Here is a 72,089-nt window from a genome sequence, read left to right on the forward strand (position 1 = left end):
TATAAATTTATTTTATTAATGGATAAACCAGTGTCGTCAAATAGCATCTATAGCAGAATTTGACCAAACCACTGGTTTTTTTTTTTTTTTTTGATACACTATTTAGCTCAACTGTTGTCACACTACAACATAATTGAGTAACATTTGAACAATTGTTAGGTAAAGCCCATATTACTAAAGAGCTTTAGTTACATTTTATAGTATTATCTTTAACATTTAAAATGTGTCGCAAAATGTTCCCCTATTGTAACATTTTTTGTACCACCGGTAAAAATAAAAAATAAAATGTTACATTTTTGTGCTAAAAAATTTTGAATCTTCCAAAAAATGTTACTAATTTAGATTACAAAAAGTGGATTTACATAATCCAAGCAAATCACAATACTACATTTGGATCAACATGTACATCCATCATTTTGGATAACATTACAAGGAAATAAGATATCCTAACTAAGCCTAGTAATCACTTTTTCCACCAAAATTTTCAGAAAAAAAAAAAAAAAAAAAAACCTAGCCATGCGGGGATCTAAGAAAGTTAATGCAACAAAAATCTTATTGACTTGCAACACCATCTTTCATAGCTTCACTTAAGCAACAAAAGTCTTATATAAAAACAATTGAGATATAAAGATGTAGTAGAATTTACCTTTACTAAAGATGAAGCAAGAAACAAAATCCTATTGATTTAAGTGTTGCTACTCCCTAAACAGAGGAAGAATCAGATATTGTTATATTCCATGAAAGTAAAACCAATCCTACCAAACCCTAAGCACAAAGAACAACTCGAATCACAATAACTACGCAACAGAACATACAAGCTATTTAAATAGTGATCAAATATAGAAACCAATCGAAAATGAAAAGCATGATCGAATCAAACACCTCTGTTGAGTTGAACATGACAACATACATGGATCTCGTTAAACTCTTGTTCAACAAGAGCGACACACACTCATTATGAGCCACAAAGGGGTCACCCTTATTAACCCCCTACACTGTATTTTCCACATAGTTGGCAATTGGCATGTTTGGCATCTTAACTTTGATTTTGTCAAATTTTACCAAGATTTGATAATGCATTAACTATGTTGTTCATTTTTATAAACAGTAAATAGGAGTAAAAGTGCAAGTAGCTTGATGGCATGATCTCTAGCCATAGGGCATGAAACACCAAACCAGTTACAAAGATCAGTATGAAGATCAGAACTTAAGTTTTGTTTGTTTTAATAAAAGTGTGATTTTGATCAATCTTGTTATTATTATGGGGCAATGACATTCTTCAATTGGATCTTCAATTGGATTGGCTGTTCAATATTGTGGATGATTCTTGTGATGAGAATCTCACATTGAAAAAAGTGGATCAACAACCATCATCATCCAACAAGAAGGATTTTGTGCTTCTTGAAAGCAGTGGTTCTCCCACTCATGAAAAGACCACAATGAGACGTACACGCTCCAAACGTCCACGTCCTGAAACCTTCAGCCCCCCTTGTTCAATCATGCAACTCATTCCTCACATTTCCTCTTTTGTATGGGAGAATATGCAGATCATAAAACTTTCTTCAAGAGAGTCCAAAAAGACAAATAAAACAAAAGGCGCCACTTATTGCTCCTCCAGGAGACCATAATGCTTTGGTACTTATTATCCTTGCGTCTCATCACTCTCATTGCAATTTAACCCCTAACTTTATTCTCATTTCATACAAGATCCTTGAAATGACAGTGATGAGACGCAAGGATAATAAGTACCAAAGCATTATGGTCTCCTGGAGCAGCATTAAGTGGCGCCTTTGTTTTATTTTCTTTTTGGACTCTCTTGAAGAAAGCTTTCATTTTCATATTCTCCCCTACAAAAGAGGAAATGGGAGAAGGTTGCAGGACGTGGACGCTTGGAGTGTGTACGTCTCATTGTGGTCTTTCCATGAGTGGGTGAACTACAGATTTCAAGGAGCACAAAATCCTCCTTGTTGATCGATGATGATAGTTGTTGCTCCACTTTTTTCACTGTGAGATTGTCATCACAAGAATCATCCACAATATTGGACAGCCAATCCAATTGAAGAATGTCATTGCCCTGTAATAATAACATGATTGATCAAAATCACACTTTTATTAAAACAGACAAAACTTCTGATCTTCATACTAACACCTCAAAGCAGAAGTAGTCTAAAAACTAATGTTGCTCTGATACAACAGCTAAGATGGTGGTGGACGAGGGATTGCTTATATTCGATTTCTCATTCACATCTCCGTCGGAGAAAGCTCAGACACAGAGAGGGCATATCTCGGGTACGTTTTCTGTGAGAACGAGAATGAAAGGGTTGAGTGTGAAATAAACTAACAGGCGCAACACACTGTTTATATTTTTCAATTAAAGAGTGATACAATGTTTATTTAGAGGAAAAAAAGTGTTACGGTGATGGTAACCTTCTTTAAAAAATGTCTCAAAAAGTTATTAAATAGTAACATTTCTATGAATATTACTGGTTCAATGTTAATGATAGTTATATATGCAGTAGTGAATCAAATATTGCACTTTTAATATGTTTACCTTCCTCTTAATATGTTTACCTTCCACTTTATTTAATGATCTCCGAACACCTGATTTCATATGTTTGAAATGATTCCCACTTAGATGAGATTAAACAGCTGCTTGATGATGGGTCAATAACCAATAATTTACCGTTTGATAATGTCACTATCGATCCAGTATCATTCTATGTTGAAGATGAAAATAAAAGAACTTATAAGAAGACCCACACTTCTTGTCATTTGGCAAAACATATCCTTCCTGATAGACAAGTATTTTTTCTTGATTTTTTTGATACTTTTGACTTGTGATTTTTATTCCTTTTGATAAGTTGGTAACTATGCATATGGATTAATATTAACTGCAAGAGTGAGAAGGAAATTAACAAGAAAGGGATGGTGTGGGGGGAGGAATCTTTGAGGAAACTAGGATAGATCATAACTTTCTTTGGATTATTGTGCTTAATCTAAACATTCAACTTTATTAAAAAAAAAAAAAAAAAAAACTTATTAGTAGAAATGTGGAAGTGGCTGATGTTGATTATTTCATAACAAATTCTGTTTTTAACTTTTCATGATGTTGCAAGTATAATCATATTTTATTGTATTGTATTCCCTCTGGCCCTTTTAAGAAAAAAAAAGTGGTCATTTTTCGGTCATTTTTATAAGCAACCTTGAGCCATTTCCAAGTGTTACTTAAATGTTAAATTTCATTTATACTAGTTTGAGCCATTCTAACAATGGATTTTTCAATAATTTATGGCTTTATTTGACAGTTGAATTGTATAATAGGTGATAACAATTGGGAGAGAAAGATACACAGTTTATGGCTTTATTCTAACCATGTTTGTTGTGTTTGGAGGCTCGTAGCATTGGTGAGCACCTTGTCCTGGTTTGTGGTGGCACTTCTTCTATGACTGGTAAAATTTCTTCATCATTACCTATTCTTAATTTAGTATAAACTTTATGTGAACTTTAATTTATTATACTAATTATTATTTTTCGCATTTAACGTTAGACATTTTGGAACCTCCTAAACAGGCTTAAAAACCTGGATAGCTACTAAAAATTGTGGTATATTTTGTAAATTTCAATCTGGAATAATTGGTCAGACATGATAGTTTTTTTTTTTTTTTTGAGAGAAGACATGTTAGATTTTGATATGAGCTTCTTTCCAACTTTATCTACATTCATTACTTATGGTTAGTTTAGTAAAAACTTGATGTGAAAATGATAGTCATGGTTGGAACAAAAAGTTATAACTTTTTTCAAGTGACACTCTTCTTCAAAATGACCAATCACCCATGTATTTTTGTTTCCATAAGTGATTGTGCTTGTTTCTTTCTCTTTCAGACAATTTTTCTGTGCTTCCTCTTCTTCTTCATTTCTTAACCGATGTTTTCATCCATCTGTACTCATCATACTCTATCCTCTTAATTATGAACTGTACAGCTCATGATTTCTATTTACCCACTCTAAATAGTGAAAAGGGGTATCTACGAAGAAAATTTTGAAATCAAGATGGGAAACATCTGTGTTGGACCATAATGAACATCCAAAAGATAAATTTCAATCCAATAAGCCATTGTAGGAACAAACTATATATAACAAGATCCAAAACCAATTAATATTGTTATGCATTTCAAGGAACATGCTAAACCACCCAGCTACAAAACCAAAACCAAAAAGTGCTTGACTTCAAGCACAATTTGTTTTGCTAACATACTCAGGTCGTATTAGGAAATACTATAAGTTGGGAGAAGAATTTGGAAAAGGTAATTATGGAGTCACTTCACTTTGCATGGAAAAGGCAACTGAGAAAAGTATGCATGCAAATCCATTGGGAGAGAAAATAACTTGGAGGATGTGAAGAGGGAGATTAGGTAATGCACCACTTGGTTTAGAGTCCTAATGTGATATCTATTAAAGGATCTTATGAACGAGTACCCTATTGATTATGTTGTCACGACATCTTATGAAAGAGGTGATTTGTTTGATAGGATTACTGAAACGATGGCAAGGTCTACGCCTCTTGTGACAAAACTTCCCAATAAGCTGCGAGGGATGACAGTAGTATACAAGATGCTCAAGTTTTGCTTCAAAACTAAAATGAATTAACAAGGATGAGAAGTTGATTATCATATCCATTGTCTGCTGATATGGTCTCAATAACAGCATTGATTGGAATTTGATTATTAATTTTCATTGGTTGCTTATACAATGTCTACATCCTTAATTGAAGTTGATTACTATATTGACTGATAGATGTTGAAGTGCGTTGCGTATTATTTCTGTTTTTGAGATTGTCTGAACAGACACTAGATATGGTAACCAACTTCTCGTCCTTGTTAATTCATTTTAGTTTTGAAGCATGACGTGAGCATCTTGTATACTACTATATCATCTTGTAGAAACTCCTCAAACAATGTGCTCGCAGCCTATTGGGAATTTTTTCACAAGAGGTGACTTTGCCATGGTTTGAACAATCCTATCAAACAATTCCCCTCTTTCACAAGATTCCATGAAAACATAAACAACAAGATATTCATAAAATCCTTTATTAAATATCACATTAGGACTTTCAACTAAGTGGTGCATTATCTCAATCTCCCTCTTCTGATCATCCAAGTTATTTTCTTTCACAGTGGATTTGCATGCTTACTTTTCTCAGTTGCCTTTTCCAAGCAAAGCGAAATGACTCCATAATTTCCTTTTCTTTGTTCTTCTCCCAAAGTTATAGTATTTCCTAAAACAACATGAGTTTGTTAGCAAAACAGAATGTGCTTGAAATTAACACTTTTTGGTTTTGTTGCATTGTTTAGAATGTTCTTTTTTTTTTTTTTAAAGAACTTTAGCATGTTCTTTGAAATGCATAGTAATAATATTAATAATAAATGATTTTGAATCTTTTTATGTAATACTGGTTTGTTCCTCCAAAGGCTTATTGGATTGAAAAATTTCATCTTTGGAGGTTCTTCTAGGTCAAATACATTTTTTTCCCATTTTTTCTGCAAGAAACAAAGAACCAGATTTCAAAATTTTGCAGCAGAAACCATTGTCAATGTTTGGAGTGGAAAATAGAAAAAGAAAATGGTTTCTATTACTATCAGGCGAAATTTTAGATTCCAGGTATGCTAATCAAAATCAGACAACTATAATGACAGTGTACGATATTTGTTGAATTTGTTGGAACTATTTAGAAATAGAATGTAATTGTTACAACTAACTTAGAAGTTATTTTATATTGAGTTGGTTGTTGTAATTTTAGATCTGCTATTTGCTTTAACAACAATGAAACCTTTGATAAGGGTGTTTTCAAGTAAGGTCATGTTTTCAAGTATTTGACGGGAGGTTTTGGCCAAGCTACCATTTGGTGTATTGTACGCAGCCTTACCCTCTTTTACACAAGAGGCTGTTTCCAAGACTTGAACCCGTGACCTTTCAGTCACATGACAACAACTTTACTAGTTGTGCCAAGGTTACCCCTCAAACTCCAATTATATAATGCATCAATATATTCAGATTGCTTCTGACAAGTTGCTGCTTCTCACTTCAGGTGTTGATGACAAATTTCAAAAGGAATGAAGTTCTTTTGCGGTTCAACCTACCCCTGGTTAAGGTAGTTTGCTTATCTTGTGAAGTAACTTCAAATTATAAGAATTTTAAAAATGTTATAAATGGCTAGTTTATAACTTCTGCAAAATTTAAGATCAAAACTATTCTAGGAAAAAGGACTTTGGCTCTTGTATACCAATAATATTATATCTAGTTAAAATTTATGTTTATCTTGCTGGATAATCTCTTTACTTCAGCCGCCTGAATACATAGTAGAAAATTTATAATCATTTTGGATTAATGACTTATTTGAACTTATCTACTGACATAAACACTCTTGTTGGATTGTTGGAGAAAGCTAATGAAAAAGACTTATGATGTTTATAAGCTGTTTTCAGCTTATCTTCATAAGCTCTCCAAGATAACTAATGTAAACAAAAATATAAAAACCTTTTGACTTTATTTTAATTTTTTGTTATATATAAATAGCTTACACGTAAGAGCTTATGTGATAATATTTATGCTATAATTGTAGCTAATTATGTTGTTTATCCAAACAGCTCCTAACAATGGTCGTCAGGTATAGCTCTAATTATAAGTACTTAATTATGTTGTTTATCCAAACAATTGTTGTCAAGTTTAAGCCAAAATTATAAAAATCTTTGAACTTACACAAACTTACTTAAGGATTCATATGGAGTTATTGATTTGTAATTGAAACTGAAAAGTTGTGTTAAATTATTAAAATTTGGATGTTGAACAATCAAATTCTGATATGAGTAATTCATCCTATCATTGAAGTCAGTAATAGTGGTCTTCACACGCCAATACTCCTAGTAGTTAAGCCTAATGTGTCAGTGAACTCGAACTGACACATGACTCGTACATCAAACCAAAGGCATAATGTTATTCATTTTGGGGGTGTTAACGATTGAGGCCAAATGTGGCACACTTGTAAGATGTATTTTAATAAGAAACCATCGGGCAATCATGCAGACACAATTGAGAGAGAGATCACAAACCATATGCGTGAAAGTCTTGTGGATTAATTGGTTATCAGATACCCTACACCTTGTCCCTCAACAAGAATCGTCTTCAGCTTCTCGGTGTTTCTGCATTGCCTCGTAATAAAATTCTCTTACCTTGCCTTGCCTCCCATATGCTTTTGTTATGATCCATGGCTCTATTAATTAATTCAATTAAATTGTTAACTAATTACGAGAAGTTAATTAAATTGCCTTGCCTCCTATATGCTTTTGCTGTAATATGGCATGTCAATGTAAGAGAAGTTAATGGATGGAGGAAATACCGAGAAGCTCAAGGCAATTCCTGTTGAGGATACGAATAGAGCGGAAGTGGTCAATGCAAAAAACGGCGAAATATAGGGTATCAAAAGAAAGATTGAATTCCTCCACAACCTCCTCTAACTAATCCACAAGAATATCACACATATGGTTTGTCAACTTTCTTTGAATTGTCTTTGCGTAATTTTCTAATGGTTTCTTATTCAAATCCATCTCCAAGTGCGCCACATTTGGCCTCCCTGAAATTAATAGTATTAGGCCTGTCATTCGATGTACTAGTCATATGTTTCCGATTTGTGTTCACTGACACATCAAGCTTAACCACAAGGAGTATTGCCATGTGAAGATCACTATTACTAATTTCAATTATAGGATGAAATACTCAGATTAGAACTTGATTGTTCAGCATCCAAATTTTGATAATCTGACCAACTTTTCAGTTTCAATTACAAATCAATAACTTCATATGAATCAATAAGTTTGTGTAAGCTCTTTCAAGGATTTTGTATCTTGTCAACATAAAATACTGACTGATATTTATTTCTAGTATAGCTGACAACCACTCTTAGGCACTGTTTGGATAAACAAGATAGTTAAGCACTTATAGCAGAAATGTTTATCACATAAGATCTTACATGTAAACACCAATGCATTCCCATCGCTTCAGCCTCTAGGGCGGAGACTTGATTGTCCTCTATTGTTGCAGCGTACAGAACTGATCCTCTATGATCTCTAGCTATAAGTCCCCAACTGGTTTTCTCATTCACCGAACAGCTTGCATCTACATTGATTTTTATAGTTCCATGAGGTGGGGGCTACCACTTGGTCTGAGCTACAACTGAGTTCTTAGCATACAATTGTCTCAAATTTGCGTTGTTATATTCATCCACAAATAATGCAGTTGAAGATACTACTTTCACCGGGTCAAATATTGTGTTCCGGAAGACACAAGTATTCCTTTGCTGCCAAAGTTTCCACATGGTAACGCCAAAGAACTGTTGCACTGACGCCTGTTTCGCTGAGTTTTTCCATGGAGAATTTATTTCAACGGTGACAATTGTGTGATGCAACCAAGGTTTTAAAAAACGGTAAATTACATAAGTTATCTCTTTATCCAGTTTATAACTTCAAATCTTTATCTAGTTTAAGTTATCTAAATTACTATCATTATTTAAGAGTTGTGCAATGTTGTGATTAATTCACACTGCGACAACCACAATCGCAACACCCATAACGACCGAAATTGCGAAATCATATACGCCTTGACCGCGACATTTATTTAAAACCTTGGATGCCACCTCAATGCTTATTCGTGGTTACCTAATGCCAGTTCCAAACAAGAGGCTCCCTTAAGCCACGAGAAACAACGCTATGATACTCTTTTTTTTTTTTTTTTTTTTTTGGTTGAACAACGCTATGATACTCTATTCTTAAGCCATGAAGGAAACAGTCAAGTAAAAGAATCGAAGGCTAATGTGTTGGTGAGAATGTATGAACTCTTCAAGATTGAAGAAACTGCAGTAAGCATAAGGGCAAAGCCTTTGTTTTAGGCCCACCAGGAAGGAAAAAAAAAAATTACTGTTTGTATTATTGGTTGGCAATAAAGGCATTAAGCATAGAGTAATCTTTGATACTCTATGCTTATTTGGCATTGATTACTTTCAGTGTTTTATAGCTTTATCACACTTAAAGCATGAAAATCACAAATCTGACTAATTCAACTTTTGTGTCGAATCAGAGTCATTTACCGGGTGAGTATTAATTTGTGAAAAAAATAATATTTACTTGATGGAAAATTTAAAAAAACAATTAAATATAATATATATTAATACATAACATTGTCTCTCAAGGGAGATAGATGTGTGTTTCAAAACAAAGATGGGAGGAGAGTTTTACTCCCTCCGTCCCTTAATGTAACCCCCTTTACATTTTTCACATTTCTTATGAAAAGTTTGTTGGAACAAAATGTGTTTAACAATGAACCTTAAAGAGTTTTGATGATAACAAGGTATTAAAAATTGTAAATTGGACTAGCTAACATTTGTTCAAGTGTACAGGACCATAGTTAAAAAGTTACATCATTCATTGGTTCTGAATGAGCAAATAAAGAGCAAAAGGAATCAACAAAATTGAAGCTTAGTGCTCCTGAAGGCAACTCGCTCCTGAAGAGAAAAAGCGCTCCTGAAGTAAAGCCGCTCCTGAAGCTAGTAAAGCGCTCCTAAAGAATAGTGCTCCTGAAGACAAGAGGTCCAGAAGCGCCACATCATCAGAAGCTGTGTTGTCAGAAGCTGCATCATCAGAAGCTGCGTTATCAGAAGCTGCCTCATCAGAAGCCATTTCACCAGAAGCTGAAGATCAACTGAATTTGAGGAATTCAAGGATTCAAGAGTTGTGTCATGGATCGAAATTCATCAAAGGACAACAAAAGATCAGTGGAATTTTGCAACGGTCATTTCAAAGGTGTTTGAAGACATGTGCTTGCAATTTTGGACGAAAGCGTTGACATTGTACTTTGTACGAACTGTACAACCACCTTCTCCACTACTCTGTTTTGTGTCCACGCTACAAGACAAGAAAACAGCTCCAGAATACGGTTTCGCCTGCATAGATGTTCCTTTGGATAAGGAATGGATTTCAAATTGGTTCTTCATAGGACAACAACCAAATCAGGCAAAAGATCAAGCTTCAACAACGACTCTTTGATGTGCTGGCAATTTCACAACGTCTCTTTCGCACCTCTATATAAAGGAGTGAAGACCTAGAGATTTGGTAATGCAAGAACGCTAGACTCACAACATTTTTACAAGTGCCAAACCTCTGCTGGAATTGTTCTGCATTCACTTAGAATTTCTGTGTCTCAAAGTCATATCTTAGAAATTCTTAAGTCATTGAGTTTGTATCTGATTTGTATTGTGAGCACCTCTGATTGTATATCAAGTGTTCAACCTTAAACAATTTTCTGTGTAATTTTGTTTAGTTAGAAGTCTCTTGCAGTTGTGCTTGAGCAGGAAGTCTCTTGATTGTGTTCTTGAGCAAAAGAAGTCTCTTGCTTGTGTGCTTGAGCAAAGGAAGTCTCTTGCTTGTGTGCTTGAGCAATTGTAATCAGATATTACTCTTAGTGAAATCTCCTTGGAAGTGCAAGGGGGACTGGACTACTTCCGGATTGTGGAAGGAACCAGTATAATTGCTTTGTGTCGTTCTTCTTCTCTCTCTCTGTTTTATTCCGCTGCATTTAGATTCTGATTACCACTTCAGAAGCTGTCTCACTTAGCTTCTGATCAGTGTGTTCAGTTTTTAGGAGAAACGAAGAATTTTCCAAAAACACAATTCAACCCCCCTTCTTGTGTTTTTCTCACCTTCAAAGTTGTCAGTGTAATTAATGTGTCTGTTTTGTGTATTAATATTACCAAATTGTCCTTTGTTTGTATGTGTATTAAATTTGACTATTCATATTTCAAGATAAGTTAGTAGTATTAATTAGGGGTATGTTTAGAAAAAAAGTAATAAATGCATTTAGTAATTTGAAAAGGGGTTACTTTTAGGGACAAAAATAAAATCAAATGGGTGGTTACATTAAAGGACAGAGGGAGTATATCACAAAGGAGAAATGATTAGTGTCACTAAATTAAGATAATTAATTTTTAAAAAGATATGTAGTTTACGTAAATATGAACAAGGCATATGTAAGATGAAATTGATTGTATGATAATCACTAATGTCAAATAAATAGTAGTTTATCATTTTTTCAATTTATTTTAAAATAAATTACAACAATATAATAATGATCAATTGGTGGTCCTGGTCAAGCTGTCCATAAAAGGTACTGTATATTATTAAGAGCTTGTTCATTTGTCTTCTCATGTTTAGATAAATGTAAGACTTTTGTTATTTCACCACTCTAAAGATTTTCTCAGTATTGGATTGGGATATGAATTCTTTATCCTAAAAAATTTATCATAAAAAAACCTTGAAAACCGTTCATGAATTTGATTTCAAAACTAAACGAAATCTCATTCAAGCGATAAGCCTAAACATTAATCTAAAAATAACAGAGAATGGTCAAAGATGGACTTTCAAAGGAACAATGCCTGCATCATAGACATTGGCATATCTATTAATTAGTCCATAACATATTTTATTTTTTTCCAAACCACCCAAGGGGTGAAAAATTAGAGTAGGATACAGAGAAATATAAAGGGAAGAATAAATAATTATGTTTTTGGGATCACCATGAATATGGATATGAGAGTTAACAAAGTTAAGAAATAAATCAAAAACTATTATCCGTATTCCAACAAGCTTATCATGTTGTTCCTAAACTTGCATAGGTGTCTGTCTATCTTGATTTAAATTTATATATTAATAAAAAATGCCACTCATATATTTCATCAACGCAAAAAAAAAAAAATATGCATCTCATATTACACAAATCATCCACGATAATTCTTTTATAGATCTATATATTTTCCTAACTTAAAAAGGCCAGTGTTTACAAATTTATTTTCTAGAAATGAAATTAAGTAATAAGAAGTAATTAAAGCAGTTAATATTATAACTACCATACATGTACATTAGGCATAGAAGTCCAAGCACAATAAGCACATACTAACTTCTGGGATATGTACACATAAACAGCAAAAGAAATACTCATTAGAAACAAGTCTTTCCAATCACCCTTTTGTTGTGGACTTAAATTCTTCATCTCTTGTTGTGGCCTCTTCCCAATTAGCTTCTCAAAATCATTCAACATTACTTTCAATTTCAACAATGATCTCTTTGCTCCACTACTACAAAATATACATTTAACATCAAGGGGATTTTAATTTTCACATCAGTGCGGTAAATACCTGAAGGAAAAGATATACATTGTGAGTTTTTACATCAGTTGACATAAACACATGAGGGGAATTCCTAATACCATATAACATTTACATCAGTGGATAATTGAAATGAGGGGAAAAACACGCGGTGGCATTTTCGCAATTTTATTGAACTTTGTATTTTCACTCTTTTCCTTAATTCGTTTTCTCTCTCACCTCTCAAAGACTCCTCACCTCACCTCTCACCTTTCGCCTCTCATAACACATAACCCTAACCTCACCTCACCTCTGCCTTGCCGTCGTTTCAACCCTCACGTCTCACACTCGATTTCCCTCTAACCTCTCACACTCGCCGTAATTTAAGAAGTGTTCATAGATCAGTCGCCATTTTCATAGATCTCACAGCAGAACACGCATTTCTCTTCTCTTACACGGTGGGTCTCGCATTTCACAGATCGGTTAGTTTTCTCTACTTCACTTCCAATTTCTAGATCTCGTTTTTCGTGTTCTGGATTTGGCAACTGAAAACCTAATTTTGAGTGTTTGTATTTCGTTTTTATCGAATTTGAAGGTTTTTCTGCTGATATGTGATAGTTGATAGCCTTGTTTTTAATCACTTCATTCAATTGTTCATAGTGTTTGTGTTTGAACAGATCTGTAGCCGTCTTTCGCTTAACCGTCATCTTTAACTGAATCGATGCCGTCGCCGCTTTCCTTCTCTCACGAACAAACCTCGTCTTCGTTCTCGCCATCAACAAAAGTGTCCTTCTGTTGCGGCTGGGTGGTGGTAAGTGAACTGAGTTGCATGCTCTATGATGTTTATATTCTGATTCTGGTGAGTAGTGTGTAATATTGAAGATAATTTCTTTTTGTGTTGGGTTTTGGTAGTTTGGTGTTTGTCCTTTTTACTTGTAATTGTTAAGTGCAAATTATGGAATCTGAATTGAATGGAACTGACAGGTTTATGTTGTGTACATGGGAAGCAAAAGTAGTGATCAAGACTCAGATGATATTCTGAAGCAATCATCAAATGCTAGCAGATGTTCATAGGGGAAGGTAAGAAATTAATGCTTGTATTCATTTGGAATATCCCTTTTTCTATGTAATTTCAGGTATGAGATTTTTCCTTTCTTTTTTAACAGTGTGGAACAAGCACGGGCTTCACATATTTATAGCTACAAACATGGTTTCAAAGGCTTTGCAGCAAAGCTGACTGATGAACAAGCTTACCAAATTTCAAGTCAGTGATAGAGCGAGAACTTTTTTGCTGTTTGTTTGTGGTTTCTTTTGTGCGTGTTTATATCTCCAATCTTTGGTGGCTGCCATTTTTTCCAGCAATAATGACATAACTCTGCTCTATCTTCATTTTCATTGGGGGAAACATATTATTTTGCTTACTATGTTGCACCAACACTTCGCATTGATGGTGTGTCCGGGTTCTAACACCGACACATGTGGTTACCTTCAATTATTCCATTATCTTAAATTATTATCGATGTTGACATGTTAGTGGTAGTGTTGTGTCTGGCTTTTCGTTTCTGTGCTTCATAGTTGCTGACTCTTCTTTTGGGTGCTCAGGACTAGGATTGCTTGTATTCATGGAAATTGTCCATTCATATGCTGCTGCAGATGAGATGGTTGGATTATCGATGTTCGATGGATCTAACGACTGTTATTTTTCATTCTGGTATTGTTCATGCTGCTAAAACCTCTGTATTTAGTCACACTTGCAATTTTCATTATTTACTTTCATTCATTGAAGACCACGTGATAACCCTTGTTTGTTTTTCACTAAATGCATGCGATGATGCAATATTATGAATGGAAGTAGAAATATAATATGATTTTTTAATGATAACCCTTTACATAAAAAATATAACATCTAGCAATTATGGAAGAAATGTCAATTTTTTTTTTTTTAACATTATAAATCATAACATCTAGCAATTACGGAAAGAAATGTCAATTTTATTTAACATTATAAAATGTTCAACATATTTCCACAATGAACATAGAAATGATAAAGTTTAGTTGAACCTTCATCATTGATCATTCAACTTATTGGCAGAATAGCTTCCTTTGACACACCGCACACCTGAGAACACACATACATGATACATTGATAAGCTATTGTTGTCAAGTTTGCAAAGCTTGAGTTTGACACTTTATTTAATTAAGCTTAACATAAGTTTTAGCTTATTTCTTTAGTGAAACAAATGAGCTTAAAAGAAGGATTGAACAAGCCAAGCTTGTATGTCACAAACAATTAGCTCTGTTCGTTTACACTACTACTAGTACAACTTTAACACTTTCATTATTTGCAGGTCATATCTTACATCAGAGGCCCACTTCTCTTCATTTTCAATTTTCATCCAACAGATTCTTATGATAGTTATGAAGTAGATTAGCCCTTAAATCATTCCTGATCCCTTCTTACACTTCAGCTCCATATTTTATTATTTAATGTGTATCACACAGATAGAGCGAGAACAATGGCTAGAATTAATGTTGTGGGAAGCTTGCAGCAAAATTCTGATGACAATGGTTCTGGACTAATAGAAGGTTCTGAGACTGAGGAGGACAATGAGTTTTCTCATTCAGATGAAGAGGATATTAGGACAAATGGTGGAGCCACATCTGAGGATTCAGTGGATCTGAGGTTTGTTAACATTAAATATATTTTCTTTCACACCTTGGATAGAAAAGTTTTGATTTGAGAGAACAACATGCACCAAAGCTCTCCAATCTTTATTCCAATTAGAAATGAAAATCTTGCCATTTCCGTTCATACTTTTTTTATACAAGTTTTCACAACTGATTTCCATGTTAAATACTTTCATAATTGCATCAGTATGATTTTGATCTATCCTGCATGATTTGTAATGAATCCGATTAATACTATCTAGCTAGCTGATAGTGTTACTTTTTGTATTACTTGATCATTATACATACATAGCTCATCATAATACTATGCTCTCTTAGCTTGCTTAATCTAACATTTATTTTTACTTTTTCTTTTCTTTTCACGCAGCTCTTTTGATTTACATTTGCAACATAATTTATCAAAAGAAGAGATTGACAGCCAAGAGAACTTGAAATTCAGCTGGGATGTACCAGTTGTCGGTGTCTCAAATTGCGAATGGACAGGAACTGGCGAAAATATATTGAAGGTATATAGTGCTATTGGTATATCCAAGATTTCTTGTCTCTGGCCTCATTTTGTAAGTTCAAAACTTAGCACTCAAACGCAAACCAAAACAAATTCAAACACTATATATTTTCATATTAAGTAGGACCAATAGGATGTATTCATTCATTTCCTTATAGAGGAAGTCTTACATAAATATAGTATCACTCTATTTATATTTTTTATTTATTTACGAACTTGATAAAAATTGCCCTCTTCTCAAATTCGTTCGTCATCTTTTAATTTATTTATGAACTTGTTATATGTTAATTTTTTTTTAATTTGTTTTTTAATGTTTTTTTTGTACAAAAACATTGATTAACGTTTAATGTTGTTGTCTTTTTGCGGTTTGAATTTCAGGTTAAAAGGAACATATACTTGGTGTATGGTGGTGGAAGTGTTGGATTGATGGATTTGATATCTCAGAAAATGTATAATGGTGGTTGTCATGTTCTCGAGTATGAATATTCATTCATAGTAAGCTTTGTATTGTTATTGATTGATATCAATTTGGTTATGTTTGGGATAAATAACTTATTTTACAGCTTACAAGATTAGCGCTTATGATTAAGTTATTTATAAGCTATCACAAAGTATAAGCGTGTATGAATAAGTTATTCCAAAATTATTGGTTTGTTTCTCTATTGTTGTTTTTCATTCTAAATAGATTTAATTTGGTCCCTAGAAATGAATTGGTTTTTGTTTGATATTAGTTTATCATCTGGATCGTGTTTTGATGACAGTGGATATTAGTTTATCATCTGGATCGGGTTTTAAGTAGTGTCATTCTTTGTACATGTAGGCAATGTTGTTTGATTTTGAAGGAACTCATTATTGAAATTGTTGGTTCCTATGTTTGAATTAGTTTCTTAACCAAAGCCTGCACTTTAAATAACCTTTTTAATTGAATTTTATTCCATTTGTTTAATAAAAAGAGCATATTTTTTTTTATAAAAAATAATAGATTTCACATCAGTGGGTAAGATGTCTGATGTGAAATATACATATTTTAACTTCAGTGTATATCATACAACTGATGTGAAAACCTTATGCTAAATATTAAATAGAGCGTACCACGTCAGTGGACGAAATGCATGATGTGGAAAATTTGTTTTCACATCAGTTCGTACCTGATGTGAAAAGATGTGGACATACCACATCATATCACTTTACATCAGTTGCCACCTGATGCGAAAAGTGCTTTTCAACTGATGTGAAAAATACTTTCTGTAGTAGTGCTCCTCTTCCTCCTATGTCTTTCTTTTCTTCATGATTGGAGTTAGAGATGCATGGTCTTCTACCTTGGCAAGATAATGGAACCAAAGGGGTCCTAATTCTATACCAAGAGTGGCTAATGGTGAGTGATGCCATAGAAGGAATTTTTTGTTTATTGGAGTATGAGTTGTATTAATGTAGATAAAAAGAGATAAAGAGACTGCTAAGAAGTTGGTATTCTCTTTCTTTATGACTAAGCTGAATTATTGCACCTTAGATATTTTGTTCAAATGGGTTAGTTGATGGATAAGGGGGATATTATTGACCTTTGGCCATTGTGTGGTGGTGAACGATATAAGGAGAAAAAATAAAATAGAAAATTTAAATACTTTTCTTTTCATAAATTAAAGGGTTAAATATGTTTTTGGTCCTTATAAATATGTCAACTTTTTGTTTTAGTTCTTCCAAAAACATTCTTCAACTTTTAGTCCTCCAAATAATTTTCATCTTCACTTTTGGTCTCTACTTTAAAGTAAACTCATATGTATAATTCATATTTTTAAATAAAATTTTGCAGAAAAATGTAAAATATTATAAGTATCTCTGCCAAAAATGACATTAGAATATTTTACCAAAATATGAATTAAATATGAATTTTTATATTTTTGGGAAAAAATCATATTTAATTCATGTCTTGTTAAAAATATTTATATTTTTTTTTTGAGTGATTTTTACAATATTTTATACATTTCTACATAATTTCATTGAAAAATACAAAAATTTACTTAAAAATAGGGACCAAAAGGACTAAAAGTTGAAGAAATTTTGTAGAGGCAAAATGAAAAATTTGTATATTTATAGGGACCAAAAACATATTTAACCCTAAATTAAATTGAGAGAACAATAACATGATGTCAGATGTCATAACTAGCCTCTGACACGAAAAAAAGTTTTATTGTGGTGTTGACAAAGTTTACTTTGAAAATATCACAAAATTAAAAACATATAATTTGATTCATAGTGTGTGTTTGGTTTTTCGGTGTACAGAATTGATTCTAGCAGAATTGATTCTGACATAATTGATTTATGTTTGGATGCAATAATGCAGAATTGATTAAACAGAATGATTGTTGTTTGGATAGTTTTGATCAAAATTATTTTTGAATGTCTAATTACCAAAATGGACATAGCTATATAGAAATTACTAAATTAGGATAATTAAGTGCAATATAGTCTTAAAATATAAGTTATTACAATACTAATAGCATGAAAATAAAAATTACAAATAGATAATAGAATTTAAAGTGCAACAGAGTACTAAAATATTATTACAAAACTAATTTAAAGTGTATTATAATACTAAAATATTGATATAATAATTTAAAGAACAATACTAATTATTTTGCTTGTGCTCAATAATTTCTTTGCGGATTATGTTTCAAACTTGATCCATCTCTGACGAAGAAGCTACATTTAAAACATGTGATTGATCCAAGTTAGATAAGCTATCATCATGGTGAATGATTGTGCTTTCATCTTCATAAACATTAAAATCAATATCAATTTCTGCCTTCCTTCGGATAAAGTTGTGTATAGCCATTGTTGCGACAACTATTTGAACTTGTATCTCAAATTTAAAATTAGGCATGCGACGTAGGATTGCAAATCTAATCTTCCATACCCAAAAAGTTTTTTCTATTGTGCACCTTAAACTTGAGTGATAATAATTAAATACTTCATTATGATTTGCAAACCCGTTAGAACGCCTAAATTCAGGAAGATGATATCATTCATGTCTGTATGGACCAATGTACCTATTGGTGTTGGATAGCCAGAATCTACCAAATAATACTTACCTAGAAAGAAAGAAAAAAATATATTTAAACTATATTTAAATTTTAGTTAAATATAGCAAACCATTTGTAGTAATATTAAATAACAAACCTGACGGAGGGTGTGGAAAATTAATATTTGCATTTGTCAAAGCATGTCAAAAACACGAGCATCATGGGTAGTACCTTCCCAACCAGCTAATACAAAAGTGAAACACATATTCCAATCACATACAACCATTATATTTTGTGTAGGATATCCCTTTCTTCCAATAAACCTTGTTTGCTCACTGGCACTAACTATGCATGACACATGTGTACCATCAATTTGCTCCTATAGCATTCTTAAAAAATGGCCAGTAACGTTGATCATTTTTTATTTTGGAATGACAATCACGAAACATAGGATCTTCGGTTTTAATATATTTGATAGACAACTTAAGGACGACATGAAGTACTCAATGAAAATATCTACTTACAGTCTCATCCGAGTGTTGAAACATTTCTTGAATCATTCTATTACCTACCCCGTGGCCAACGACAACTAAAAACATTGCAACCATTTCTTCAACCGTCATTCGATTACATGACTTTAAACCAAGCTCAACTAATTCACTGCATAATAGATTAAATACATGTTTTTCCATTCGAAACATCGCATAACAATGAGTGGCATTACCTTGCAATATTTCTTGAACCCAAGAATGACTCGTTAGCTCACTAATTCTACAAGGTTCTTTGCATAAATGGTTTACTGCATACTCACCAACTAGTGCAGACACAAAAATAGCTTGTTTGAAAATGTCATCATCTTCTTCATCTTCATCTCTAGTGTTGTCTGATTGCCCATTCCAATCGTTCTTGTCTACGTTCATCTATTCCAAAATAATGTTGTTATTAGAAAACTATAGTAGAAAACATGGAGAAACCATAACAGAATCCATACGTACCATAGCAAATTATGTTGCAGAAGTTATATTCTATGCATTTAACTTCTATGCTTTTGAAGTTAAATTATATACCTGTTTCTACCTTGCCCATATGTTTGAGACAAATTATAGCAGAACACAATAGCATAAAACATGACAGAAAAATACATAATAGGATCCACTTCATTCAAATTTCAAAAGACATATTACATGTTACAGTGCAAGTTCTAAAAGAATCCACATCATTAAAGATAACTCCTAATATAAGATCACTCCTAATACTTAAACTTACTCCTAATATTTATAGCAGATTCATACTTAAGCTTACTCCTAATATAAGATAAGTCATGTCACTTAAGAGAGATCGAAACAGTTACATCTTCATAAATGACATGGGGTTATTTGCTGCAAACTTAAGCCAATCCAACCTTCTATCCTTAAAACCTTGAAAGGAAACAAACATCTCCCTAGCTGGCTTGAACATCATTAGTTGACAACATTTTGTGAACAAGTCTATATCACTTGCAATTTCATCCATGCTATGGAGCTCAGCCATCACTTCACCAATAGATGCATTAGTTAAAACATCATTTCTTGCCTTACATGTCTCAGCAATCTCCTTCACTGCTTCAGCTATTGCCAATGCGGGAGTTGTCTTTTTCTTGGTTTTCTTATCAACACCACCAGCTCTTTCTCTTTTGTCCACTGATTTGGCTAACAACTCCTTGTGAAATATTCAAATTAATAATTGCAAATTCTCCTGTAGCTCCAATACTCGCATCTTCACTATCACCTGATCCTTCTCCCACATCCAAGTCAATATTATTTACGCCTTGACCAACACCAGTACCACAATCCTCATTGGGCATTATGCCGCTTGAAGGTGCCCAAGAATGCTCCTCGTTGGCCACCACATCCTCAAAACGTGTGGTTAGTTGATGAGCAAATGGAAGTCATTTCTCTCTAAATTTTCCATAGAGAGGATTTTCCTGCATTTCATAACCATCATCATGTAATTAACATGCTAAATATAAATCTAAGTATTACTAAGCAACATATTTGTGTTTTCACATACCAATTGTTTGTTCTCCCACCACTCATCTGGTGCATCAAAGGTATTCCTCTCACTATCCCACCCTATTTCGGTAACTTTTTCAAATAGGTTAAACCATACTTTCCATTCCTTTTTCAAGGCATCATACCTATTCTTCAATTGAATCTTGTCATAATATCTCCCGGTTGATTCATGAAATTGGCAAACAATGTTTTTCCACCCTTTCTTAGTAAAGCTAGTGCCAATACGTTCACCCTTGACAACTTGATCCAAACATATTTGGATGAATATTTCATTCACTTTAAGATCCGATCAATCCGCAGAAACTTTCCTTTGTGTAGCCATAATGTTATGTGCACAAAGTATGATAGGAAAAATAAAAGATAAAATGAGCCAACACTACCTATATAGATGCATAACAAGTATTTTTTATTCTGATTATATAAATTTTACTTCATGTCATTAATATATAAATTTTATATAACAAGTATTCATTCTACTAAATTTACATAACACCAAGCAATGGTCTAAAACTAGTGTTTAAAATTACATTTAAACACTTTAGCATAAATATTTAAATTACTAACTGCATAATTTGCATATCCACATGATCAAACACTTTAACATAACTTTCATATCCATAAAAAAAAAAAAAAAAAAAAAAACACTTTAAACTCTAAGAGACATTTTATCAAACACATATAATGCAATATTTTTCCTTTGTAGAAATTCATAAGAGATTCTAATTTATGCAACCAAACAAATTTTATAAGCATTGCCGCAAAGGAAAAATAGTTAAATTTGATACAAGAAGTAAACAAATCAAAGTTAAAATCACTCAAAAATGTCAAATTACCTTGTTGTTGTTATCTTTTAAGCAGAATTTTTCCTTTTTGTTGTTCTCTTGAGCAGAATATTTGCTTGTAGGTAATGATGTTGTTATATAACCTAATGGTAATAAATTTTGAGTTTAAATTTGGAAAGGGTGGTTGAGTTCTAGCTAGAGAGAAGTGGTCACTGAAGTGAATGGAATTAACGTTACAGGTAGAAAAAAGACAGATATGGTTGGAGAAAGGTTGGGAGAAATTGATGATAATTAAGAGGGCAGTTATGGAATTAATAATAGTTTAATGTGGAATTGATTTTAGGAAAGCCAAAAGCTAGGAATTGTAGCTTTAAGGAGAATTGCTTTTGGAGGATAGAAACAATTCTTAAAAGCCAAACCAAACATCATCAAAAACTCAATTTTTCACTTTTGAGGTTTGTAGAAGTGATTCTTGATGCTAAAAAGCCAAAACAAACACACCCATAGACAAATCAAATGGTATTGTCTTCGTGAAAATGAAGAAAAAACAGACAATAATTTAAATATATCTTGTTACAAATCAAAAGGACTACAATTTAATCTGATTTAGCTTCATTACACAGTATTGTTGAATAATCATCAAATCACCACATGAGTTATAACGCAAAAAAACAAATAGTAAACTTAAATCATAAAATACATATAAAACTTATGATGAATAGACAAATTATTGAAAGACTTGTATCCTATAGGTGTTTGAGAAATACAAAGCTTTCCACTTAAATCAAATATCTTTAGCCTCCCGTGTTTAAAAAATATAAAACTTTGAATTAAAATCAGATACATGTAACTTCCCGTGTTTGTTTGAAATATAAAACTTTGAATATAAACCAAATACATATTAAAATTCCATGTTTATGTTAGGTCTGAATAGTATACACCTAAGTATTAATGCACAAATATCATAAAATAGAGTAGTTAGTTGTTCATACAAATGATCTTTGTAAAACAGTTAAACAAGATAATAAAATACCTAGATAAAGCACCAATTATGAAAAACTACATAAATATGTTCTAAAGTATCAACCAAAAAGGCCAAGTATGTAACATTAGTCTAACATTGGTTGTCAATGCAGTACAAACAACAAATTACTTAGATATATAACCAAATTCTTAGCTAAAACTGTAGAGTAGTTTTGAATAGATTGATACATATGTTGATGTCTTCAGATCCTTCTCATCATGAGAGCCCCTTTTTAAGGATAAACCACATCATCAAGTGCAACTCCCTTTCTAATAGCAATACCGACTTGAAGTAAAGGGTGTCCTCCTTCAAAGAGGAAGTATTATAAAATTGATCAAATTGTGAAGAAACTTTCAAAAAAGAATACCCAAAAAATAAGGCAACAAAGTGGAAATCAACAAGAGCTAATTTTAAGATTTGTGTACATCTAAAGTAATAATTTTAAATATGTTTAATTTTAAATATTTGATGGTAGGACTTGTGTGCATCTACAGGACTTGTGGTAACATGCTCATAATTAGTTCTAGTCCACACAAAATATATGATCATATGACTACCATATAGCACCATCATATGGTTTAACTAGTGGTTGGGTTGGTTGGTTTGTCGTTGATGAATGCCTTTGCATTCTCTTCGAGTGATTTTTTGATAGTATTTTCAACCTATTTCCAGTGCATGGGAGGCCTCTATCGAGTACAATATCAAAGCTCATAAAATCAATCCTTTGCTCGCGGAATGACAACCTAAAGCTTGGATCACTCACAAGTTTGTGCAGCAAAGTGGCCTACAAATATCCATTTCACAATTTTAACTATGCAATGTTTTACTTATCCAAGCTAATATTAACTTAACACACTTATATTTAAATTATTATTATTACCAATTTTTGAATACGTAGCCTCCTGAAAGGAATGGCTACAACTGGACAGTTAGAATCCATATGGTAAATAGTAGCTTCCTCAAGGTGGATAATCATCAAGTACCAATGATCGGTACAAGTCTTCACAGGCACATATATCTAATAACAATGCATAATATTATTGCACATTATAACTTAAAACATTTCATACTCTAAATCATGTAGAATTAAATAAAAAAAAATTATATCATACCTAATAATACAATCTTCATTTCCTTTGGTCTTGTTTTTTAATAATAAAACTTAAATGTTATACCATACTTAATAGAATCATATAAACTATCATTCATTTAATTTTTTCATGGGAATATGGACACCGTAATTTCAATGACGCTCTTATATAATTGCACAGTTTCATTAATAACTGCTAATAGGGTTTGGCATCGCATTGAATTATTGCTGGTTCTAGAAAATTGCAATTTGAAAGATTATACTTACAAATTTCAGGGTGGAATCCATCGATCAACATACTTTTTACGTATCAGAGGTACTGGCATTCTAGTTGCAAAATCAGCCTAATAAACAAATAAATAATTAGATTTTTTGGCATGCCAAATTACACACTTTTATTTTCTTAAATGTAAATATATTTATGCAAACAATCAAAATATATGTATACCTCAAAAGACAGTGGGAGAACCCAAACCGCTTGAGAACTCAATTGTTGTTGCGCTATTCGGACACTCTCAACCATAAGTGTCATCACCTAACACCAAAGTATGACATAATAATTAATAACCAACTTCTATTAATTACTACACAAATAAAAATAAACATTAAATTATGGTTTGAGCGAATAACCAAATCAGAAATTTTCTTAGTTGGAATCAAGCAAAACAAGTCATTCCTAGAAGCTGACAATTCTTCTGACTTCACCAACCTTTTTTCCATAATTTTAGCATCTTTGGTTCTTTGAAATAGATATGCACAAACTCGAAGTTCTTTAGCAACTAGGTCCATGTCATTTGTGGGACGAAAGCTAAGATGCTTACCCTATAACAATTTGTTAAGATGAGGTTAGTAGATTGAATAACAAATGTATTTTATCACGTAGTGTATGATTTTTTTTTGTTTTGAATCAGCAATAATTTTATTAAGCAAAGATAGGTAAGAGAAACACGCAAGCTTTCAAAGAGGACAAAATACAAAAACCTTTAATAGTTATACACCAGTACAACAAAAGAGTGCCTAAAACAGCTCCTACATGATTACAGCAATCGGAAGAAAAAAAAACCTAGAAGGATTGTAAGCACATCCTTGTATCAGCGAAAGTGGAAAAGCCAACAAAAAGGTGGGGAACAATCTAACATAAATATACACCCTACAAAGCAAGGGAACAAAAACTGCAAACCATAACAGATGCTCAAAAAACAGACCGACCCATGTAGTGTAAGATTTAATAATAAGTTAAAATATTTACCTTTGGAATGATAATCCCACATTGTCTTTGTTTCTTAACATTTGTTTCAACAACCTTATTTTTACCCTTTGAGTTAGACCTCTTTCCTTTGTTACTAGAGCTAGGAGATGGAGTATTATTAAAATGCCTCTTGGGAATGGGTGGTTTAATTGTACCAGGGGAGAGCTACAAAAATGGAAAAGAGTCAGTTTACTATTATGGCAATAACTGTTTTCAAAAAATTTCATCATACAGGACATGTATCATGTACTGAGTTTATGACATACACTTGCACCAAGTTGCGAATTAAAAACACAAAAGAATCAAATACATTATGTTAAGTGTAAACAACCAAAATTAATTTCAAATGGTATAGGGTTTAGTAGAGCGATGATGCTGACTACAACATTACTAGAACAAAGTTACAACTAAAATTAATAACAAAGTTCTCCTGAAGTCGCTACGAGGGATTTCCACAACTTCACCACAATTTGCACCTGAACCAATTTTCGGCATCCACTCACTTGGCATGAAAGGTTCAAGTGCTTCATCAGACATCATCATATTCTGAGACCAACTTCCTTCATTGTTCATCAGATCAACATCAATGATAGCATCAGCAGATGGTAACTCTACAATTCGATTAAAATCGTCATCCTCGATATTAACAACATTCAGAGAAAACAAAGGGACATGGGTTGGTGTACGAGTCTTGGTAGTTACTGGGGTGCTTTGCATGGGTTCAGTGAACACACCACTTCCATTATCCTTCTCTTTAATGTTCTTCATAGGCTTTTCTATTTGTTTGCATGTGACCTTTAGTTCAGTTAGCTCATTGGTAGTGATCTATAAGAATACAATAACTATTATTGAAATTTTAATAGAAAAATACAAAGTTTAAACCAAAATACTAAATATGGAGAAACACTAACCTCATGATTTGCAATGACTTTAGTGAGTAGTGTTTTCATGGTTGCTAACTCTGTCATCACCATCTCCAAAGTAACGTCATTTTTGCATGCACCAGCGGTTTGTTCTTCACATGGGTTTTTTCCATTCAAGTTGCAGTTCCTTTAAGAGAAGAAATTATTACTAAATATTTAAAACCATTAAACACAAAATCGAAATACAAAAACAAATAATAATAATAATATGAACAACAACTAATATGTTGTTGTCTTCTTCGTCACCGTCGCTCATGAAGAAATCCATAGGAGAAGGTTGTTGATGGTACGTTGGGAATAAAAGACACACTTAGAAACTTTAGAAGGTTTTGTCTGCTTTTGTAAAAGTTATGTGAAGTACAAATTTCTATAGATAAGCTATGAAAATAAAATATAGGAAATATAACATATCTCTCCCATGATGTACATCATCTTCTATTTAAATAATATAATAAAGAAAAAAAGTTGAGGGTGACTTGTAGTCACTAAAAGTGAATTTGTGTTTGCTTGTCAATTTTACAGCCAATTGAGTGCACCTATGTACCCCATGCGTCACACAAAATTCAGTTTAACATATTCTGGCAAAAATTTGGTTTGGCTTTTATGCTAACAAGTGTATTTGGGACACTCTTTAATGACATTAGAAAGCCGACCCGTGCGTCGCACGGGTCTTATAAGCAAAAAAATACATTCACAATGCAATTTTCGATTAATGGCCATTGCAAAACCGATGGACACATTTAAGATAGTATTGCTTATTGCTTTAGTTTATGTTTTTATGATGTCTAGGATAGCTAGGTTTATTTGATGATGTTCTTTTATGTTGATTAACTTTAGCTTAGAAACTTGTTAAAGCACCTAGCAAACCATGTCTCATTGTGTCATGTGATTCCTTGATGTCTTGTGTGTTGTCATATATGGAAAATCCTTCCGTGAATTGCTTGATTCAATTCATGATTCATTTATTCATATCAAGCATTCCTTTTGTCCATTTTCCTTGTGTCACTCCTTTTGAATTGAGTCAAATTTTCCTGAATAGAATCGCAGTGAATCTATTCACAGTTTTCCTGAATAGATTCACAGTTTTCTTGAATCGATTTACATGTGAATCGACTCAAATGTTGACAGCATCAATTTTTCACTTCTTCCTTGCCTGAATCAATTCAAATGTTAGTGAATTGTATCATAAAACTCTCTGACTTTGATTGAATTGATTCATAAGGGTTTGAATCGTATCAATCTTCATCTGGGGAGATTTGAATCGATTCAATTTGTGTCTAATACGTAGCAATATTCATTGTGCATCTGGCTTGTCATTTAGCTGTCTGAATCGATTCACACAGTAAGTGAATCGATTCACTCTGTTGTTTTTGGCCAAAAATTTGCACTTGCCACCCTTTTCTATATATACACTTTGTTGTTTAAATAAGAGTTTTAGTCTTAAGGAATATAATTGAGGTTGCAATTGAAATCCAGACACAATTTAAACAATAACATATGGATCATCACAAAACTACTGACGTTGCAACTAATATTTCCATTTTGCTGAATACGCATCAATTAAATTTATGCATATAAACTTAAATTAATGGGAATCTGCTAACATAGAGATCAAGTAAACAGCAACTCAAGTTCTATTTAAAATAGATTTTTCTTCTTAAACTATATTTTAAATAAGAGTTTTATACTTAAACTATATGATTAAGCCTGTTATTTAAATCCAGACACATGTTGAAAAATAACATACGGATAACAAAAAAAACTATTGAGGTTGCAACTATTATTTACACTTAGCTGAATACACATCAAGGACATATCCGCATAAGATTTCAGGTATATATAGTGACCTTAATATAAAAAGCTTAATATAATATGATTTTCTTTTGCTTTATAATGAGGAAGTCATTACATTATTCTGAAAAGAATGCACTTAAGGTGGAGAAAATAAACAAACGCACTGCACTGTGTTCCTGATAAATATCAATGTTGTAATGACTCATTTCCACCAAACATGCTTGGTAAACATACGGCACCCTGACAAAACAAAAAAAATGAAATCAATAATCATATGCAAGCAGAAATCACCAAAATTTATTGAACATGTTATTCTGAATAGAACCATTCACAATGAATACTCGCATCCTCAACGTCATACTCAACAACGTATGACCTATGCTTCACACGCAACTTGTTGATTGCCTTGTCAAGGTCTGAAACAGGAGTTTTCACCTAAGGACCTATTAAAGAAGGAGCAAAAAATTTAATCAAGTTGAGAAAAGAATGAGATTATTTCAATCAAAGGGAACACGTATGGATACTAGTCAAGCAGTGATATGACAAAAAAGTTTCAATATTTCACCAAGCCATGTTGAATTTGAAAGGTGAAAAGAAGATGAAAGTGAGCGGTTCATTCAGTTACAGTATGCAGGTATATGGTATATATAACATAAATTGTGTGTGAAGAGATACATGTATCTGCATTGGAAACGCACGAAAACATTACTGATTGCATATTAAAAGCAAAGGAAGCTTGATATTCTAAAGGTCTGAAAATTAGCACGTTTTATGTTGTTTTTCAATGAAAGCGGTTACAACTTTCAGAAAAGAATGCACTAAATGTGGCATTAGAATAGGAAGGGTCACAACTATAGTCAAGGCCCTTAAAAATTTCGAATTTAAAAAACAGAAGGAGGGATGCAAAGAGTTTTTGAATTTTAAATTGCACATCTGAAGGAGGGAATTTTAGGGTTAACTCATTAGAATTAATTGCTGCTAATTTGGCTCCAAATCTTTAGGGTTAACTTGTTGCAAACCTAATAAATTTAAGGAATAAGAGATTTATGATACAATGATGTTTCACAAATTTTACTCGTCAGCATTTTATAAATTACGGCGACAAATTAAAAAATTAAAAAAATTGAAATTTGTGATACGACGATGTTTCACAAATTTTACTCGCTAACATTTTACAAATTACGGCGTCGAATTAAAAAATTAAAAAAAATTAAAATTTGTGATATGAGATGTTTCACAAATTTTACTCGCTAACATTTTACAAATTACAGCGTCGAATAAAATTTAAGTTGCTTAACTAGTTACTACAATTTGATTCTACATTATGGTAATTACCCATTTATTTGACTAAGGTCATCCACAATGGTGAGTGCTTCACCTATTTAGCACGATATTAAATAGGCACCCCATTGTGGAGTATAATATTTGGGTGCCTATGAAGTAAGGTGGCCATGGAAGCACCCTCTCTCTCCATTTTTTGTGGATCCTATTTAATAAATCATAATGAAATAAATAAACTTTTGTTGAAATGTAATGATATAGAACTATTTGTGGAAACTATTTAGTAATTTCTTTTGTGGTGTTGGGTTGGAGAAAATTTGTGTTTAGTAAGTACTATTGTAAAATAAGTTATGTGGACAAAGGGGTCTCATTTAAGCACTTAAATCGGGGTGCTCTATTGTGGATGGTCTAAGTACTCACTCAAATCATTATTAATCATAAAATATCTTTATTCTAATATAAATTCGAAATTAATGTAATGTGATTTGTTACATAAAAACAGATTCTATGTTACTAGATTTTAAAATTTTCATTTTCAATATAGGTTATGATTGTTTTTTGCAAAGAGTGTAGGCTGTTATACCCTAATTTTGGACCTAAAAATACTTATTCAAATTTTTCCTTCATCTTTGATATATGTCTATTGCCAATTTGCTATTGATTCACACTGACATTTTACTCTGCTTTATATCTCAACTCAGCTTTAAAAATCTTTTCAACTGTGTATTTGTCTATGTTTTCTAGTATTTCAAGTCATTCAAAACATTTTTCTTGCATTTCAAGTCATTTGAATTTGTCTCTGATCAATTGCATATTTCTCTGCATCTTATTTCAATATTATTTGCAAAACTCATGGAAAAGGGTATTTTAGTCATTTCCTGCATTCAAACTCATTCTAGTTCTTGAAAATTGTTTAGGTCTTTTCCATTGGTTTGTATAAGTCCTTGTTTCATTTCGTGTCAAAATCCATTCCAAAAGTGTCATTTGAGTCATTTTTGAGTCAGTTTAGCCCCTAGGGGCATTTTAGTCATTTCATATGTTAAGATTCCTTTTAATCTCTGAAAATTGTCCCTGAGTATTTTCAATTGGTTTGAATAAATTCTTGATTAGTTCTATGTTTAAATCTATTTCAAAAATTGCATCTGAGTCATTTTGAGTCAGTTTAGCCCCTAGGGGCATTTTAGTCATTTCCTATGTTAAAACTCCTTTTAATCCCTAAAAATTGTCTCTGAGTCTGTTAATTTGTTTGTATAAACTCTTGCTTTAATCCCCTGTTAAAATCCATTTCAAAATTGCATCTGAGACGTTTTGAGTCAGTTTAGTCCCTAGGGGCATTTTGGTCTTTTCACACGAAATTTTGACAGAGAGAGGTTACTTTAAAGTACCTCATTTAAGTAATTGGTTCATTTTAGTCCGTTTTGTTATTTTTATCGTTTCACTTTACGTTATTTTCCATTTACCAAATTTTAATTCAATTTTACTTTTTAATTTTTTCACTTTAGTCCTAAAAACCCTAAAAATTGCACTTTAGTCCTTCAATTTCTAACATTTGCATTTTAGTCCTTTTTGTTAATTTTTCTTTTTAGTCCTTTAATTTTTTAATAATTACAGAACATTCCACATTTTGTCCAGTTTGTTTTTAGTCCTTTTTAGTTATTTGCAGATTGGTCCTTTTAATTTTCATAATTGCAGAATGGTCCCCTAAGTCCAAATTGGTCCAAGTTCGAATCAAACAAAGTCCAGTACAGGTGTCACAAGCTCATTGGTTCAAAATATCACACCTGGCCTATAAATAGAGGCCAACTCATCAATGCACAGGGAAGATACCATTCATTCATTGCCACATCACCACAGAAACCCTAACCAACTTTCTCCACCGTAACCAACTCTCCTAACAAACTTCCTCCACCACTCAAACCACCTTCAACCACCACATCGCCACCGTAACAAACTTCCAACCATCACATTTCCACCGTAATCATCTTCATCCATAACCGAACAATTTTCCAGGGAAAAATCAACAGCAACAATTCATCAAACCCTAACTTTACCAGAATCCGATTAAGCTCAAATTGAAGCAATTTCTTCGCAGTTCTCAGAGATTCATCACTGAATCATCATCATCGAACTTTAGAAACTGCAATTCAAGCACGAATTCGAAGAATTCGTACGATCACAGTTCGGAGAGGTGAGAAGAAGAGAGGATCGAAGTGAAAACGAAGAAGAAACTCACCGATTTATTTTCGGCATTCAGAGACAACAGATCAAACACCAGAAGAATCTGAAGTTCTCCGAAGAATTCTTATTCGAATCTCCAATTCAAAATCAAGTAATCTCTTAAAACTCCTTCGTTTTCATTGCAAAAGCTCAACGAAGATCCACAAACGTAAATAAACGGTGAATTGAAGAAGAACTTTGAAAAGATTCGAAAGACTTTGAAACGAAACCCTAAAAATGTAAATCTTCAAAGATTCACTGTTTATTTCGTAAAACCAGGCTCATAATCATCATCAGTGAAGAAATTAGTTAATATTAGGGTTTCGTTTCAAGTTGTTCTGAAAAATTTTGAAAACGTTGAAACCGTAGCTTCAAACTTAGATCTACGAGGATTCACCGTTCGTTTTGCAAAACTAAGTTCAGATTCGTAACCAGCACAAGAAATAGAACAAGTTAGGGTTTAGATCCAAACAGATCGAAAAAGCTTGAGTGTTGCCGGAATCTGGAATTCACGGCGGTGACAATGAAGATTCCGACGAATCTTCATCGTCTCCAGCCGTTTCATTCCAGAAACCGGCAGTGGAGGATGAACGGAGAAGAGGAGAGAAGTGAGAGCTTCTCTCACTAGAATGAGAGAAGAGAGAGAAAGAGAGGTGAAGAATGAATTGGACCGGTCTCCAGGCACTTATATAAGCCTTTGAACCGGTCTGGTTCAGTTGGTTCGTTCCCCTTTGCACCCTGACCGTTGGATCTAGGGTTGATCCGTCTGGATCAATCCAACGGTCCCTGAGCCTTCCCTGTGTAATCCAGATCCGTTTAGGCTTGGGCTTGGGCCTGTTTCTTTGTTCTCCTTGTTTTTTTGCTATGCGTACCTGCTGTGTTGCTTCCTGCACCTCTTGCATATCAAGAATTTTAACTAAATCTTTAGTTAATTTTCTACATGATTTTGATACTTTTTCTTGTTGTTTTTATGATATTTCCATGTGTTAAAAAATAGATGAAAAATATATGTGAGTTCCTTGTGATACTTTGTTACTTTTGTGCAATTTGTGTTTTCTTTGGTGTGTTTTGACCTTAGTAATTTGATACATGAAGTTGATAATTGACATATGATTTTGTGATGTATTTTTTCACATGGTGATATGCTTATGTCCCTGTTTGTGTTAATACCCTTTGCTTTCTTGCATTACAAGTCACATTTCACTTTGCAAATATATGAATAAATGTGTGGATGATGTCTATGTGTTTTCATACCTTTTTAGTGTGATCTTCACCTATAATTGTTCATGTTGCTACAGTACCTAAAGCTATTTGAAAACAAGCATGATTTGAACAATCATAGGTCATGGTTTTGGTTCTAGTATAATTAGCATTTTAGGTCCTTTTTGTGCTATTTTTACTTCTAACTTTCACTACCTTTCTATACCATTTTCTTTGCTTATAATCTCATTATCTTCATGCCTTTTTCTACTAACATTTCTACCTCTTGTTCCATGAGCATCATAAGCATTCCTCCATCTCACATCTTCAATTTCTATTACTTGCACTTCAAGTCTCTCAAGGACTTAGTGAATTTTTAGGCTTACTTTTTGTTGTACTTTTTTCCTTTATGCTTTTAAATTCTTGCAAGACCATATAATGTATTTAGGCCAATGATGTAAAGGACAATGGACTCTAATGATGTATACCGACACAAGCACCGACACATGCACACACATCACCTAGATACTTTAGATGTATGGCTAGGATATGCATGTTTAGATGTATGTTTAGGATTGAATGTTTAGATGAATGCTTAGGTTTTACACTTAGAGAAAAATCAATTTTCCAAAAAAAACTTGAACAACATCACTTGAAAACCTTTTCCAAAAAATATAGGATTCAAAACTCCTTTTCATTTTCTCTTTATTTTCTTAATCAAATTTCAATGAAAATTAATCATACTTGACTTTTTCCCAAAATCACTAATCAAACCTCACAATTTCACAATCTTATGCCCTTGAGGCCTCGCTCTCTCATTCTTCAAAATTCCAAATTTTAAACTTAAAATCAACCAACAAAAACAAAAACATTTTTTGGAAGAGAACTACGGTGGATTTGATCCCTTAAAAGGGTACGTAGGCAAGGAACCAATATTCCTTCAATTCAAATAAAATAAAAATTCAAACACTCTTCTCCCTCCAATTCTTCACTTAGTAAACCCTTAGGTGTAAATATCATCTTTCAAAATAGCATTTAAAAATAAAGCGCGCGCGTAGAAATTAAAGACGGTTCCTATAGGATACTATAGTCGTTGTGGGTGCCTAACACCTTCCCATAACGAAAACAACTCCCGAACCTCGATTCTCAAGGGTTTTGCTTATTTTTCCCTTCCCAAGAAAAATGAGATATCAAAGGTTAGAAAGGTTCAAACGTAATCAATGTTTGACACCCGAAAAACCAAGATAAAACATAGGCTTTTGCATAAAATGTACAAATAAATAGTGGTTTGGTTCTCTAATGATGGGATGTTACAAGCTGCTACCCATCAAATAAGCTTTTGCTGTCAGCAAAATCACATGTTGCTTGTAGTGTGACTGGCAAATGGGAGAAAAGTTGACTTTGGCATCCCATAGTATTGTGAAAATAAATCAATAACATTTATTAATTCAATAAATTACCATTTCGTAACTCTACCAAGAAACTTCAGTAATTGCCCAGAATATTCATAACTATGCCCAGAAAATTCAAACTCTACCCAGAAATTCATAACTCTGTCCAGAAATTCATAACTCTATCAAAAAACTTCAATAATTGCCCACAAATTCATAAATTTGCTCTTAATTTCATAGCCCAAACTTAAATAACAACATATTTCATTAACATTAACAATTTAAACATTACAGACATATTTGATTAACATCATAACTAAAAGCAAACATGAACAACCTAAACATCAAAAATCTAAACTATGAACGAACAATGACTAAACATTGAAATTTTTTTGGTGAGATACATAAGAAGTACATGATTAAAGCAACAAGTAAGTACTGAACAATTGAAATTGAATTCCTTGCCTTCTGAACTTCTTCATTCAACTTCAACATCTCATAACATTGAATCCCTTGAACCCACACATTTCTGCAACTTTTTCCATAGTTTTCTTTTGAATTTCAGCAACCCTAACCTCAACCGTGCTCTTCGAATCAGATATCTGAGTCTTACAATCGGTCCTAACTTTGTTCAAATCAACCTCCATGCTCTTCATCCTATTCATGTTACCCAGATCTACTTCTTTCTTCACTTGGTCGATCAACCCCTCGAAATGAACAATCAGCGTTTCAATTTGTTCATCCAAGGTTAAAGGCCTCACAAACGACCTTAGTCGGTATTAATTCACAATTTTTTTTTCAATACAACTTTTATATACCATAAAATAATTTTTTTTACCCTAACCCTACATGAGTAGACAATAAAGGTTAAAGGATAAATTAGTAAAATTTTCTTCACTAATAAAAAGCATCTTAGGAATAATCCATCGATAATAAACGATCAATGACTTTCCAAACACTGTTCAAACTCTGAAGTATGACCATAACGGAAAGAATCTTAGACCTAAAAGAACAAGTAAGAAGATTCAATGAATAATCAAACTATAAACTCTCATCTAAACGGAAATAATCTTAGACCTAAAACAACAAGTAAGAAGGTTCAATGAATAATCAAACAATAAACTCTCATCTAAACGGAAAGAATCTTAGACCTAAAAAAACAAGAAAGAAGGTTCAATGAATAATCAAACTATAAACTCTCATCTAAACGGAAATAATCTTAGACCTAAAACAACAAGTAAGAAGGTGCAATGAATAATCAAACTACAAACTCTCATCTAAAAGGAAAGAATCTTATGCCTAAAACAACAAGTAAGAAGTTTCAATGAATAATCAAACAATAAACTCTCATCTAAATGGATAGAATCTTAGACCTAAAACAACAAGAAAGAAGGTTCAATGAATAATCAAACTATAAACTCTCATCTAAACGGAAAGAATCTGAATCTTATACCTAACCCAACAAGTAAAAAGGTTCAATGAATAATCAAACTATAAACTCTCATCTAAACGGAAAGAATCTTAGACCTAAAACAAGTAAGAATGATCAATGATTAATCAAACTATAAACTCTCATCTAAACGGAAAGAATCTTAAACCTAAAACAACAATAAAGAATGATCAATGAATAATCAAACTCTAAACACTCACCTAAATAGAAAGAATCTTAGACCTAAAACAACAAGTAAGAAGGATCAATGATTAATCAAACTATAAACTCTCATCTAAACGGAAAGAATCTTAGACCTAAAACAACAATAAAGAATGATCAATGATTACTCAAACTCTAAACTCTCATCTAAACAGAAAGAATCTTAGACCTAAAACACAAGTGAGAAGGATCAATGATTAATCAAACTATAAACTCTAATCTAAACGGAAATAATCTTAGACCTAAAACAACAAGAAAAAAGGTTCAATGATCAATCAAACTTTAAACTCTCATCTAAACGGAAAGAATCTTAGACCTAAAACAACAAGTAAGAAGGTTCAATGATTAATCAAACTCTAAACTCTCATCTAAACCTAAACCACTTGTAAGACTGTTCAATATTCAAACTCTAAGGTCTAACCGAAAGGAAATATTCTTAGACCTAAACCACTTGCAAAATTGTTTAAGGAATGTTCAAACTATAAGGTCTGAACTGAAAGGTAAGATTCTTAGACCTAAATCACTTGTAAGACTGTTCAATGAATGTTCAACCTCTAAAGTCTCACCCAAAAGGAAAGATTCTTAGACTTAAAACACTTGGAAAATATTTTTAATTATGTAATTTAAATAGTAAGTAATTTTTTCCAAAACAAAATTAATAATCATATTATTTCAAATATGTTTTAAAACTTTTATAAACACTATAATATAATTTAATGTAAACAACATTATTTATGTCACAAATAATTTGATGTCACGTATAACATAATCCAAATATTTTTTTTTTTTAAGAATCAAAAATGGATTATATTAACAACGGCAGCAAAACCCCTTTAGCATAAGGTGTGCTAAAGAAGTCGCCCCAATAAAATACAAGCTGTCTTTGTACAAAATAAAACCGGTGTCAGTCAATACCCAAACACAGTAACGGGTCTGACCACCACCTCTGGGTACCTAAAACAAAAATCACATTATTGGCTTTCAGCCACCACAAGGATGTAAACTTGACCTTTTCCATCAATACTAACATGGAATTTTGAACGTTATTGAATAGTCTGTTATTTCTTTCCGTCCATAAAATCCATACCGCTAATAACCAAAGAAGCTACATAAACGATCTTCGCTTCCTTGATGGCCCTAAAGCATATATGAACTGTAAAAAATGATCATGAACAGTATACGGATCAGCTCCATATACACATAGCCAAAGGCGAATATGTTGCCATAAAGCACCAAAATTAGTACAATGCAAAAACATGTGAGCAGCCGATTCAACAATTTCACATCCTGTGACACAAAACATGGCCGTGGGTTGAATAATGCCACGTCTGATCAAGTTGTTTTTTGTTGGTAACCTGTCCCACATTAACCTCCATGCCAGGATAGAGACCTTCAATGGTACCTGTTTATGCCAAACAAGTTCTCGTACTCCATCGCCTAAGGAATGCACCTGTTCTGTTAGAATATTATAAGCCCCGCGCACGGTATAACCAGCCACCGTGTCGGGAAGCCACTGCCACCTGTCATTAACATCATTCTGCAAAACAAAATTATCAAGTAAACTACAACACTCGCCTATCATCTCCTCCTCCCAATCCCACAACCGTCTCCTACACCCCCACGCTGCACCACCCTCCTCCCAACCAAGATAAAACATCTCAGCCACCGTACTTGACTTATATAATGATAAATCAAACAAACGACTAAACCGTCGACACAAAGGAACATCTCCTATCCACCTATCCTGCCAAAACAAAGTGTTCGTTCCTGTCCCTACCTTACTAGCCACCCTATCAGCAAACCACCTCCCACAGTCACCACCTACACCATCCCTAATCTTCGCTAACTCTCTCCACCAATGAGAAACACTCCGGCCCCCAACCTCCAACCGCCCAGCCTCCTCACCATACCTCGCTACCAACACTCTATACCAAAAACCTCCCCTATCCACCAACAACTTCCAACACCATTTTCCTAACAGAGCAATATTAAATTCATTCAACTTCCTCACCCCCAAACCCCCATCCTCCTTACTTAAACAAACAGAGCTCCAAGCAATCCAGAAAATTTTCCTGTTATCCTCACTCCCTCCCCAATTTTTTTTTAAACATAGAGTCAATGGAAGAGATTATACCTGACGGATCTTTGTAGAAGGAAAGGGCATAGACAGGCAGTGCTGACAGGACAGATTTAAGAAGTACCTATCAACCACCATAGGAGAGAAAACGACTGTGCCATCTCGTCAATCTAGATTTAATGGTATTCAAAACGGGTTCCCAAAATGCCAATCTCCTAGGATCACCCCCAATCGATAAACCCAAATACATAAACGGAACTTTCCCAACCTTGCAATTCAGTAACGACGCAGCCTCATTCAACCAAGAGTCCACAATATTAACACCAACCAGCAGACTTTTGTGAAAACCAAATATATTAATTTTATGTCAAACATTATTTTTCATTTTAATATCATTTTAAAAACCAATTAATTTCTTATGTAATTAATTTCAATATGGCAGGGCAACAAATTTTTTAATCTGGCAGCTACATTTAGCAACTTAGTTATCAGGGCCATACGAAAATTCAAGTTTCAGCAACAAAGGCCCAAACAAATTGCCAGCCCATTACCTATTACATAGAAATGAAATATTATTTTTTAATCATAAGGTGGGGACCACTGCTGCGGTCCATAATGCGATGCAACAATTCACAACAATTTACAGGTCATAAATTCTGGCCATTCAATTAAAAAAGTAATAAATCCATGATTGTGGTTCAACTTTCCCATGAAGGGAAAAAACTCTTCTTTCCCATACTAAACCCCACCTATTCAACAATCAAACCCAAAATAAACCCAGAAATATTTATTAAAAGAAATCAAAATGAATTCCTCTCATGTCCCCTCTCTCTACTCCTTTCATCTCCCATGGCATCTCTCTCCTCTTATTTTTTTAATTTTTATAGATCTGGCAATTACTACTCAATGATTTTTTTAATTAGCTTATATCTTTTTTAATCTTATATTAAATGAAATCCTTGCATAAGAATAACAAAGAAATTAAGAAGGAAATTACAACAGTTAATTGGAAGCCATTACAGGTCGAGCGGCAAAAGGCACGAATAAAAAAAAAATCAACGCATAGTAAGGTGATTAAAGGATTAACTAAGACAACAAAAAATTGAAGAATAAACATAAAGAAGTGGATGTCGAATGAGACATAGGGAGGGAGGAGGATTCTCGTGGAAATTGAAGAAAGAAAGATTTGGAAGTGAGGTTAGGGATTTAGGAATGGATGAATAAAAGTGGGGTTAGGATTTGAGTTGAAGTGAAATAATTGAGAAGGGATGAATAAAAGAAATGTTAAAAATATATTATAATTATGAACATGTTGAAAAACAATTTTGAAGATGTTTCAATAGTTTTGATGTGAATCAATTTTGTGTTTTTATTCTTCTGGGGTATTATGAAGATGATGAAGGTGAAGAACAATGGGGAGAAAAAAGATGAAGAAGTATAAAATTAAATTAGGTGTTGATGGTCCATTGTTAACTCTCACGGACCTTCCAAAATTCAATGATTCTCAATTTAATAAAAAGATCAAACGGTTTAAATTAAAAAAATTATAAGGTCTATGGTGTACAACCTACAATGTTACTCCAACTTAGACATTTAAGGTTAAAAACTAACGGAAGATACCAATTTAGTAGACGAAGATAAAATTAAGGGACCAAAATGAAACTTTTATTAATTAAGGGACCAAAGTGAAACTCAGAAATTAATTAAGGGACAAAATATGCAATTTAGCCTTTAATGTACATTGAAATGTAGGATCCAAGGTTTAAATATGAATTTTCCACTTCTTTATGCCTATAACGTGTGAGTTTAGCCATTAAACTACTTAATAAAGAAAGATATAGCTAACTAGTGATCTAATGGTACTTATTAAGGAAACAAAAAATAATAACTTTGCATTGGAAATAACAATTTTTTTACTTTTAAAACGCTGAATTCACCACTTTTCATCACTTCTCAACATGATATTTATATTTTTGTTCCCTTAACCAATGTCCCAAAGACACTCTTTAACATTTCTCGATAAAAAAATATTAATTTTTTTTGTTTGTCCTACATTATTTGTCATTTTAGAATATCATTTAAACATCAAATACTTTTTTTCACTAATTAGTCAATTAGTGGAAAAAAACCTATTTAAGAAAACATATTTCAGTCTACTTAATTAGTCAATTAACTACTTTATTAATTTAGTAAAAAACCTATTTTATTAAGGGTTAATTAAGTAAATGGTCCCTATAAATATTCAGAATTTTGTTTTTAGTCCCTACAAAATAAAATCACACTTTTTAGTCCCTATAAAATTTTTCATCAGCATTTTTAGTCCCTATAAAATTTTCAATCAGCATTTTTAGTCCCTTAAAATTTTTCCATCAGCATTTCATAGGGACTAAAAAGTGTGATTTTATTTTGTAGGGACTAAAAACAAAACTGTGAATATTTATAGGGACTAAAAACTTAATTAACCCTTTTATTAATAATATTTACTTTACTCAATAAAATTTACTTTATCGTTTGACCAATTATTTTTTACTTTATCATAAAAAATAGTTTATTTCATTTCATTTTCGAAAGTTTATACATAAATATCTGTCTAAATAAAACTTTTTTTAGGGACTGTCCAAATAAAACCTTAAACAACATTTGTCTAAACATTAAACGTGAAGTTAGTTATGTTCGATACATGACAATAAACACTTATTGAATAATAAACACGTGTGTAAATCAAATCAAGCATAGAGTTTTTTTTTTTTTTGATTAAAAATCTAGTTTAGAGTTAAAAGCCATAAATATCAATTTTAGAGACTTAATTTCAATCCACATTGTATATTGTATCATTGTATATTGTACTCCCTCCGGTCACATTTATATGCAAAAATGAATTTTTTAGATTCATTGAATACATAATATATTTGGTCTATATATTAACCAAATACATTAAGTATTGAATAAATCTAAAAAGTACTTTTTTGCTTATAAATGTGACCGGAAGGAGTATATAATTAAAATTAATATTTCCCAACGTTAAACTAAAAATACACTTAATCTAATGAGCACGGCGTAGCAAGCAAACCCGCATGCATTGCTTGTATTATTTGTCAAAAAAACACCTTATATTATTATTATTATATTTAGTCAAATAAAATCTGTATATTATTATTTTTTGACCAATTAACCTAAAAATATCCTTTTATAATTATCTTTCACATTATTGAATTTGGACAAAATAAACCACCTTGTTCATCCCAACAGTTATTTACTAATTAATTTCCAAAAAAGAAAAAGAAAAGAAGTCGCTGACAAAGAAAAACAAACAAACAAAATCATGAAAGTATTACCAAAAAAAAAAAAGCATGAAAAATTATTGTGAAAAACGTGTCAGCTTCTAAGTGGTTTACCAAACACACAAAAATTAACATTTCCACCACACGTAATTCAAATCACTTCAAACCCAACCGAACCCATTTGCACACACACTGCACAAACTACAAAGTACCACACACATAAGTCAAGTGTGTTTTACATTTTTAAAATCAACTAAAATGCGCCGGCAACGCGCAATACGCACCCCTTGAATTTTCTATCAACCAAATTACTAATTTGCCCTTAGAATTATAGTAGATGTCATTTACACTTTGCAAATAGACAGAAGAAATTATTTTTTTATGGATAAAAAGTTCATTTTAAATTCCATTGAATAACTTTTTTAATTATAAATATATAATTAGTATATTAAATTATTTTTTTCCTTAGTTTGAATTTGAACTGAATTCCTCTAACTCATTTCGTTGAACAACTTTTGAGGAGAACTTTTGATTTTTCTCACAACCTACGTCTAATTTACTATTATATAATTTAGAGTAAATTAGTCTTTAAATTAGGCTAATGTTAACTTGTGCCCTCAAGGCACAAGTTAAGAAGTAAAAGTAGAAATGTTTTGTTGTAATTAATGCATTTGAATTTAACTTTTTGACTTTTAATTAATTGAATGCACAAAATTTAAGAAATAATTTCTACATTTAGATTGCTTAACATGTGCCCCAAGGGCACAAGTTAACATGACCCTTTAAATTATTATGTCCATACATAAATATAAGATCTTTTCTAAAAATTTCTTTTTTCTTTTCTATAAGCCCCATTTTAAAAATTTTAAAATATTAAATATGTTATTATTATCATGCTCATAATAAATACTCCATCCGTTTCAAAATGAATGCCACTTTAGGAAAAAAATCTGTTTCAAAATGAATGTCACTTTACATTTCCAATACAACTTTAATTTTTTCTTCAAACTTTACCCTCTTCAACTTTTCTCTCACACAATTTTCAATGCAACTTTAAGTTTTTATTTTTCTTATAAAGTAAGGGCAGTTGAATAAAAGTGTTATGTCTAATGATTATTTCATTTCATTCCTTAATTTGTGTGTAATTGGCTAAATCGACACTTATTTTGAAACGGAGGGACACATAAACTAACATATCTTTTTTAATGCTAAAATTGTAAAAATATTATTAATTTCAAACGTATTTACACAATTATTAACTTTCTTAATTTTCACAATTTGTATGATATAATTTAAAATTAAGATAACATTTTTGTTGCAAAGTTATATATAGTCCCTAAAATTAAGAATGTTTCACCCCAATAGTCTTGCCAAAAATTAAGACAACAACCACTAACATGTCAAAGCTAGAATTCTTATGCAGTGAATGTGACACAATGTTTCCATCTCTACAAGCTTTAGCAGTGCATGTTATCGAAGAACATCATCCAGATTTAATATTAGAATCGAGTAAACAAGGTCCACCACCAAATAATCAGCCTCAACCACAAAATGATGAGCATCAACCACAAAATGCACCGGCTCTACCACAAAATGCTGAACATCAACCACAAAATGCACCACCTCCACGCGTGCAACCATTTGATTTGAACCAACCTCCTAATGTTCGCACTTTCGACCTTAATATCCCTTATACACCAGATGAATGAGAAATTAAAAACAAATTGAGGAATGAAAATCTATTATTAATAAAGGTGGCAATAATGTAATGATTAAATATATATTATCAAGAATAAGATATTGGTTTCCAATCAATTATAATTGTTGTTTTTCTTTTTTAAGGAAATTGTTGTATTTAGTTTTTGTCAGAAAAAGTAATGTAAGATGCATTATAATTGTTATTTATAGACTTGAACCTATAATTGATTTTTTTTAAATAAACCTATAATTGTTGTTGGGTTTTACTTATAAATAAACCATATAAATTATCTTTTGTTAATTCAGTTTAAAATATATTTACAGATCTTCTTTAAAATTTTCAATTTTCTTTTCTATAAGCCCCATTTTAAAATTTTAACAATATTAAATATATTATCATCAATATGTCCATACTAAATACTTTCTTGCAAACATAAATTAACATATCTATTTTGAATGATAAAAATGTAAAAATATTATTAGTTTCTAACATATTTACACATTTATTAATTTTCTTAATTTCCACAATTTAACAGAGAGAGTATTTTATTTAGTCCTTACAACTAAAAGAACAAATTTACAAGATAGTATCATTTAAAATTAAGATAATTTTTTTTGTTGAAGAGCTGTATTTAGTTCCTAAAATTAAGAACATGGTTGGATATTTGTTTTTTGTCGAAAGTTTAGATGATTTGGGCTCAAGAAGCTCACCTATAAAATTTATTTTTACATCGACAACGGAAGTTGAATTCACGATTTCGCGCATAAAACAATCTAACACCTTCGTCCCTAATTATAAGACCCTTTTGCGAAAAAAAATTGTCCCTTTTTATAAGACCCCATTGGTATTCCCAAGTACATTAGTTATTTCTTTACCAACATACCCTTCTTTATTTTGCATCTTTTTCTTCAATCAACAATAAATATTATGTTGAAAACATAAATTAACCCTCTCTCTTAAGGATAAAATTGTAAAAACAATAGTAATTATATACAAATTTAATACTACAACCAACTTTCTTAATCACCGTAATTTTTACAAAAGCTCCTATATTTAGGGACGAAGGTAGGATTACCAACTCAACGAACCTTCATTGATAGTTAAACTATACAAATCAACATTAAAAGATCTTTAAACCATTATATATAACTATTTAATCCCTTAGTTAACAAAATTCAATATTGTTTATGACAATTTAAAAACATGTTTAATGATTTTAATAATTTTAATAATGTTTTAATTGATTCTAATTTTATTAAGGAATAAATTGATCATAAAATGATATTCTAAGACACCGTTTATTCCTTCGTCCTTACAAAGGGTCAATTAGTAATTTACCGTATTTCCTCATTCCCGTCTTCGATTGTAGCGCACGTCCAGTGCGTTCTACGCACTTTGCGTATCAAAGTCCAACTCTTTCTCTTTCTCTCTCTCTTCACTTTACTTTAACTCCGTTGACTCAAAGAATATCATAACTCTGTCTCACCTTTTTTTTATTTTCTTTTTTCATTTTCATTTCTTCATATTTATCACCGCCACATCTCGCCGCCGGCACAATTCTCAATCTTCGGTTCAACAAACCCTAGCCACCGCCGTTTTCATGTGCTCTGCGTTTTGCTGATTTTATTGTCGTTTTGATTTTGTTGAAGAATTATGAAGAGGTTAAGGTCAAGCGAAGATCTTCATTCGTATGGTGAAAAGAACGGTGGTGATAAGAATGGTGTGAAGGATTCATCGAATCTCAACCGTTCGTTTTCATCTACTGGTCAGAGAAGTTTTTATTATAAGCAGGAGAATGTAAGGAAGAGTTTAATTTCGTCGTCGTCTTCGTCGCGATACGATAGGGATCGAACGGTGGAGGAAGATCGGGAAGGTTCTAGATTGGTTAGGAAAAGATCTGAGCATGATTTTGATGGGTTTGATAGGAGGAAGGGTTTCGATCGGGATCGGGATCGGTATAGCCGGGACAGCCGGGATGGTGGGTACAGTGGAGGTGTTGATAGGAATATTGGGGGTGCTGAAAGGAATATTGGGGGTGCTGAAAGGAACAGTGGGGGTGCTGAAAGGAATTTTGGGGGTGTTGAAAGGAATAGTGGGGGTGGAGATAGGAATTTGATTCATAGGTCGGAGAGTTTCTGTGGAGGGTCAAGGAGGGAGTTTCCGAAGGGGTTTCGATCGGAGAGGGATCGATCGAGGAGGGAGGGGAGTGTGTCGTCGTGGAGGAGAGGATTGAAGGATTTTGATGAGAGTAGTAGAGGGAGTGGTGGTGGTAGTAGGGTTGAAGAGAGGGTGGTTAGGTCACCGAAGGGTTTTTCGAGGGATGTGAAATCACCCAGTTGGTCGAAGGATTCGGAGAGTGAGCAGTCGAAGAAGAGAAATTCGGAGTCTCCAAGGGTGTTTAGGGAGGTTAAGTCGAAATCTAAGTCGCCTTCTGTGTCTAAGGATTCGGAGAGTGAACAATCGAAGAGTGTTAGTGGTGTTGAGGTGAAGAAAAGCGAGGAGTTGTTGCAACAGGTTCAGAGTGGAAGTGGTAGTGAAATGGAAGAGGGGGAGCTTGAACCTGAACCGGTCCGTGAAACTGAACTGAAACCTGCTCCGAAAGATGAAGCATCGGGAAGTGAAGTCCAGCAAACCTCTGAGGACAAACAAGTGCATAAGAAAAAGAATGAATGTCGTTCAGGTGATGCAGATGTTGTTATGGAAGAAAAACAGACCTTGTCGAGTAAGGAAGAAGCAAAACATACGCAGGATATTGATTCTGAGGTAAAAGTTACAGGAAAGGAAGTTCTTGAGTTGCCTAAGACTCAAGATGATCCAACTAATGAAATATCTGTTGCTGAGAGTGAGATTGGAACCACAAGTAATGTTGATGATAAGAAGGACGAGTGTTTGAACGGGGATGATACTCGGTGTAAGGAGGAAACGGAGAAGGGAACAGATAAGGGGAAGGCGATGCTTAATGAAGAGGAGCGTGAGGAGGATAATGGTGTAGGTGGTAACAAACCCGAGTCAATTGAAGGCTCAACCGAGAATGATGTTACTGATGAAGTGAAGGGAGAAACAATGACGGAGAGTGTGAGTGTGATCAACAATGTGAAGGATAAAGGCAAAAGCGTCTCTGTCACACCTGATGTTGCACATTCTTCAAAAGATGGCTTGTGGATTGATAGAGGATCGAATGATCTTGCAACATGCCCGGTAGATGACATGGAAGGTCCAAGCACAAGAGGGTTCGAGCTTTTTTCTACCTCTCCTGTGAGAAAAGCAGAAAAGTCTGATAGCTCGGTTCTAAAAAAGGAGAACGATGACAGTCTTGCAATGGGCCAGCTTGACCTTTCTCTTAGCTTGCCGAATGTTCTGTTACCGATAGGAGCTCAGGAAGCAGCAACGCAAGCCCCTGGATCTCCCAGTCAAGCACGGAGTGTTCAGTCTCTAAGTAATACATTTTGTACTAACTCAGATGGTTTTACTGCATCAATGTCATTTTCAGGTTCCCAATCATTATATCACAATCCAAGTTGTTCTCTAACAAAAAATTCAGTGGACTATGAACAATCTGTTGGAAAATCAGTTGGCAGTCGCCCCTTGTTCCAGGGATTTGATTGGCAAGCCCTATCTCAGCAGGGTGATCCCAAACAGAAAGAAGTTCCCTCTAGTCAGAGAACTTCGATGAATGGGAACGGTTCTCTTTACCAGCCACAAGCATCATGGGGTGTTTTAGACACTCAAGCTTTGAAAGGTCAACATTCTCGGGCTCTAGAAGGAAGCTCAAAAATGGGCAGTGGGCTTGAAAAACAATTGAGTTTTCATAAGCAAATTTCAGGACAGTCAAGACGACATGATGATGTTCGGTCTCCTACGCAGAGTGTTGGGTCTCATGACAATGGATCAAATTATAGTTTTGAGAAAAAAAGGGAAAGGAGTAGTGGTGGTCTACATCGAACTACCAGCCAGAAAGGACAAGAACAACTTTTGATGGGTGGACTTGATTTTGTTAAGACAATCATTGCTAGAATTATTTCTGAATCTGTGCCCGTGATGTCGAGAAAGTTCCATGAAATGTCTGGACAGTACATGACACATATGAAAGAGGGTATTCGGGAACTCATGCTCAATGCAGATAGCCATGGTCAGATACTTGCTTTTCAAAAAATTCTGCAGAACAGGTCTGATATAACCTTGGATGTTCTAGTGAAGTGTCATCGAGTGCAACTGGAAATTCTGGTTGCAATAAAAACTGGTTTAGCCCATTATCTTCACCTAGGTGATAATATTTCATCTAATGATTTAGCTCAAGTTTTTCTAAACTTGAAGTGTAGGAATGTATCATGTCGAAGTCAGTTGCCGGTCGATGAATGTGATTGCAAGCTTTGTGTGCAGAAGAATGGTTTTTGCAGGGAATGTATGTGTCTTGTGTGCTCTAAGTTTGACAACGCGTCGAACACTGTTAGTTGGGTTGGGTGTGATGTTTGTCTTCACTGGTGTCATACTGACTGTGGATTGCGGGAATCTTATATTAGAAATGGACATAGTACTACTGGAACAAAAGGGACGACTGAGATGCAGTTTCATTGCATTGCTTGTGATCACCCTTCTGAGATGTTTGGCTTTGTCAAAGAGGTGTTTCAAAATTTTGCAAAAGAGTGGTCAGCCGAATCTCTTTACAAGGAACTTGAATATGTGAAGAGGATCTTTTCTGCCAGCAAGGATATAAGAGGGAGACAATTGCATGAGATTGCAGATCAAATGCTGCCAAGGTTGACAATTAAGTCAAACCTTCCTGAGGTTTTGAGACGCATCATGTCTTTCCTCTCTGGTAAGCAAACAAATGCCTATAATAGTTTCATAATCTTATTATTTGAATGAATTTAGCCTAATTTTCCAGTATATGAAATGCTTGCATTAAACATTGATCTCTGTATATGGAATTATCATTTTTTGGCAACTGTATATGGAAAATTAAGTGCAACTTGCTGAGTGAATTGTTTTCTGCTGACTTGCTTTATAAACAAATCAAATATATTTGAACATTGTACTTTGGGCGTATGCAGGTCAATGATACTCGGAATCTTCGTCCCATATTGTTGTGTTAAATTTTATGTCATCAATGCCTATAAACCTGTATTTTGGTTTCTTTAGTGGTTAGAACATTAGGTAAATCATGCAAAGTATACATTTTTCATGGTATTGGATGAATTATTATTGCTACTAAGGCTTATTCTTTCTGTCTGAATGACATAAATTATAATGGTTGTCAGATTTAAATATGACTCTTTTGCTTCTGTAAATCATTCTGTTAGACCTGGCATTTTTTCGGAATGTATCAAACTATGTCAACAACTCCATGACAGATATATCATGTGGAATATAGTTAGTGATGGTGTTTCCTCAATTTAGTTCGGCATATATGTTCTTTGGACGTTTGCATCATTGGTGTTTGTGAGGCTCGAGTGTTTCCTCAATTTAGTTCAGAATTTTGTTCTTTGGATGTTAAACAATGTTTGCATCATTGGTGTTTGTGTAGGCTAAATTATATGTATATACATGCATTGTTATTACTATCTTATGATTCATGCTCGAATAAATACTAAATTGAACTCAATCTATACGAATCTCTAGTATGCATCTATTTTGAACTTGAACACCGATTCAGTATGAATGTATGATATAATATTGATTCATTCTAATGAATCACTGCCTAAACTTAGTGTAGTCTACCGTTTTCTGTTTGGTCAACTTTGCATAACCAACCACTTTTCATTTGATTTATGACTTGAATCTTGAATTATTTTGAGGTCCATATATGATATATCAGCTTAAAATTCTGTTGTCATGTAAAAAAAAGACATTTTATTGGTAGCATATCTTAGAATTCACAATATCTGCTTCACGATTCAGAAAATTGGTCTCCTGGTTTACAATTTGATTATCGATTTGATAACCATGTTTACATGCATTATGGTTAATTGCAGATTGCGATTCTTCCAAATTAGCCCTGACAACGAACTTCTCTGGAAAGGAACAAGTCAAAGAGAACAGTGTTGTAGCTGGGCCCAGCCAGGAAGCTGCCTGGCTGAAATCTATTTATTCAGATAAGGCACCTCTGTTGGAAAGACCTGCAAGCATCCTTCCAAGATTTGACCAGAATGATAAAAGGACAATGGTGCAGGAGTTGCAGATGAGTAGTGTTCATAAAGACTTTGGTTTTGATGAATTGGACAGTATAATAAAAATCAAACATGCAGAGGCCAAAATGTTTCAATCGCGTGCTGACGATGCTAGGAGAGAAGCTGAAGGGTTGAAGCGCATTGCCCTTGCAAAGAATGAGAAAATTGAAGAAGAGTATGTCAACCGAATCACCAAGTTACGGTTCACTGAGACAGATGAAATGCGTAAGCGAAAGTTGGAAGAACTCCATGGATTAGAGAGGGCACATATGGAGTATTTGAACATGAAAATGAGAATGGAGTCAGACATCAAAGATCTGTTATCCAAAATGGAAGCAACTAAAATGAACCTTGCAATGTGACCAGATCAAAATATTTAGAATAGTTTTTTCAGGTAAATGTATCATGTCTCATCCTGAAATTTGTAGGTTCTAGTGCTCTGCCTTATTGTTGTGAGCTACTGTAGTTCCTGATTTGTAGTTGTATTTATTCGTCGTTGTAGTTCGTTGCGTTTATAAGCTGCTAACCAAAATCTGTAGAGTCCATCACAGTAGTTATCAGTCTTATAAAACAACAGCAATTATGAAATCAATTTTAAACAGCTTTTTATTAGAATACAAAAAATGGTCAGCATTTGGCTGGATTTGCTTTACAATCTTGTTCTTCTGACTGTCGCCGTAGGAAAGTTATAAACCAGAAACCTTTACCTTGGTGGATACTGTGCTTTGAACTTTGAATGTGTTTGTTGCATTTATGTCAAATATCGATTTCATGTTAATTTTTTCTCTATACTAGTGTGGTCCAGCACTACATTTTTCATCACTTTGATTATTTGGTTTAAATATTTCTGATATGTGTGTTCAATCATAATTCACAAGTCTTCCAGCTATCTTTCAAAAATCTTATTATAATGTACTGTGGGTGAGTTTGACCAATGGTTGGATAATAACAATGCCCCGTGACATCTTATTATGCATAGTCAATATGCAAGTCTTTTCATTGATTCTAGTTCCTTCTATAACTCTCTCACATAGTCACATTCTGGACTCTTCCTCATCATAAACACAATCTGGAAATAACACAATGTGGGAAAAATGTGGGTATAGTACTGTTTTTAATTTTTATATTCACCAAAAAATAATGTTTTTAATTTATTGGCTAAATCAAAGATAAAAACAAAAAATAAAAGTGAAACAATTTTATTACTCACCCAAAAAAAAAAAATTTGTTTGCTAAACTAACTATGAACACATAATCCCTAGGTCTGACGTCAAGATCATTCTCTTCCCCTCTCTGATTTTTCCAAATTGAGTCAACTACCTATGAACACATAATCTCAACATATTGAGTAGAAAAATTTGTTCAACTAGAACACATTAATTTGGTTTTTCTACATCTTGCTTACTCTTTTTTTAACGATCCTTCATGACTCTATGGTCTCTTCCTAAGTTCCTTTTATATTTGTGGAGATTTCCGAAGTTAATTTTTAGTTGTTCACTTAAAGATTATGTTTTTTATTTTCATCTGGTACTAAAAAAACTTTGTAGAACAAACCCCTAAATCAAACTTAAAGATTATTCTGGGTCAAGAACAATGACAAATTCAACAAGGATATAATTTTTTTATAAGAACTACACGGATGTGGTGATGTCACTCACATATTGAATTTTGTGGGTTTTGAATTTTCATTTTGTACTCATTTTATGGGTGGTTCATGAACGAATTTTCACATGGAAATCGAACATTGAACAGTTAGGGTTCTGGTGCTTTAGATAATAAATTTTCAGTTCCATTCAACATCACTATATAAATAAATGTTTAATAAGAAATGAGTATATGAATTACGTCGCTTACTATCAAACTAGTTCTTTCACGTTAACATAAAACCAAAGCTGTTCAACGTCATTCAAAATTAGGATTTTTATTTTTATCTATTCGCAAATTTCAAAATTGTAAATATCTGGCTCCAACAATATTAGAGTACTAATTGGAAATTTACTCTAGTGGCTCTTACTAAATGTTGCCTAAATTACATGAAAATTGCTCTTCTCCCAAATAGTTTTGTTCATTCCCACCTCAAACTTTTTAAAATAACCTCAACGTGAGTTAATTCGTTCGGTAGAGTAAACATGAGTTATCTCACGTTGACCCCAACGTGAGTTAAATCACGTTGACCCCCAACGTGAGTTACTTGGGTTGGTTTTAGGTAAACTAACAAACCATCAATTTTTGATAGAGATGTTTTTTCAAGCCCCTAAACTTGCAATTTGTAGAATATGTTATGTTCATTTATTTATTCACAATACCTTATGTTAATATCTTAAAAACATTCGCTGCATTTTTAAAAAACATTCATTTGCTAAATTTTTAAAAAGCATGATCCAAAATAAATCATAACTTAAAAAATACACAAGTAGCAAATTTATTTAATTTTAATTTCATCTCTGCTCAAATTGAGCAATAAACAAAACGTTGTGTTACATTACATTACATTATCCTTAAGGATGTTGAATCATCATCATGTTAGGTTTAAATTAAATTCATGGAACTTTGCCAAAAATGTTGGCAATGACGTGTCTTATACTTAGCATAGGGCTGAAAATGAGTCGAGCTGAGTCGAACTTGCTTCAGCTCGGCTCGACTCGATAAAATTTAGTTCGGCTCGAAACTCGGCTCATGTTCGTTACAAACTATTTTTTTAGCTCTAACTCGACTCGATTCAAGCTCACGAACAACTCGGTTCAACTCGATAGGTTCACTAACCAAAAAAAAAAAAATTAGCGTTTAGTTAACCTAAGGACCCATTGTAACGGGAAAATAGACAATGGCACAACTTTCTTGGTTGATAATACATTCGGCAAATAACACCTTGTTTTATAACAACAGTGCAATTGGTAGTGTTCAATTTCAGGCGATGTGGCACTAAAACAGGAGTGCAATTTTCTTGTTTCTGCTCTTTCCTTGTTCTACTGTATTTCTTACATAATTCTTTCTTTCTTCAATTAATTGTATCTTGTTGAATGTAATCTCAATCTTCCATCAGAAAAGAACTACAATCCAAATCTTCTTTTTAATTAATTAATTAATTTACGACATCAAACCTTCTATGCTGGTGCATATACATGCAATAATAACAATTCAATAATGATATTGGGGGAGAGTTTTTAAGTGTGAGATTTCTAAGTGTTAAATATAACTAAAAATTAATTACAAAGCATATATATAGTTCCTGTTCAACTCATTTGTTTAACGAACTTAATTTTCAACTTAAGTTCGACTCATTTGGTTCATGAACCAAGTTCAACGAATTAATTACCGAATAGGGTCTCAAACTATTTTCGAGCTGGTTCGATTCATTGCCAGCCCTAACTTAGTGTAAAAATTTGCTAGTCTCTTTGAAAACTCAAAAGAATGAAGAGAACACATCTGAAGTTGCTTTTCGTTATAGGTTTGTGTTTTGATGATGTTCATTAGCTAGATTTATTTGATGATGTTTTTACATTGTTAGTTATAGCTTAGAAACATGTTAAAATACTTAGCAATCATTGCCTCATTGTCTTAAGTGGTTCCTAGTTGTAAAGTGTGTTGTTGTGTATATAAAACTTCATTTTTGAGTTGCAAAACTTTTTTTTCTTTCTAAATGCTTGATTCGATTCAAATTTCTTTGATTCTTATCAATCATCCTCTCTGCCTTTGTTTATTGTGTTTCATGTAGTTTGATTTGATTCATGATTCCTTGAATCGTATCATATGTGAATAGAATCAAAATACCTTGATTCGTATCATTATTTTCTTTTGGACTTATTTTTTGGCCTTTTGAATCGAATCACAATTCTTTGATTCATATCAATCTTTATTGCTTCAGCTTTTTCTTGCCTGAATGAATTATATCAAGCATTCTTAATTCGTATCAATATTCATTTGAAAACTTTTGAATCGTATCAAATATTATTGATTCGTGTAAAATTTTGACAGCTTCAGTTTTTCCTTTTTCACGTGTCTGAATCGAATCAGACTTTTACTGAATCAAATCACTAAGTTGTTTTTGCCTATAATTTTACACATATCACTCCTTCCTATATATACCAATGTCCATACTCTTCCCAAATCATTGAATCATTTGCATCTATTCTCTCTAGAGTCTCCAAATCTAGGGGTAGATGCCTTGAGTGTTGTAATCGGGTGTGATTATAGTTAAAGAAGTCCATCTCATATGAGATAGCAAATACAATACACTCAAGTCTGGTGGATTGTATTAGTTATGAGGTTGATAGTGAACCAATATAAATTATTGTGTCTCTCTCCCTCCCCCCTCTCTATGTTTTGTGTCCACTTTTTTATGGTTTAACTTCACCTTGTTTTTCTGTCTCAAACTAAAGTCAAATGTTTTCATAAATAACTATTGTGTTTAATCTTTTACGAACAAGTTACATTAAAATAAATGGTTAATCAAGAAAAAGTTTGTAAATACCTAAACACAATTCAAACTTCCATTTTGTTTTGTTTTCCATCCAAGAAATGATATTTGTACCACTATTTTACGACAATCTTTGGACAACCATCTCTCTCATATTTTCATTGTATTCTTATTTTCTCTCTCCATCTTTATCTCTATTGTGTTTGTCTAATAAAAAAAAGATTATACCAAAAGTTATCACAAAATAGTTGAACAAATATTGAGATGATGTTTACCAGCAAAAAACATGATTTACTGTATACATGAACTATTCCTACGAACCATGCTACTCCATCCGTCTCACAATAATTGTCTCTTTAACATTTTTTCTTGTTCTCAAAATAATTGTCACTTTACAATACCAATGCAACATTTATTATTTTTTCCATTATTATACCCTTATTTAATGAATTTCATTCAATTTAACTACTCCAATAACTACAGTTAATAAGGGTATTTTAATAAGGGTATTTACCATTGAAATCAACACAATTAATCATTTTCTTAATAATCGTGCACAAATCTTAAACGAATACTCCCTCCGTCTCACAATAATTGTCACTTTAGCATTTTTTCTTTTTCTCAAAATAATTGTCACTTTACAATATCGATGCAGCATTTATTACTTTTTTCCACTATTATACCCTTATTTATTGAATTTCATCAAATTTAACTACTCCACTAACTACAATTAATAAGGATATTTTAGTAAATGCCACTAATTTTACCATGGAAATCAACACAATTAATCATTTCCTTAATAATCGTGCACAAACCTTAAACGACTAATATTGTGAGACAGAGGGAGTATAATTTAGAGACGGAGGGAGTATTCTTGAAGCTGGATGCAAATTTTTAACTGCTGCAAAAAGCATGATTTACTAATACTCCTTCCGTTTCAAAATATAAGCAAAATTTACTTTTTAGATTCATTCATTTAATGATGTATGTGGTTCATAATATGGACCACATACATCATTAAATGAATGAACCTAAAAAGTAAATTTTGCTTATATTTTGAAACGGAAGGAGTACATTTGCTGAACTGGCAGCTTAATTGTAGATGTTATCATAGATTTTTAACCAACATGTGTTTTTCTTAAATTATACTCCCTCCGGTCCTTATTATAAGAAAAAGTTGACTTTTTAGGTTCATTATGTAAGTGATGTATCTAGTCTATATTTATAACAAGATACATTAATTATTTTATGAACCAAAAAAGTTAATTGTTTCTTATAATAAGGACCGGAGGGAGTAATAGATCTAGTTCCCCCAATGTAATAACTCTAATTAGTACTTATAAGAGGCACTTATCCCAAGCCCTAACTTTATGACTCAAAAATCTTAAGGTCTAGATTGCCTCACCATGCTCGTGGCATGAATTAAGGAGAAAAACTCGGTTGGAATAGTCAATACCTTGATACAATCAATTTCAAATTATTTCTCACTAAGTGCACAATATAAGTGAGCAAAGCATTGTCCATTAACACACAAAAGCCTTTTCTTCCTTAGCATTTCCAAATCCACTTCTCTTCATTTGTTTCTTTTCATGGTGAAAATGGAAGTAAAATTCATATCTACATTTTTCATTACTTTGCTATTTGCTGTTTCAGTATTTGCTAATGTTCATCCCAGGTCACCAGAAGGTAATGTTCAACTCTAATCATGCCAATTCATATTTGTTACTGGTATGTGATGTGAATGACATATGTAATATGTTTGAATGTTTGTGTCTAAGCTACAAAGTCAAATCTGTTCTATACAGCATACTCTCACTCATGTTTTTGAAAGTGATAGTGTATGTATCACCTCTGTAGCACGAACACTTCATATCAGACATGTCGGTGTCTAACATTGACATGACACCGTCACAAATCTGATTACATTGAATTAATTTATTTTTTTCAAATTATTATTGGTTTAGACATGTCAGTGTCGTGTCTGGTGTTCATATTAGTGCTACATTGTTTTACACTAATGTTTAGATTTTGTAAGTTTAGCAAAATCATGGTGGTAACATAATTTTGTTGAAATTCAAAAGTGTAGTTTTTGCCAAAATGATAGTGGTTCACTGTGATTCTTTCAAACACACCTCCAATCCAAGCATAATATTCAAGACATTGTGTTCCTTTCCAATATATTTTTTGTACATAACCTTATATTCTGAATTTCTGATCCCTATTTTTTGTTTTTCCCTTAAAGTTTACTTCCAAAATGGGAACTTTGAAGAGAAGCCAAACCCAAGATTCATAAAGGAAACAAGACTCATTGGAAAACATTCACTTCCCAAATGGGAAATCAATGGTCTAGTAGAATATATCTCTGGAGGTCCACAACCTGGAGGCATGTTCTTCCCAGTGTCACATGGAGTTCATGCAGTTAGACTTGGAAATGATGCCTCCATCTCCCAAACCATCAAGGTCAAACCTGGTCAATGGTATGCTCTAATATTAGGAGCGTCTAGGACTTGTGCTCAAGATGAAGCATTGAGAATCTCAGTGCCTCCACAATCTGGTGATGTTCCTTTGCAAACACTTTATAGCCTCAATGGTGATGTTATTGCTTGGGGATTCAAGGCTAGTTCTTCTCTTGCAAAAGTTACATTCCATAACCCTGGTATGCAAGAAGATCCTACTTGTGGTCCACTTTTGGATGCTGTTGCTATTAGAGAGTTCTACCCTCCGATGCCGACAAGAGGTAATGAACAATGTCCATTTATCTGGATTCTCTGCAGTCATGCAAAAGGTCTAGTCCAATCTCAACAAATCAGCTTGTTGTTAATGTTGAATTGTTGTGATTGGACTCGACTGATCTATTTTATTTCAGAGAATTTAAGTCACATATCTGCTTTAGATTATGCTTGTCCTCTACATGAAATATTATTTAGTAGTCAATAAAATACTAGTTTTTTTCTAAAAAAATCTTTCGAATAGAGTGTATTAACATTGGAAAAAAAAAATGTTAATACTGTTGAAGATTATGATGGGTATAATTTTACAAAATGTCAATATAGTCCCGCCAGTTTTTTTGTACTTATCACTTTTATAAAAAAGTTTAATTTTTATTTGCTCGTTGTTTTAAAAAATTCAATGTACATCAGTAATTGTTTCATTAAGTATTTATTGCAAAGATATAAAAGTGAAAAAAAATAATAAATAGTTAAGGGTGTTATAGAAAAAAAAAATTCAGTCCTCATGAGCTTATCTCAGTTGGTAAGGACAATGCATCGAACCCCGACCACCACAAAAAAAAAAAGAAAAAAATATTCAAAAGCAAGAAAAAATTATTTTTGTAACAAAAAAAAAACTTGAATTATTTCCCTCAAAAAAAATAACGGAATTAACTTAATTACCTTTTGAAAATTAAGTGCTTAATTTTTATAGGCTAATGTTAACTTGTGCACATGTTAAGATACTCATTATAGAAATACACATATCAAAAGACGTGCATTCAACTTCTTAAAAGTTGTTATATTATGTTTTCCAATTCAAAATTGCTCTATTTAGGTTGCTTAACATGTGCCCTAAGGGCACAAGTTAACATGACCCATTTTTATATAAGGAGCTACAAACTTAATTAACCTATTTACTTTCTTGGGAAGTCATTGTGTTGCACTTTTTTTACTCCAATTTTCAAAAAATTATCAAGACTTCTATATCTTTTTGCCTATATTTGCAGATAATTTGGTAAGAAACCCTGGCTTTGAAGAGGGTCCATTCCCTATTTTCAACACAACAAATGGTGTTCTACTTCCTCCAAAGCAACAAGATCTTGTGTCACCACTCCCTGGCTGGATTATTGAATCCCTCAAAGCCATTAAATTTATTGATTCAAAGAATTTCCAAGTGCCATTTGGAAAAGGAGCAGTGGAGCTTGTTGCAGGTAGGGAAAGTGCCATTGCACAAATTCTAAGAACAGTTCCAAACAAAGTCTACAATATGAAATTCACAATTGGAGATGGAAAAAATGGTTGTCATGGATCAATGATGGTTGAAGCATTTGCTGCAAAAGAGACTCTTAAAGTTCCTTTCAAATCTTTAGGAAAGGGAACATTCAAAACAGCAAGTTTCAAATTCAAAGCAGTTTCAGACACAACTAGAATCACATTCTATAGCTCTTTCTATCATACAAGGATTGATGATATTGGATCTATGTGTGGCCCTGTCCTTGATCAAGTTATAGCATCACCTGTTGCTTAGACTCTCCTTCTGTCATACTTTGCAATTTGAATTTTTGCTTTATATAACTTGTTTGAAGATTCCTTTCATATCCGGTGTTTGTCTAAACTCTGCTTTCTATAAGAAATTGTCACAACTTATAACAACTTTTTACTCTTGTTTAAAATATTTATTTTTTATTATTAGTTGATGTAATTTTTTTTTTAGCTGAATCAAGAGGAGGATATGCATCAGGGGGATACATAGACATGACAAATAGGATGACACCTCTGTGAAACCCCCATCATATGCCGCCTGTCTCACATTATAAATATTATTAAAAAAGAGGAAAAATATATACAAGAGGGGGGATTATAACCAACTCTGAAAAACGGAACAAAGGAAAAAGAAACTAAGGAAATCGAAAAGAAGGCAGACCATAGTTGTCCATAAAGAAATCGTCTCTAGTAGAAGACGGTAAAGCAGTCCACCACATAGACCCTTGGATTATATGACCATGACGAGCAAGCTTTATTCCAATAATATCATTGAGGAGTGGGGGATGGTGCACCCTTAGAACGACTTTTGTATGCATCTCTCTTGAGTTGTTGTTTTTGTTTCTTTGTCAAATAAGGCATGAAAGGAGGTTTAGCTCTATTTTCTTGCATATCACGAATTTGCATAAATAACTATAGTTCCTTCTGTAACAATGGATTGCTATGTTTCACCGCTGTGGAATTATCATCAACCATCTGAGTCTCCAACACTGTCACCTCAAATAAAGAGTGAGCTTTTGAGTTTAATGAAGGCGCATCTTATATGCCAGCGTGCGCTACAAGCTCTTTATGGGAAATAGCTTGAACTGCCAAATTTGAAGATGTATCATGTTGCTCGTCAACCTGCGCCTTTTGCTGAACTACCGAATCTGAAGTATGTTGCACATGAACGTGCACTACAAGCTCATGCTAAGGAATCAATTAAACTGGCGAATTAGGTGAAGAATCATTTTGCACACCAACGCATGCTACGATCTCTTGCTAAAGACTGGATTGAATTGCTGAATCTGGTTATGAATCCTTTTGCACGCGAACATGTGTTACAAGCTCTTGGTGAGATATAGAATAAACAGTTGAAACTATTGAATGTTCATGATACACGACAATGTGCGCTACACGTTCTTGATGTGACATGAGGAACATCCGAGATTTGGATGTACCACCAACCTTTTCCTGTTGGTAGGTTGTTTCGCCCTCATTCGTTTTTTGCCCATCTGCTCTTCGTCTAGGTCGGGGACCTTTTTAGGTCGACCGTACTGGTAGTCCCATGGATTTCTTGGATTAACGTTGCTTCAACATTCTTTTGCAGTACCAGATAACACTGCCTTGTTCCGCCCAGGTCAGCACTAATCAATATAACCTCTTCCTCTTGTCGTGATATTTCATCTTTAAATGCTTAGTGGAAGAAACTGCTTCAATGGATTCTATCATCGGGCTTCCCAATATAAAGTTATATATGGATTTGCATGGTATAACGAAGAACTGCACATAGACTTTTCGTCTATAACCTTGATCGCCGGTGAATTGAACAGGAAGGTCGACCACTCCCTAAGGATAAGTTACTGACTCGTCAAAGCCATGTAGATTTATTCCCCAGTGTCTTGAGAAGTTGCTAGAGTTCATCTCCAACTTGGCAAATAAGTCATCATACATGATGTTGCAAGAGCTCCCCTCGTCTATAAGGGCTTTGGCCATGTTATAACCTGTTATATTCACCACTATTACAAAGGGATACACTTTGTTAGGCTTCACACGTGGTCTTTTGTGTTCACCGAAGCCATGCATTAGTCGTTACAGTTAACATTTCTCCAACCTTCCTTTTTGCAGTGATGCTGAAACACTATATGACGGAGTCAGTTCCTGTGATGATAGAATCGATAGTAAAGTTTTCAACTCTGATTTATTCATGGAATTTGAATCTTACACACCTTTGGTTGACCTTAATAGTTCTTCAATTTGTCGATTTATCGTTCATATTCGCTTTTTATTTATGTGTCGGCGACATATTTTGCCTGCTTCTCGTCATCAAAAGCGGTTAACGTCTTGTTTCCTAAATGAATCGTTGTTGTGAATGGAGGACCTACACTTCAGATCAGTTTGAAGGTGAGAAAAACACAAGAAGTGGGGTTGAATTGTTTTGGATTTTTCAAAAAAATTTCTATGTATTTATCAAAGTTAGAATAGGTTCTGAATAGAAGATATAGTCTGGTCAGAGGTTGAACTTTAAAAACAGAGTACACGGTGATATTAGGTTAAACACAAAAACAAACACACAGAGAGAGAGAGAGAGAGAGAGAGAGAGAGAGAGAGAGAGAGAGAGAGAGAGAGAGGGAGGGAGGGAGAGCGAGAGGACAACACAAGCAAATTATCCCAGTTCCCCTCATAATCTGAGGGTAGTCCAGTCCCCTTGCACTTTCAATGGATATTTCACTATAATCACACAATAATACAATTTTCTCAAACACATAGTAAAAGACTTCCATGCCTCACACAAGAAGACTCTAAAATTAGAGTTTAATATATAAATAGATTGTGTTTACACTTGATATACAATCAGAGGTGTAATAAACTTAAAGTACAAGCGACTTCTAAACACTTAAGAAATTCTAAGATTGAAAGTTTGAATGAATTTTTCTAAGTGTTTGTGCGCTATTGAATTTGATAGAATAATGACACTTGTAAAATGATATAAGTCTTCTTTTATTGCCCATGTCCATATATAGGAGAGAATAATAGAGTCGTTGTTGAAGATTTCCAACTCATCAAATTAGTCCTTGAGAAGATTGATAAGAGTCGTTGAAACTTTGTCTCTTATGGATAATGTCGTCGAATAGTCATTTGAAAATATTTTGCTTCTAATAGAATGATCTATTACATTCTCCTTGTCCTTGAATTTTCTTGTTTGTTTCTGCACGTGATCAGAAGAATAACTATTGTACTATTCAGAGTCTGATAGTGACATTCTATTAGAATACGACAAACCAGGTCAGAGTCTCCAGGCTGTTGACGTCACCTTCAGAAGCTTCTTCCCTTCAGAGTCTGATTTCAGTAGAAGCTTCCAATCAAAATGCTTCTTCTGATCAGAGCTTTGACTTTACAGTTGACCTTTCTTCAGATTTTGTATCAAATTCATAACAACTTCTCTTTTGTATTAGATACTTTCCTTTGTGTTTAGAGTCTTGATATTTCATAACTAAAACTTGACTTTGAGAGTTAGAATTTAATTCTATAGTCCTACACACTTGAACACAAATTAGCATATCCAATTGTTTTTTCATACTTTGTTATCAACAAAACTTCAAAGGAATTGTTCAAAACCCATTTTTGATTCAATAACATTTTTCGTTTCTTTTTGCTTATGAGGGCGTTAGTTCATTAAGATTTGAAGGAAAAGTGAGCAGTGGAAATTCTTCGTCGATGGCCATAACAATTATCAGATTTGGATGATCCTAAAGATTCTGAAGTGTAAAAGAAAGTAGTGTCGGAGTAATGGTTGTGCATGCATCATTGTCAATGGTATCGCTCGATCGAGAACCTATCATAAGAGCTTTGAATCTGAAGCAGTTTCTGGTGGATACGAAGCGGTTACAGTAAAGGATTTGAAGAAATCCGTTGAAAATCGCTAACCTCCCATTTTTCTAACGTCAATGATCTGTCAGATAAAAGAGTCTAACTATGAATCAATTACGATACCCGTGCGAAGGAGAACCAGTACGGTGGAAAAGATGCTTTGATGAGTTTTCTGGTGACGGTTACGGCGAGAGACGACGATACCGACAAAACAGACACACTCAGACGCTCAAGTCAGTATTTGTGCAATAGAGGGAAAAGTGTTCAAAGTTTAGTTGTGATTTTATTAGTTTGCAGAAAGTGATAGTGTACCTTGCGTGGTAGTGGTGCCTCACTTATATAGACCTCGGAGGTCAGTAATGACCATTGGATGATAAGATGATAGATAAAGTCGTCATGTGACCTCGTTCCGTGTTGTGATGAGAGCGAGTTATAATGTGTAAGTGCCTTCAAGAGGAGCTGTTTCCATGTGAAGGTATTGAATGGGTGGGTCGCAGTAGGGCCTTTGTTGGGTAATTATTAAACTGTTGAATCTTGAGGTCCGGTTTGGACCAATTTTTATCTTGTAGTTTGATGGAGAGCTTTGGTCCGAAAACAATGTTTTGAGACAAATTTGGGGAATTGAGAGAGAAGTATCTGATATGAGCGAATCACTTCTTGATGTTTTTCTATATGACAAACTAGAAAATGCACTAGAGGGGGGTGAATAGCATTTTTCAATTTTCAAAAGAGTATGCAAAAGCGTGTATTGAAAACTTATGACTTATCAGATTCGTGCATAACTACGATAACAAATTCTTTAGACAATGTTTAAAACTAAGATTCAAAGTTAAATTGAGAGGTTCAAATATTAAATCTTATAAAGCACATCATATATCAATCAATCAAATATACAAATCACAAAACTAGATAAACTTAAACCAAACCTAATTGCAATAAACCAAGCTAACACTAAGGAACACAAAGTATATAAATTAATGATTTGAAACTTAATTGAAGTTTAATTGTGATAAAATTGAATTTGAAAAGAATCTTAATTCAATGAGTTAAGATTAGATTAAGTATGAAAATAGCTACAAACATTAAGATTCATATACAAATAATAAATCAAGAAACTAAAAGGAAATGGAAGAGAAGAACACCGAAATTTTTATAGTAGTTCCCCTTTTCACCCTCGCTTCGGAGTACATCTACTCTTCTTGATAGATTACGTCTCTATCAAGGACTTCCACTATTGTTGCCAAATGTTTACAAATTGTTATGTTTACAAAGAATTCTCTCGATAACCTTAATCTACAATCTTAAGCAACTACAACACCACCAATTTTCAAGTAACCCTTGAAATTGGAGATTCTCTAAGTCTTCCAAACTCAAACTCCCATGCAATCCTTGAAGTTCTTCACCTCAAACACTTCTTTGCTATGTCCGTAACTTGGATCCCCTTGAACATGAGAATATTAGAAAGACCTCCACAATTAACCTTGGAGGTGGAAAGAAATCCCTCTTTTACCTTTGGACCCTTGATTCCCAATCAAGTTCCTTGAAAGAAATCAATTTACAATCTTTATAGCACCCTAGTAATCTATGTTGGAACAAAATGTGTTTAAACAACGAACCTTAAAGAGTTTTGATGATAACAAGGTATTAAAAATTATCAATTTGACTAGCTAATTTTTGTTCAAGTGTACAGGACCATAGTTAAAAATTTACATCATATGAAGGTTCTGAAGAACAAAAAGAGAGCTAAGGAATCAAGAAAAAGAAGCTTGAAAGCATCTGAAGGGAAGTGCTCCTGAAGAATGATAGTCATCAGAAGCTGATAGTCATCAGAAGCGGATAGTTCAGAAGCGACTTCATCAGAAGCTGAAGCTCATCAGAAGCTGATTATCACCACAAGCTGAAGATTCAAGGATCAACACTTCAAAAGCTGTCTATTGGATTCGAAAACACTGCAGAAGACTAGTGGAAATTTGCAACGGTCATTTTGGTGAAGATTTGAAGGCATTGGATGCTTATCTTCAAAAAGCATTGACATTGTACCTTGTACGAACTGTACAACCACCTTCTCCACTACTCTGTTTTGTGTCCACGCTACAAGACAAGACAACAGCTCCAGAATACAGCTACGCCTGCAAAGATGTTCCTTCACAATAGCACAACAACCAAATCAGGCAAAAGATCATTGGTGAAAGATCAAGCTTCAACAACGACTCTTTTGATGTGCTGGCAATTTCACAACGTCTCTTTCACACCTCTATATAAAGGAGTGAAGACTTAGAGATTTGGTAATGCTGAACGAAAGACTCTCAACATTTTTACTAGTGCCAAACCTCTGCTGAAATTGTTCTGCATTCACTTAGAATTTCCGTTTCTTAAGTTTTATCTTAGAAATTCTTAAGTCTTAGAGTCTGTATCTGATTTGTTTTGTGAGCACCTCTGATTGTATATCCAGTGTTCAATCTCAAACATTATTCTTTGTAATCTTGTTTGTTTAGAAGTCTCTTGCAGTTGTGCTTGAGCATAGAAGTCTCTTGATTGTGTTCTTGAGCATAGGAAGACTCTTGCAAAGTGTGCTTGAGCAAAGGAAGTCTCTTGCTGTGTGCTTGAGCAATTGTAATCAGATATTACATTCTAGTGAAATCTCCTTGGAAGTGCAAGGGGGACTGGACTACTTCCGGTTTGTGGAAGGAACCAGTATAATTGCTTTGTGTCTTTCTTCTTCTCTCTCCCTGTTTTATTCCGCTGCGTTCAGATTCTGTTTATCACTTCAGAAGCTGTCTCACTTAGCTTATGACCAGTGTGTTCAGTTTTTAGGAGAAATGAAGAATTTTTCAAAACACAATTCAACCCCCCTTCTTGTGTTTTTCTCACCTTCAATCTATGACTCAAAATCCACAAAGAATCTTAGAAAAAGTGTTTAATCTGAAGAACAAGTTAAGAAAGAGGTTTGAAGACTCTAGAATGATAGTTGCAATTGATTCAGTAGTTTGGAAGTGGTATAGGCATAATTATATATAGGAATGAGTGATTAGTACAATATTTTAGGAAAAAATAACGTTATGATTCGAATCAAGGTAAGTGTGATTCGATTCAGACATGTGCAAATGGATAAATCTGGACTTATGAAGGTTGATACGATTCAGACAACATGTGGTTCGAGCCAGGACAACCTAGATGAAGATTGATACGAATTAAGGAACTATGATACGATTCAACAATGCAAAGCACAAGACCAGAGAAAATCAATGATACAAATCAAGACATTTTAATTCTATTCACATGTGATACGATTCAAAGAATTATGAATCGAATCAAAATTACATGATCAACAAGAAACAAAGTCAGAGAGAATAATTGATATAATTCAAATTAATTTGAATCGAATGGAAAAAGAGTTTTGCCACACAAAAATGAAGGTTTTCACACACAAAGACAAACTTGATATAAAAGACACATATGACACAACGAGACAAAAATTACTAGGTGCTTTAACATTTTCTAGGCTTTAACTAAAACTTAGTTAAACATCATAAAAAAATCTCGGTAATAAACATTATCAAAACACAAACCTAACACTATGAAAAATTTCAGTTGAGATCCTTGAGAAAAATTAGTGAAATTCACCATTGAAGACTTCCTTGAAGTTTGATGATAAAGACGAATCTTGATATAGCTTCTTTGAAGCTGATGATTGAGGAGAAAAGTTTTTTTAAGCTCGTGAAGATGGAACTTGCGGAAAGAAGCTTCTTTGAAGCTGATGAAGATTATAATAGCAAAGCAGAAGTTGGATCCATGAAAATGGTACTGTAATATAGAATGAATTGTAAACCGAGTTTATTGAATTTGGAATTTTCATCTTACAAACAATGAATTACAATTGCTCTTACCTAGGATTTACAACTAGAGAAACTATTCTAACGTCATCAACTAAAAACAATTACAATCATAAGTAACTTTAAAATCTTAACTAAATCTAATTTTTTTTTTTTTTTGCAAAAACTAAATCTAAGCTAAATGCTACAGCATACCCTAATATTATCCAAAAAATGTAACACTAAAAGGACATAAAACCTTAAATGTTTTTTTTTAGACACAATTAAACAAAAATATGAAACATTATGAAAAAAAAACATTTAAAACAATTTGTAACAAACATACCCATTGTAAAACGAAATTTATATAGTTTAGGACATTTTTCAAAGTAAAGCCATAGTTTTGGAGGGAGGGAGAGAGTGTAAAATCATAATAAAAAAAAATCAATTGAGCATATTCCTTTGAGAAATGTTTTTTTGTACATTTAGTTTTAAACGAATCTCTCGTATTCATATTATGTCCCCTCTCTTCCTCTCTATTGTTTTTGTCTAAGGAAAGAGGGAAAAAAAGTTGTCTAAAAATTATTGTTTAAATATATTTTTCTATTCTTTTGTCCTTCTATCTATTCAACCCGGAAGATAGAGAGACCTAGGAGAAGTATATGCTACAATTTATTTTCCTCAAAGTATACGAAACATTTTGAAATTCCAGCCATATTTAATTTTTTTTTTGTTGACAGAAAACCATATTCTTAATTTCTATTTTTTATTGTGTTCTCCACCGACCTCTCAATTATAAAAAAATGGCTGATTCTAAATTATCACACCTATTGGCAACTAGGCAGCTAGAATTTTATTGTTAACTATAAAACAGATCACAAGTTATGCACCCTCTCTAAATTTAAAATGTAATCAACAAATAGTCCAAAAATATATGTAGTAAATAAAAATACTCACTAATTGCATTTGATTAGCCGAGCTTGATAACGCAAACTTTTGGTGACCTAAGTAGAGACATTAAGATGTTGGAATGTCATTTGATATGTGCCAAAAAATTGCATTTGATATGATCGATCAATCTCAAAAATAAATTAATAAAAAGAAAAACAAGATTGATGTAAGAAGTAACTCTCAAACGGTCCTCGTGAGCTTAACTCAGTTGGTTGAGATAATGCATAAAATATGTAAGGTCCAGGGTTCAAACCCTTACCACTAAAAAAAATAAGTAACTCTCAAACGAGATTTTGGTGAATTACATTAAGGCTGGCACGAGGCAAGAACAGAAGAAGTCATGTGGTAAACACAATTAATAATGGAAGCAAAAGTCATGTGACCACCCACACAATACACATTACACAGGTTTGAAACTACGTACACAGGACATTAAAGTACAGTCTTCTTCATCGGTTTCAATGTGATATCTATAGATGATGTTTCTTATTACGAAAAAATAATCATAATATATAGGGCCACTTGCAGCCAACTGTTTAAAATTATAGCCCACAAGGACTATTTTGTGGGTTAAGTAACTAATTAATTGTTTAAAATTAAAGCGCACAAAGACTCTTTACCACTAAATAAAACAATCATGAATTTTTTTTTTTCACCAATGTTATTATAAGATCTAAACTCATTTCAAAAAAAAAAAAAACAATTTGAAACAAACCATTTTATGTTTGTGGGGTTCATGATCAAACTAACGAATCAATTAAGTCAATCCAATTTACGCGGTATAGTATAAGGACGGTCTAGTTTGTGGGGTTCAAAGGTTGCATTGTGCAAAGTGTTTGGCTTCAATCACCTTGTTTTGGACTGCATTGTTACCCTCTCTACCTATGTGACTTAAGATACATTGAGTTAAACATGTTTATTTTAACGGCAAAATCAAAATTTTATTAGATAAAATGAGGGAAGAGTACTTGACAACAAAAATAAAGTATATTTAATCCATCAAGCGGGCAGAAGTGCAAGAGATACTCGATCCAACTTAAAACAATACAAAGATCCTATATTGTTTAACAAAAAAGATGGTTCGAAAACCATTCATAATAAAAACAAGGTCCCTATTTTTTCTAAACAAAAAGTCACCTTCAAGAGGTAACTTTAATGTCATTAACCACGTCTTCCACAGAAGGAGTCTTGTCCGAGAAAATAATACCATTTTTAATCTTCCAAAATTTTCAAACCGTTGTGTGTCAAATAAGCATGAGACTCGTGAGTTGTAATCGAGGAAGAAGAATATAGAAATAATAAAAAAAAGGTTATGATGGTTCCGGGCAAGACAACTTCCGTTCCCGCATAGATCAGCCGAGATGAGATCCTCTCCATCTTCTAAAATAAATGACAATTTCCATTACTATGGTTTTATAGTAAATACTTGATATAAATGCTCATATTTTTAGAATATGTGACGTTAATTAGACATTTATACAGCAAAATTATAGTAATGAGTATTGCCATTTATTTTAAGAAATAGAGAGAATCTCTACTCGTTTCAGCCATACAATTCACATTATTTCTACATTGCTTCAGCTCCTTCAACTGAGTAAACATGTGTTTTTTCTTCAATATTGCTTCAGCTATACGATCCACATGGTTTCTGTATCTCTCGTTCCCCTCCAAAACCTTAATCAGATTAAAAAATAAGGAACACTCAATTACTCATCAAGAAAGAAGTATTAATTTATTTAAAAATAGCCATATTTTTTTTTTACAATTTAAAAATAGCCATACTACAAAGTGTAACTTCCCTAAAAAATATTACTATGCATAACATCCCTCTTTTTAATTTCCTCATAAACTAAAACCGTTCTAATCAAACACCATTTGATTGATTTATTCTAAATAAAAGGGCGCATTAAGTAAGAAAATGTAACGAATAAATTAAAATGACTAATAGTAGGTGTTAGAACTTGGAAGCCAAATTTAGACAAGTTTTTCTTCTTCTTTTTATTAGAGAAAACTAATACATTTCATTAAAAATCAACTTAAAATAGAACCTATATCGATTCTAAGAGTCCACAACACTCTTCAAATCCAAATCAAGATATGATGGTAAACATACAAAAGGAAAGACGAAAACACAAATTAAAGAATGATCAATGAACGTCTGAAATTACAATCACCAATTCATGACATTTGATAGAATCCTCATTGCGGTGATCACAACATCAAAACAATACCTAAGGTTGCATAATTTTAAAATAATTATGTTTGAATTTGAACATCATAATACAAATACTTTATATATCATCATATGTATTCATCTATATCTTTTAATTTTTATCTTCTACAACTTATACACATTTTAAAAATACACACAAAAACGAGAGAGTATTCAAAGTCAAAAATTTGAAGACAAAACATCATTTATCTTAAGCAAGATAAAGTCATAAATCTTCATTATTAAATGTAAGAAACAGTTTCCTTGTCTTTTAATAATAGACAAGAAAAACGAAGATGAAGTTTAATATTTATAAGTTGAATCCAGATCACAATGTAATAGTAATTCCTATCACTAGTTATTAGACCGTACTTATCCTATGTACTAACGATTATAAAAAAATCTCAAGTCCTAGATTCCCTCAACATGCTCGTGGCATAAATTAAGGAGAAAAACTCGGTTGGAAAAGTCAAATCTTCATACAAATTAATTGCAAAATGTTCCTCTCTAAGTGCACAATAAAAGGGAGCAAAGCTCTTTCGATTTTTCATACACACAAAACCCTTTCTTTCCTTAGCAACCCCAAATTCATCTCTCTTATCATACAACTCTATATTTGATTCTTTTCATGGTGAAAATGGCAGTGACATTCTTCATATGTGCACTTTTCATGACTTTGCTATTTGCTGCTTCAGCATTTGCTAATGTTCACCCCAGGTCACCAGAAGGTAATGCTCAACTCTAATTATGATACTAGTTCATATTTGTGACAAGAATGTGTTGTGCATGACATGTGTCACATGTTTCAATGTTTGAATCTAAGGCTCTATTTACTTTCTAAAAACAATTTCAGTTTTTCTTTTTCTAAAATTTGTGTTCATTTTTAAATTGCTAACATGGAAATGAAAGATTTGTATAATAAAGAATTGTGATAGAGAGAGGAATGAAGACAAACTCGAAATAACACATTTTTTAAAGAATAAAAAAAATAATGTTTTGCCATTTTTAACTTTTTCGAAAATGATAGATCTATTTTCAAAAATATGAAAAGCAATGGAGAAAAATATCAGATCTATATTCTTCTATATTTATTAGTTGAAGTGAAAATGAAAATAGAAAAAGTAAGAGTAGAAGAGCCTACGGCCCTACGCTACCTAACACATATTTGTTTCAAATATTACACTCTCATTCATGTTTCTAAAAATGAGCAGCGTTTGTATTACCTCACCTGTAGATTGAATGTGTCTACGGTATCCGACACCAGTGTGACATCTTAATATATATTATTAAATTTAGTTAAATTATTTTCTCAAAATAATGCATGTGTCGACATGTCAATATAATGGCCCGTGTCCGTATATGTGGTAGTGCTCCAAAGTCTATTAACTATGATATGCTTATTGAAGTGGTTATGTCAATGTATGTTCCTATGCTCTACATTTTTTTATTAAATAACTTGGTATTATGAAATGCTGATCCAAAATGTTGGTTTTCTTCCTTAAAGTTTTCTTCCAAAATGGGAACTTTGAGCAGCAACCAAACCCAAAATACATAAAGAAAACAAGACTCATTGGAAAACATTCACTTCCCAAATGGGAAATCAGTGGTCTAGTAGAGTATATCTCTGGAGGGCCACAACCTGGAGGCATGTTCTTCCCAGTGTCACATGGAGTCCATGCTGTTAGGCTTGGAAATGAAGCTTCCATCTCACAAACCATCAAAGTCAAACCTGGTACAATGTATGCTCTAATATTAGGAGCCACAAGAACTTGTGCTCAAGATGAAGTTTTGAGAATCTCAGTGCCTCCACAATCTGGTGAAGTTCCTTTGCAAACACTTTATAGCCTCAATGGTGATGTTATTGCTTGGGGATTCAAGGCTAGTTCTTCTTTGGTTAAAGTTACATTCCATAACCCTGGTATTCAAGAAGACCCTACTTGTGGTCCACTTTTGGATGCTGTTGCTATTAGAGAGTTTTATCCTCCAATGCCTACAAGAGGTAATGAATTATATCCATGAATCTAGACTCTCTATATTACTTCCATAGGTCTTGTCCAATCTCAACGAAACAAACTATTTCAGTCGTTGATTTGTTGAGATTGAACTTGATTGAACTGCCACTCACAGACACTCATCAGAGTAGGCGTATCCCAGTGTCGGACACGTCAGAACACCGACACATTTAATTACACTGAATTATGTGACTTTATCAAATTATTATCAGTGTCGGCATGTCAGTGTTCGTGCCGTGTCCGTTGTTCGTGTCCATATCTGTGCATCATCACATATCTATGTTTAATAAGACTAAAACATGGTCCCTTTTTGCAGCTAATTTGGTAAAGAACCCCGGCTTTGAAGAGGGTCCATTCCCAATTTTCAACACAACCAATGGTGTAATACTTCCTCCAAAACAACAAGATCTCGTGTCTCCACTCCCTGGTTGGATTATTGAATCTCTCAAAGCCATCAAATTCATTGATTCAAAGCATTTCCAAGTGCCATTTGGAAATGGAGCAGTGGAGCTTGTTGCAGGAAGGGAAAGTGCAATTGCACAAATTCTAAGAACAGTTCCAAATAAAGTCTACAACATGAAATTCACAATTGGAGATGGAAGAAATGGATGTCATGGATCAATGATGGTTGAAGCTTTTGCTGCAAGAGAGACTCTTAAAGTTCCTTTTAAATCTGTTGGAAAGGGAATATTCAAGACAGTAAATTTCAACTTCAAAGCAGTTTCAAACAGAACAAGAATCACATTCTATAGCTCTTTCTATCATACAAAGATCAATGATTTTGGACATATGTGCGGCCCGGTCCTTGATCAAGTTATAGTATCCCCCGTCGCTTAAACTTGTCTTATTCTCTTTTTCGACAATAAGTGGCATATTTCTAAGAAAAAAGTTGTTTAGAAATGAATGTAATTTTTCAGTGTAATATTAATTGTATTTTTTCAATTGTATTCTCTAATTAATATTTTTGTATTATTATGTATCAAGTTACAAATATATTATTAAAAACAATTTAAAACTCAAAATATATTATGCATCAAGTTCCAATGACAACACTTCTTTTCACTTTGCTTTATCAAATGTCACCGACGAAATTGTTGATTCGTCTGGATTGGTTGAACAAAATAGTAATGATCAGAATCCCTTCATCTTAGAACGAGCAATTCAGCAACCTGCTGCTCCTTTGGAGAATATTGTCACCAGATGTTCATTCAATTCATAGGTGCACAACTCTTTAAAAGAAGGTTGATCTTGTTAAACACTTGTCGGTTCAAGGGAAGGATTCGGAAGTATCTTTTACTCCTTATCTGACGAAGAATCAGAGGAAGAAATTGAATGAGACTGCTAAAATAAATTCCTAGAATACTCGCTCTAAGGTTGAAGCCAAGGGCGGTTGAGCAGTAAATTTATCCCTTAGGGCTGTTTCTCTTTGCTTAATTTTGGCCTTTTTTTTAATGCTTTTGTTTATTTTGCCCCCCTCCTTGTACATATTTTTTCAATAATATTATAAGTAAGTACGTAGCAGAAGATCAGAGTTTCTTGAGGTGTCAACAGAGTTGGGATGTCTAAGTTTCTCCTTGATGTTTAACTTCACTCTTGGCTCATAAAAAAAAAAAAAAGAACTTCATTAAATGTAGGAAATAGATTCCTTTTCTTTTAAAAATAGACAGAAAAGTGAACAACATGTTACCATTTACAAGTTAAATGCAGTTCACAATGTAATAGTAACTCCTATTGCTAGTTGCATATCGAAAAAATAAAACTCATATTACTAGTTATTAGACTGTACTTATCCTATGTCATAACTATCATATAAAACTCTTAAGGCCTAGATTCCCTCAACAAGCTCATGGCATAAATTAAGGAGAAAAACTCGGTTGGAACCTTCATACAAATTAATTACAAAGTGTTCCACTCTAAGTGCACAATAAAAGGGAGCAAAGCTCTGTCCATTTCTCTTGCACACATAAGCCTTTCTTTTCTTAGCAACCCCAAATTCATTTCTCTTTGGATACAGCTCCACAGTTGATTCTTTTCTTGGTGAAAATGGCAGTGACATTCATATGTACATTTTTCATGATTTTGCTATTTGCTGCTTCAGCATTTGCTAAGGTTCACCCTAGGTCACCAGAAGGTAATGCTCAACTCTAATTATGCTATTTGTTGTGCATGACATATGTCACATGTTTCATTGTTTGAATCTAAGGCTCTATTTACTTTTTGAAAACAATTTCAGTTTTTCTTTTTCTGAAATTTGTGTTCATATTAAATTGCTAACAAGGAGATGAAAGACTCGTATAGTAACCAGTTGTGATATAGAGAAGAATGAAGTGGCGCTAGGAAAAATTATATAAAATTGTAGATTGGTTTTAAAAAATTGTACAAGAAATGAAAGAAAAATATTGGATCTATATTCGACTAAAAAGTGGAAATAAAAACATGAAAATTAAAGAAGAGTCGTAAGTTACCTAATGCAGATTTGTTCCAAACATTACACTATCATTCGTGTTTCTAAAAATGAGTAGTGCTTGTATTACCTTCATATCTTGACAGTTTAGATTGAAGACGTCTACAGTATCCGACACCGATGC

At 33.1% G+C, this 72,089-nt stretch overlaps 6 protein-coding genes, 1 long non-coding RNA gene and 1 pseudogene across 9 annotated transcripts in view; 6 read left to right on the top strand and 2 right to left on the bottom strand.

Annotated features, from left to right (window-relative positions):
• Positions 1-3,282: 3,282 nt before the first annotated feature.
• On the top strand, positions 3,283-8,507 carry LOC146929064 (uncharacterized). Of its 2 annotated transcripts, none has more exons than XR_015005949.1 (4): positions 3,283-3,449; positions 5,798-6,007; positions 6,086-6,148; positions 8,095-8,507. It is a non-coding gene; the product is annotated as an uncharacterized LOC146929064 (long non-coding RNA). The 2 variants fall into 2 exon arrangements; XR_015005948.1 differs by having other exon boundaries at positions 5,838-6,007.
• Positions 8,508-11,809: 3,302 nt separating this feature from the next.
• LOC146929065 (RNA/RNP complex-1-interacting phosphatase) lies at positions 11,810-16,893 on the bottom strand. Its single transcript, XM_085701156.1, has 2 exons — positions 16,620-16,893; positions 11,810-12,162 (listed from the first exon to the last, which is right to left on the bottom strand). Exons 1-2 carry the CDS (start codon positions 16,764-16,766, stop codon positions 11,944-11,946), a joined length of 366 nt encoding a protein of 121 aa, XP_085557282.1. The 5' UTR covers positions 16,767-16,893; the 3' UTR covers positions 11,810-11,943.
• LOC146929066 (uncharacterized) lies at positions 12,323-16,083 on the top strand. Of its 2 annotated transcripts, none has more exons than XM_085701153.1 (8): positions 12,323-12,666; positions 12,862-12,995; positions 13,169-13,264; positions 13,351-13,448; positions 13,787-13,895; positions 14,687-14,867; positions 15,240-15,378; positions 15,756-16,083. In XM_085701153.1, the coding sequence occupies exons 5-8, from the start codon at positions 13,826-13,828 to the stop codon at positions 15,951-15,953; spliced, it is 588 nt and encodes a 195-aa protein (XP_085557279.1). In that variant the 5' UTR covers positions 12,323-12,666; positions 12,862-12,995; positions 13,169-13,264; positions 13,351-13,448; positions 13,787-13,825; the 3' UTR covers positions 15,954-16,083. The 2 variants fall into 2 exon arrangements, with proteins under 2 accessions (XP_085557279.1, XP_085557281.1); XM_085701155.1 differs by having other exon boundaries at positions 12,327-12,666; positions 14,533-14,867.
• Positions 16,894-17,801: 908 nt separating the features above from the next.
• Positions 17,802-19,034, bottom strand: LOC146929067 (uncharacterized; annotated as a pseudogene).
• A 24,546-nt stretch (positions 19,035-43,580) lies between these two features.
• TTA2 (fibronectin type III domain protein (DUF1423)) lies at positions 43,581-48,923 on the top strand. Its single transcript, XM_085701157.1, has 2 exons — positions 43,581-46,923; positions 48,080-48,923. Exons 1-2 carry the CDS (start codon positions 43,761-43,763, stop codon positions 48,634-48,636), a joined length of 3,720 nt encoding a protein of 1,239 aa, XP_085557283.1. The 5' UTR covers positions 43,581-43,760; the 3' UTR covers positions 48,637-48,923.
• A 5,116-nt stretch (positions 48,924-54,039) lies between these two features.
• Positions 54,040-57,094, top strand: LOC146929069 (protein TEEBE-like). The gene is made up of 3 exons (XM_085701150.1): positions 54,040-54,377; positions 54,934-55,428; positions 56,410-57,094. The coding sequence occupies exons 1-3, from the start codon at positions 54,281-54,283 to the stop codon at positions 56,928-56,930; spliced, it is 1,113 nt and encodes a 370-aa protein (XP_085557276.1). The 5' UTR covers positions 54,040-54,280; the 3' UTR covers positions 56,931-57,094.
• A 10,944-nt stretch (positions 57,095-68,038) lies between these two features.
• On the top strand, positions 68,039-70,523 carry LOC146929070 (protein TEEBE-like). Its single transcript, XM_085701151.1, has 3 exons — positions 68,039-68,217; positions 68,994-69,488; positions 69,818-70,523. Exons 1-3 carry the CDS (start codon positions 68,118-68,120, stop codon positions 70,336-70,338), a joined length of 1,116 nt encoding a protein of 371 aa, XP_085557277.1. The 5' UTR covers positions 68,039-68,117; the 3' UTR covers positions 70,339-70,523.
• Positions 70,524-71,285: 762 nt separating this feature from the next.
• Positions 71,286-72,089, top strand: part of LOC146929071 (protein TEEBE-like) — a 2,839-nt gene continuing 2,035 nt past the window's right edge. The window contains exon 1 of the mRNA XM_085701152.1: positions 71,286-71,632. Coding sequence (XP_085557278.1) covers positions 71,545-71,632 — 88 coding nt within the window. The 5' untranslated portion in view covers positions 71,286-71,544. The remainder of the gene's footprint in view (positions 71,633-72,089) is intronic.

The sequence above is a fragment of the Medicago sativa genome, chromosome 4, assembly GCF_051527215.1.
Source record: "Medicago sativa cultivar Bolivia chromosome 4, Bolivia_mono, whole genome shotgun sequence".
In the NCBI taxonomy this organism is placed as follows: Eukaryota; Viridiplantae; Streptophyta; class Magnoliopsida; order Fabales; family Fabaceae; genus Medicago; species Medicago sativa.

Excerpts from the sequence above, each read along its gene's own strand:
- TTA2 (XM_085701157.1), top strand. The coding sequence starts at position 43,761 with ATGAAGAGGTTAAGGTCAAGCGAAGATCTTCATTCGTATGGTGAAAAG. Across the intron at positions 46,924-48,079 it reads CATCATGTCTTTCCTCTCTG|ATTGCGATTCTTCCAAATTA; the intron begins GTAAGCAAACAA and ends GGTTAATTGCAG.
- LOC146929070 (XM_085701151.1), top strand. The coding sequence starts at position 68,118 with ATGGTGAAAATGGCAGTGACATTCTTCATATGTGCACTTTTCATGACT. Across the intron at positions 68,218-68,993 it reads TCACCCCAGGTCACCAGAAG|TTTTCTTCCAAAATGGGAAC; the intron begins GTAATGCTCAAC and ends TCTTCCTTAAAG. Across the intron at positions 69,489-69,817 it reads TCCTCCAATGCCTACAAGAG|CTAATTTGGTAAAGAACCCC; the intron begins GTAATGAATTAT and ends CCCTTTTTGCAG.
- LOC146929069 (XM_085701150.1), top strand. The coding sequence starts at position 54,281 with ATGGTGAAAATGGAAGTAAAATTCATATCTACATTTTTCATTACTTTG. Across the intron at positions 54,378-54,933 it reads TCATCCCAGGTCACCAGAAG|TTTACTTCCAAAATGGGAAC; the intron begins GTAATGTTCAAC and ends TTTCCCTTAAAG. Across the intron at positions 55,429-56,409 it reads CCCTCCGATGCCGACAAGAG|ATAATTTGGTAAGAAACCCT; the intron begins GTAATGAACAAT and ends CTATATTTGCAG.
- LOC146929065 (XM_085701156.1), bottom strand. The coding sequence starts at position 16,766 with ATGGCATCACTCACCATTAGCCACTCTTGGTATAGAATTAGGACCCCT. Across the intron at positions 12,163-16,619 it reads GAGGAGCACTACTACAGAAA|AGATCATTGTTGAAATTGAA; the intron begins GTATTTTTCACA and ends AGTGGAGCAAAG.
- LOC146929066 (XM_085701153.1), top strand. The coding sequence starts at position 13,826 with ATGCTGCTGCAGATGAGATGGTTGGATTATCGATGTTCGATGGATCTA. Across the intron at positions 14,868-15,239 it reads GAGGATTCAGTGGATCTGAG|CTCTTTTGATTTACATTTGC; the intron begins GTTTGTTAACAT and ends CTTTTCACGCAG. Across the intron at positions 15,379-15,755 it reads CTGGCGAAAATATATTGAAG|GTTAAAAGGAACATATACTT; the intron begins GTATATAGTGCT and ends TTTGAATTTCAG.